Source organism: Carcharodon carcharias, chromosome 13 (genome assembly GCF_017639515.1).
Source record: "Carcharodon carcharias isolate sCarCar2 chromosome 13, sCarCar2.pri, whole genome shotgun sequence".
In the NCBI taxonomy this organism is placed as follows: domain Eukaryota; kingdom Metazoa; phylum Chordata; class Chondrichthyes; order Lamniformes; family Lamnidae; genus Carcharodon; species Carcharodon carcharias.
In genome coordinates, this window is record NC_054479.1 from 127,092,915 (window position 1) to 127,164,842 (window position 71,928).

The 71,928-nt window shown below is 43.6% G+C and overlaps 3 protein-coding genes across 4 annotated transcripts; all 3 read left to right on the top strand.

Annotated features, from left to right (window-relative positions):
* The first annotated feature begins 16,054 nt into the window (after positions 1-16,054).
* Positions 16,055-23,132, top strand: LOC121286384. The gene is made up of 4 exons (XM_041203475.1): positions 16,055-16,133; positions 20,597-20,669; positions 20,800-22,052; positions 22,999-23,132. The coding sequence occupies exons 3-4, from the start codon at positions 20,864-20,866 to the stop codon at positions 23,001-23,003; spliced, it is 1,194 nt and encodes a 397-aa protein (XP_041059409.1). The 5' UTR covers positions 16,055-16,133; positions 20,597-20,669; positions 20,800-20,863; the 3' UTR covers positions 23,004-23,132.
* A 4,847-nt stretch (positions 23,133-27,979) lies between these two features.
* On the top strand, positions 27,980-41,772 carry LOC121286149 (proline-rich transmembrane protein 4-like). Its single transcript, XM_041203132.1, has 2 exons — positions 27,980-28,115; positions 39,803-41,772. Exons 1-2 carry the CDS (start codon positions 27,980-27,982, stop codon positions 41,770-41,772), a joined length of 2,106 nt encoding a protein of 701 aa, XP_041059066.1.
* Positions 41,773-49,226: 7,454 nt separating this feature from the next.
* Positions 49,227-59,794, top strand: gtf3c6 (general transcription factor IIIC, polypeptide 6, alpha). Of its 2 annotated transcripts, XM_041203476.1 has the most exons (6): positions 49,228-49,363; positions 50,238-50,318; positions 51,822-51,885; positions 52,483-52,527; positions 54,349-54,459; positions 59,099-59,794. In XM_041203476.1, exons 1-6 carry the CDS (start codon positions 49,304-49,306, stop codon positions 59,434-59,436), a joined length of 699 nt encoding a protein of 232 aa, XP_041059410.1. In that variant the 5' UTR covers positions 49,228-49,303; the 3' UTR covers positions 59,437-59,794. The 2 variants fall into 2 exon arrangements, with proteins under 2 accessions (XP_041059411.1, XP_041059410.1); XM_041203477.1 differs by lacking the exon at positions 54,349-54,459 and having other exon boundaries at positions 49,227-49,363.
* Positions 59,795-71,928: the final 12,134 nt, after the last annotated feature.

The window sequence follows — 71,928 nt, forward strand, 5'->3', positions numbered from 1 at the left end:
TTGAAGCTTTTGAAATTTCGAGACAAAAGTGCAAGATTTTTCAGGCGGAGTCTATTATTACAACTATTTACAGATTATGTATGTTGCTGGTAGATGCGTTATCACGGGCCCAGAAATTTTCGCTGGGCAGGAAGGTGCGTGCCTGTCCTTCTCGAACGTGAAATGACGCGCATTGATGTTGGCCGAATGTGCTATCGTCAACGAGCAGTCACGTGATAGTTCGGTTGGTGGGTGCGCACCGGAGTCAGCAGTGAGCCTGACAACAATTAAAAGGCCTGTTAAGGCCATTAAGTAATCAATTAACCTAAATTTTTTTGCTGCTCATCCAACCTAATGTTTGGCAGAGAGATGAAAAGGCCAAGCGGCCTTTGTATTTTTTTGGAAACCTCATCCACTGGCAGGATGAGGTTTCCAAAAGCAAATAAAAATAAAATTAAAATTTTACAATTGAATTAGTAACATGTCCCTGCTCATATGACAGAGTCACATGAGGGGACATGTTCCATTACATTCTCATTTTCTTTCTTTTTTTTAACAATGCTTCATCTCCCTAAGGCAGCTGTATGCCTCAGGGAGATTATGAAGTGCTCACTCGCGTGCATGTGCGAAGTTTGTGCTCACCCTGCTGACTCCTCCCCCCCCCCAACCCCTACACAGGCAGCGCTCAGTACTGCTGCTTGCATTTCATGCTGGGCGGGCCAGCATGAAATCGTGGTCTGGTGCCAATCGCGGGTGGCAGTCAGCTTCCCAACCAATCCCACCCACCTCCGCCGAGCCGGCCTGCCAAGGACAAAATTCTGCCCCAAGAGTTTGAAGCTTAAAGGGAAAATTGGACATTTTAAAAAGCCTGGACACTGGATTGGAATGATTTCTATTGATACCAAGGACTTGTGTATATATATTGTTATGTTAATGCATGCATCTAGTATTGTAATAGTGTAATAAGTATAGGAGATAGTGTGAGATAGATTATTAAAAAATGAAACTGTCTTTTAAAATTATGATAGTTCATTTTTCGATAGGGAGGGGGATGTCATGAAGAGATATTAATGTCTATAATGTTATTGGAAATTCTCTTTAAGTTGAGGTTGTATTAGGGTCTGTGTCTACGTGTGTGTCTGTGTGTGTCTTAATTGGATTAAAGCTAGCTTTAGGGTGCTTTGATGTATAGTATGTTTGAGATGTTAATTAGATAAACATGAGGAGAAAGTAAAGTGTAAATTTGCATTTGTTGAATAAACCATTCAAAAGAATGGGTAAAGTCGTACACCTAACTTGGAGATGCTGTGTTTATATTACTATAAAATTAGTGGAATGAAAAGGTTATTGTTAGGAGAGGTAAAATTAAAAAACCTAGTAACACAATGGAAAATTTACATTCAAAGGAAAAGCTAGTTATAAACAGAAAGGAGTTTGTGTGTGTAAGTCAGAGGCATTTAAGATCTGACCAGCCTGTAAGCCTACAACTGTGTCATTTTGAATTATAAGGTCAATTGTGCTTTGCCTGGTGTCTGTTTAGAGTCTATGGGTTATTGTTGCCTTGATGAAGATTTACCTGGGAGTGATTAATTTGGGGATTTGTTTAAAAATTATTATGGTAGTAATCTGTAGACATGTGTATGTATTTAATTTGTTGTTAAGTTAATAAATGCTTAATTTAGTTTTATATAAAAAAACCTCTTGGCTCGGTTGCCTTAATCCTGAATTCAGAGCTGCATCTGAAACATACCAATTGAAAATATAGGTTATGACTGTTGTTCAAGTTTCCCTCTCAGCCTTTACCAACTGCTGTGTCATAACATTCAATTCTTTCCATTAACTCCCCAAGATCTGAGCCATATTGGCCTACAATTCAATAGGGTTGTTCTCCCCATTGTTGTAAGATGTGTGTGGTTCGGTAGGACTTACAAAGAGGCTCTGAGTCTTGTATAGTTTAACTGTAAGTGTTTATTCATCACAAGTGACTATATACATATATACTGTATAAGGTCTAAGCTAGGAGCTGTCTCCATGTTTGCCTCTACACACGTCTCTGTCCAGTACAAGTCTATCCTGTAGACATGGGTCACGTGTTCCGTTTCATCACAGTGTGGGCAGTACTGTATGGAGTCCCACATTAACCCTTTCTATGCCAGACCCTCATACTACACCGATGTGTATCTAAACAATGGCCGTTGGCAGGCTATTGGATCCTGGAGGCTTTCCAGTCTTATCATGCATTAGGGAACTCAGACTTATTCCCAACTAGACCAACTACTGTGACCCACTGAAATCAACAAATTCAACTAAGAGCATATATTGACTTGGGGACTGTTTGGAACATATGAACAGGAGGTGGCCATTCAACCCCCTGTGTCTGTTCTGTCATTCAATAAGCTCATTGCTGACCTGTACCTCAACTCTATTTCCCTGACTTTGTTCCATAACCCTTAATATCCTTATACAATAAAAATATATCGATCTCAGGCTTAAAAAATTCATTTGAATCCCATCATCCACTGCATTTTGGGGGAGAGAATTCTGCATTTCCACATCCTTTAGAGTGAAGAAGTGCTTCTTCACTTCATTCCTAAAATTTCCTACCTCTAATTTTAAGATTATGTTTATTTGTTTTGGATTTCCTCATTAGAGCAAATTGTTTTTCTGTACTACTCTATCGAACACCATTATCACTTTTAAACACCTCCAAAAGGTTACCCTTCAACTCTCTAAACTTTACAGCATACATATTTTTTTTTGCAATCTGTATGTAACTTATCAAGTCCAGGTATCAGTCTGGTGAGCTATATTACTGAGGACAGCCGGGGTATTTGGCTATGGAGACCAACTTTGTCCTCACCATTTAAACCACGTAAGTGTCATCTTTCAAATGAGACATTACATCAAGGTCCCATCTGCCTGCTCGGGTGGATATTAAAGATCCCATGGCACTATTTTGAAGAAAAGCAGGGGAGTTATCCCCAGTGCCCTGACCAATATCGTTCAATCAATATAAAAAAAAACAGAACTTGGTCATTATCACAATGCTGCTCGGGGGAAGCTTGCTGTGCACATTTTGGCTACTGTGTTTCTAACATTATAACAGTGACTACACGTCAAAATTACTTTATTGGCTTCGAGACATCCGGCGGTTGTGAAAAACGCTATATAAATGCAAATCTTTCTTTTTCTACTTTACATTGAAAAGCACTAAAGGGCAATGAATCAGAATTGAGAGGTCAAAAGTTTGAGCAGTTGGGATTCTCTTCTCTAGAAAAGATAAGGAGTGATAGAGGTCTTTGAGATTATGAAAAGGTTTAATAGAGTAAACATAGAGGTGTTTCAACTCCAAAATGAGGAGCCATAATTATAACAGAATTTTCAAAATATCTAGTAGGGGATTCAGGAGAAATGTTTTTACCGAGAGAATAGCTAGAATGTGGAAATTGCTACTGAAATGAGTAGCTGAGGTGAATAGCAGGGGAAGATGGTGACGTAGTGGTAATGTTGCTGGACTAGCAATCCAGAGACCCAGCCTAATGCTTAGGGGACATGGGTTCAAGTCCCACACTGCAGCTGGTGGAATTTGAATTCAGTTAATAAATCTGGAATATAAAGCGTCTCAGTAATGGTGACCATGAAACTACCATTGATTGTTGTAAAACCCATCTGATTCACCAATGCCCTTTAGTGAAGGAAATCTGCTGTCCTACCTGGTCTGGCCTACATATGACTTTAGACCAACAGCAATGTGGTTGACTCTTAACTGCTCTCTGAAATGACCTAGCAAGGGCAATTAGGGATGGGCAACAAATGGTGGCCTTGCCAGTGATGCTCACATCCCATGAAAGAATAAAGGGGGGATAAAAGATACATTTAAGGGAAAGCCAGATAAACATAAGAGGTAATGGAGTTGGGAGGAGACTTGTGTGGAGCAAATGAACCTATTGGGCTGAATGGACTTTTTCTGAGCTGTAAATTCTATATAGTGCTATGATTTTTTTTCTCTCCCTAGTACAGCCCTACTGTTATCCTGTCTATGATCAGTACAACACAGATTAGGGAATGACCTATGCTTTTACTGTCATGCATATTTGTTGGATAAACTCATTGAACTCTCATGCTAGGAGTTAACAATTTGGTGCATTTTTGCACAGCAGAATTGCTTCAAGACTTCCAGTATCTTCTTGAGCAGGGCTGCTGTCTGTCTGATTTTAAAAGAAGCAAAATTTCTGAAATGTAAACTGAAACTATAATATCAGGGGGTTTTTAAAAGTAAGAATCAGTCTCTCCTGCTTACCATCTGAGACTGAGACTTCAGTTCAATTAACCTTATCAGCTGCAAAGCAAACTTTGGAACTCAGAACTTTACCCTTTCTCACATCACAAGAAAAGATTTGCTTTTTTGCTAAGTTATTCTGGGGATGTGGGGATTGTCAGTAAGGTGAGCACTGATTGCCCATCCCTAGTCACCCTTGAAAGAAAAAAGAGTCACATTTATATAACGCCTTTCACAACCTCAGGACATTCCCAAAATCATTTATAACTGATTAAGTAGTTCTGAAATGTTGGGTGGGATTTTTCGGCCCTGACACTGTCAATGGCTCTCCAAATTTTTCTGTCCCGCCTGTGACGATGCCTGCCCATGTCAGGGCCAGAAAATCCTGCCCATTGTCATTGTTGTGATGTAGAAACATGGTGGCCAATTTGAGCACAGCAAGCTCCCACAAACAACAATCTGGTAATGACCAGAAAATGTATTGAGGGATGAATATTGTCCAGGACACTGGGGTGAACTCCCCAACTCTTTTTCAAAATGGTGCTGTGAGATCTAGGCCATTGGTCTGCCCTTTCCACTCCATTGGGTAGATGGGGCTTTAATATCTCATCCAAAAGACAGCACGTTTGACAGTGCAGCACTCCCTTAGTACTGCACTGATTCCAGTCACTGCCTGGGAAGGTCAATCCCAATCTGTACACTGATCCCAATCACTGCATTCACTCAGTACTGCACTGGAGTGTCGGAGCCTTGATATTCGTACTCAAGCCCCAGGGTGGAATGCAAACCTGGAGACTCAGAGGCTAGAGTGCTACCAAGTGAGCCACAGCTGACAGCTGTTAGTCAGTTAATGCTGTTTGGTAACACATTTGGTAATGTGGTTGACTGTTAACAGCCTTCTGACATGGCCTAGCAAGCCTCTGAGTTCAGGGGCTACAAATACCGGCCTTGCCAATGATGCCCACATTCCATGGAAGAATAAAAAACACTTCTGTGAAACAACCTGGGATATTTTACTAAGTTAAATGTACGATCAAGAAATACAAGTTACTGTATTTGGGAAAATGTGCTGGGTTGGTAACTGCAAACTGTATCAGTCTTTTCAGGAGAGAAAGGGAGAGAGTTACAGCTGGAGCTATGTTCAAATACCATGCCCACTTTAACACAAGCTGAGCTGCCTCTCTGTAACCAAAGGTGAATTCATACTTCAACAGATAGGGTTGCGGTTGTTAATTAACTGTGTCCCTGGGATACTTGCAAAAATGTGTTAATCACATAACCCATTGTGTCCTGCTTAACATCCATATTTTAACTTGTAATTTGGGGCAAATTCTGCAAACTTTCCAACCATCTGATGTGGAGGGTATGGCTGCCAACCTTGGATTTAAATTGCCAGGGCCTCTGATGAACATAGAGAGATCAGAGGAATATTCTGGGAAAAGTGATTCCTCACACATCCATCTTGATCTGTCACAGTGTGGACTGCCTTTGGCTCCTGGCCCTCATTAACATTACAAAGTATTTAGAGGTCATTCCTTAATCACTGGCAGGCTGAGCCACTGGCAGACGTGGGCTCGTTGTTCAAATATCTGATGTTCCGATGCAATTAGCACACACATCCAGCATACACAGACGCACACACATCCAGCATACACAGACGCACACACATCCAGCATACACAGACGCACATACTTCCAGCTGTGGGTTGCTGGATGGCAATCAAGAGCAGGAACCATTCTTAGCTGAGGAGCACAGCCTGAACAGTAGGAGAGCCACCCAGAAACACATGCAAACTACAGACTTAGTGACCTCAAGACATTGTCACACTTAACCCACAGGGAGTTGAAATGTTGTTTCCTTTCCCCCACACTGGGCTGGACATTCCGCCCAGTGATCATGATCAGGTTACATATTGAGATTTACATTCCAAGTCAGTGACCAGTATCAGTGTACTGAGGGAGAGTTGCACTGTTGGACATACCATCCTTTGGATTAAATGTTTAACTGAGGCTTCAGCTGCCTGCTAGGGTGGATGTAAAAGTTGAAAATAAAACAAAAACAAAAATTGCTGAAAAAACTCAGCAGGCCTGATAGCATCTGCGGAGAGGAATACAGTTAACGTTTCGAGTCCGTATGACTCTTCATCAGAGCTAAGGAAAAATAGAAATAAAGGCTGGGAGCTATCCACCCCAATGTCCTGGTCAATATTTATCGCTACATCAACTTCACACAAGCAGATTATCTGGTTATTATCACATTGCTGTTATGGGAGCTTGCTGTGTGCATATTGGCTGTCCCATTTCCTGCATCACAACAGTGACTATACTTCAAAAGTACTTTTTTGGCTGGAAAGCGCTTTGGGATGGTTCTATAGTTGTGAAAGGTGCCAAATAAATCCAAGTCTTTTTTTTGGCAGCTCTCTTTCCTCTGCGTCAGAATGTTGTGGGTTCAAGTCCCATTCCAGGACTTGAGTACATAAACCAAAGCTGACACTCCAGTCCAGTACTGAAGGAGTGTTGCACTGTCAGAGGTGCCATTTTTTGGATGAGACTTTAAACTGATATCCTGGCTGCTCTCTTGGGTGAACATAAGAGAACCAACAGCACTATTTTGAAGAAGAGCAAGGATGTTATTCCTGGTGTCCTGGTTGACATTTATCCCTCAATCAATATCACAAAAGCAGATTATCTGATCATTATCACATTGCTGTTTTTGGGAGCTTGCTGTGCACATATTGTCTGTTGCATTTCCTACATTATCTACATTGCTACAATAGTGACTACACTTCGTTGGCTGTAAAGCGATTTGCGACATCCTGTGGTCATGAAAGGTGCTATAGAAATACAAGTCTTTCTTTTCTCTCTTAGAAATTTGAGACCGAGCCTCATAAGGCGATATTAGGGCAAATGGCCAAAATCTTGGTCAAAGAGGCAGATTTTAAGGTGAATCTTAAAGGAGCTGAGAAGATTACAGAAATAGGGAGGTGCAAGGTCATGAAGGAGTTTGAAAATATGGATAATGATCTTAAAATCAAGACGTTATTTAACTGGGAGCTGATGTAGGTCAGTGAACATGGGGTAATGGGTTAGGGCTTAGAATGAGTAAGGACATGGGCATTAGGGTCCAGTGTCATCTCCTCCCTCCTGCAAAGTAAAGCCTTATAAGGGTCAGCCCTACAAATGCATTTGTGACATTCAAATTGCTTTTCAGAACACACCCTAGTATCTCTAACCTAGTGACCATACCCCACTAACTGTATCCCAGTCTTCTTCTTGGGCAATCCCTTAGAATTGAGGATGACTTGCTTCCACTCCAGTGTTCAATGGACTCTGGGATGGCTGGTAAGCCCAATGTGTGATCTGCAAACTCTACCATATGCATGGTGCTTGGAGGGCCAGGTAGATGAGTTGTTTGGAGGTTTGTGAGCTCTCTCCAACACTTCAATTTCACCTCTCTGTGTTCCCAATGAAATCTCTTGATGTGTTTGGTGCCTTCTCGAATAAGCCTTCTCCATTTTGGTCAGTCACAAGCCAGGGACTCCCAAGAGTTGATGGGGATGTTTGACCTCTTCAGGACATCCTTTGAGGACATCCTTAAAACATTTTCGCTATCCTCCTTGGAGTCACCTGCCATGACCAAATGCTGAGTAGAATAGTTGCTTTGGGTTGTCTTGTGTCAGCATACAAATGACATATCCCACACAGCAGAGCTGGTTTTGAGTGATTAGCGCTTCAATACTGGGCATGTTAGCTTGGGAGAGGATGCTGCTGTTGGACCACCTTTCTTGCCACCGGATTTGGAGGATCTTGTGAAGGCATTGTGTTGGTATTTCTCCAGTGCTTTGGGGTGTAGGTTGCCCAAGTCTCCAAAGCATATAGGTATCGCGGTAACTCTCTAGTCCAGTAACTCTAACCCAGTAACTGCACTCCACCAACTTCACCCCATTAGCTCTATCCCAATAACTGCACAGTAACTAGCCCAGTAACTCTATCTCAGTAACTCAATCCCAGTAAATGCACCTCACTAACCCTATCACCATAACTCCAACCTAGTAACTCTAACGCAGTGTAACGGCATCCCACTAACTTCACCCCAGTAACTCTAAATGAGTAACTTAATCCCAGTAACTGCACCTCACTAACTCTAACCCAGTAATTCTGTTCTAGTGATGCAGTCACACGCTCACAAATGTACATGACAGGTGGCTATATTCTCAATGCCTGTAGGCTGATGTCATGTCTTTCCTGTGGCCACAGTCTTTCCATTGTGTTGTGTTCCTCTGACTTGCTTCCTGTCATCAGTTCACAGGGGGATTAATCCAATGTGATGCTTTCATGCAAGGTCTGTTGTAATGGGGAGGGGTGGGGATGGAGTGGAGGGGGGTTGGGCAACTCCCTGCCTTGATTCAGGTTCAGTAAGGAAGCTCATTAACATGTAGATGAGTTTGACATTTAAAAGCTGAAACTCTGAGGACAGCGGTGATTGTTCTGCAGCAGAGTGAAAAAGATTCATCATTGCCTTGGGGCTGGAATTTGTTCTGTTTGATTTAAGTAAAGCTCTAGTTTCATTCACTTCATGCATCAGCTAAGAAATTTCCTTGTACCTCGGACTTTGGCGTCCTTCTCATGTTTCTGCTACATTTTTCTCTTTCCTTCTGGTGTTGTTGACCCACATTGGGTAGAGTCCCATGGACCTCCCTGCAGTATCTCACCTGAGTAAATTCTACCTCATGGGTGCATCTGGACAGTGAGTCACAACAGAGGGTTTGACTGTCACAGTCAATTCACCAGAATGATACCAGGGGCTTACATAGTTAAATTTAGGACAATTACATGGACCAGGCTTGTATTCTCTTGAGTACAGTGTAGGAAGGAGTGATCTATTTAAGGCGTTTAAGCTGATAGAAAGACAAATGAGTTGGTTAGATCAAGAATAGCAGTTCAAGAATCAAAAAGCTTGCTAAGTACAGTTAGAGAGAGAACGATAGCCAAATGCGGACATATTGGAAACGAAGGGCATAGGCCTTGTCCTGGCAACAACTGAAGGAGAAATTGAGAGTAAAAACAGAAGAGGGAGAAGAAAAATTGGATGGGTGGATAACATTAAGATGTGGATTGAAGGAGGCTTGAAAAAAGCTAGAGAAGAAGCAAGATGATGCCAATGGCCCCACTGAACCAAGGTAACAACAAACAAAGGCCTGATTTAAGGATTGGCAGATAGAAACTATTTCCTCTGGCGCTAGAGTCCAGAACAAAACTTAAAAGTAGAGCTAGGTTGTTTAGTGGTGATGTCAGGAAGTACTTGTCCATACAAAAGCTAGTGGAAATCTGGAACTCTCTCTCCAAAGCATTAATTCAGTGGGTAGCACTCTTGCCTCTAAGTCGGAAGATTGTGGGTTTAAGTTGTACTTCAGGACTTAAGCACAAGCACCAAATCTAGCACCGTGGGCAGAATTTTACATTCCCCCACTGGCAGGTTTGTAGGTGGGACTGGCCCATAAAATTCCCAAATGGCCTTCCCGCCCATCCTTCCATCGGCACTTTTATGGGGTGGGGTGCGGGTGAAGCCTAGGGCAGCTCATCCGCCCTCACCCTAGTTGAGGCCATTCAGCAACCAATTATTGGCCATGGAAGGGACCCTTCCCGCCCAGCCTCAATTTTGAGAATGGAGGGAGTAGTTTAGGAGTGGGTGGATGTCTGGAAGGCAACCCTGCTTGGGCCTCAGGCAAGGGGGTTACACAACCCTTAAGGCCCCCCTTTCGCCACTGGGTGCACCCCCTCAAGGTCTGCCCTCCCCTTCCCCTTCCCCCTGGCCTTTCCATCAAGACCCCCACCCATTTCTCCCCTCCCTCCTCCAAGCCCCCTGCGCCTTACCTCCCCTCCCTGCCATGGGAATTCCACCCACATTTACCTGGTCCTGGATTCCAGGAATTAGAATCTGGGGACGGTTGTCCCAGTCCTGCATGTTGCCGCTGCTGGCATTACAGAGCTTTTGGCCAATCAGATTGGCCGGCATCTCTCTGAGGTGGAACTTCCACTTGAGTGAGGGGCGCAAGTCCTGCCAAGTAATGTCACCTCAGCTGGAGGGGTTTTTTTAATCAAAAAGACTGCCCAAACCCTCCTAGTAACTCAGCGAGTAACTGTGCACTGGTCAGTTCCCCGCTGACTCTTCAAGTGGCGGGGTGGGAAACACTGCCATCTGAAAAATCCTGCCCCCTAGTGCAGGGAAAAGGGAATGAGGTGCTGTCCATCAGATGAAGCGTTAAACGGAGACTCTGTCCACATGCTTGGGTGAGTGTAAAAAGTCCCATGGTACTATTTCAAAGAAGAGCAGGAGAGTTATTCCTGGTGTTATTTATTCCTTAGTCAACAACACAACAACATATTATCTGGTCATTATTACATTGCTGTTTGTGGGAGCTTGCTGTGCACACATTGGCTGCACTGTTTCCTACATGACAAAAGTGACCACACCCCAAAAGTACTTCATTGGGTGGGAAGTGTTTTGGAACGTCCTGTGAGAATGAAAGGTGCTATGTAAATGCAAGTCTTTCTCTAAAAAAGCTGTTCAGGCTGAGGGTCAATTGAAAATTGAAAAATTGTAATTGATACATTTATTTTAGGTAATGGTAATAAAAGTTACAAACAAAATGGAGCTGAGATACCAAACAGCCAGGATCAAATTGAATGGTGGAACAGGCTCGAGGGGCTGTGTGACCTACTGTTATTCCTGTGTTCCAATCTGACCCCGATCTCATCCACACATGCACTTTCCAGCAGCCCTCTTTGGCTAGCGATTAGATTTCTCCCCCACCCTATACCAGGGGCACTGATTCCAAAAGATATCTCCTTGTTATGATCAGCTAGCTTAATATACATCACAGAATCAAGTGTATAGCGTTATCATCTCCACTTCCAGTGTGGGGGCCTCACTAGGCAGAAGAAAGGGTCACAGGATTGGTCCACATTATCCCTTCTCCAACCTGCAATCCATTCCACACTGAGAGTGTAGCTTCATAACGTTACCTGTTCCAAATGTCAGAAAATACAGTAACCTTATCCTAGTACCACAGTTACACATACACACACACAGGAAGTGCTCATGCATCACTGGCTAGGTCAGCATTTATGGCATGTGTATGCACGTATGTGCATTTGTGCCCGTGTGCATGTGTGAGTTTGTGTGTACATATGCTTATCTATTTGTACATGTATCTATGTATGTGCATGCACGCACGTGTGTGTGTGTGTGTGTGTGTGTGTGTGTGTGTGTGTGCGTATTTGCATGTACGTTTTCCTCCCTTTTTCTTTGCTTTGTCTCCTTTTAAATGCTGGTCACCTGTAACAAAGGGCCCACACTGGAAACATGAACTCTCTGTCCTCTTCCTAGACACCAGCTAACTCACTGACCCTTTCGAGCATCTTCTAGGTTTAACTTGTTTCCCAATTAATTAGCCTGAGGAAAATCAGGCCCAAGATGTACAGCGTACCCTTCTCTGACACCCATATCCTGACAAACACACCTATCTACATTAGGGTGGGACAAATTCTCTGCAGTCCTAGAGCTGGAGCCTGTGACATGCGGAGTTTTTCTCCAGTGGCTGCATTTACGTGGACATATTTTAAAAAGGGTAAATAATAAATTAATCGTCTGTAGCTTGCCTCACATGAACTGCCTGGAGGTGAAGGTAAGAAGGCTTGTGGAACCAGATGACACACAGACCTGCAGCGCATTCAGAAGCTTTACACACAAGACTGCATAAGGGCCACAAAGAAAGGAAGCAAACAAATCAAATAAGTACACAGAGTAACAGGGACAGATTTATAATTGCTTGACAAAGGTCCTTAATACATAAATAAAATCATCTTTTGTCCTTCCTCCTCATGCATCATTCTCAGGGTACCGGCAACTTGCTTCCAGGGTAACACCAATTTAGTTCCCCCAACCAGCCTCATTAATATATGCAGCATGGCTTAAGGTTGATTCTGTCTCTGGTTCTGTCTCCTAGTGTCCACAATCCATTCAGTATCTCATAGGAAGGAACATAGGAACACAAAAAGGCTATTCAGTTCCTTGAGCCTGTTCTGCCATTCAGTTAGAGCTGATCTGTACCTTAACTTCATCTACATCTTTGGTTCCATAACTCCAAATGCTCTTGCTCTTTCAATTTGAAATTTTCAATTGACCAATCCCCAGCCTCAACAACTTTTTGTGAAGGAGAGTTCTAAATTTTCAGTCCCCTTAGTTTGAAAAAGTCTTTGGATTAAGGTACAGATGAAAACATATTTGTGTTTAGACAGGCTCATCATGATGCACCAAAGCAATTTCTTTTTCAGCTCCCCATATCCAGTGGCATGTACAGGAAGCTGACAAAGCACACACATACATCTGTTTCTGTAGCTCATGGAACAGGTCACTGAAGCCACCAGTATAGCTTGAGGGGCACCACTCCATATTAAGCAGGAGAATCTCCCATTCTTACTGACTGCCATAGGCAGATTGGAAGGGTTTACAAAGTTGAGAATCAATTGATATGAATGCACCTTGTGTGGCCATCAAATCCTGGTGTGGGACTTGAACCTGGGGGTTCTGGCTCAGAGATAGGGAAGTTAGGCACTGCACCACAAGAGCTCCCAAAGCAGTTTGCACATGATGAATTACTTCTGAAGTGCAACCACTGTTGGGGTCAAGCTGGCCAAATTGCATACAGCAAAATCACACAAGCACCAAGAGAGATGAACTGGGTAAGTTGGTGAGTGGTACAGTGTGATCCAGCACACCATGTTAAAAATCATTGGTGTGGCCTGAGGTGGTACTGAACCATAAGGGGAGGTTCTAGCATTCCAACCTGGGGTGTTGAGGTAACTGATCACAGCTCAGACAGCATTTTCACTCAGTACTCCTGGGCTGGGTTGTGGTGGGGTGAGGGGGAGTGGAATTGATTGCAGTGTATAACCCCTAATTGTATGAGCCATAGATTTGATTGTGCTATCTTCAACCGCCACTCCCATCCAAATAGGGAGTGGTGCTGGATTAAATTACTTGTTAAAAATTTCATAACATGCACTCAAACATTCACACCATCACACACCTACACTCATACCATCGTGCAAACACTTACACCATCACACTCATACTATCACACACACTCACACCATCACACACTCATAACATTGCACTCACACCTTCGCACATTTTAACTCACACCATTGCACATTTTCAACACTACCACCATCATCCACTTACTTACAAGTGGCTGTGGATTCAAACCTCCCAATAGGGCTTGATCAGACTGAGTTGATTTCCCTAGGTCTATGTCAGGTGCAGTGGATATGCAAGAATTGCTGTGCTGCTTCACAGGATATGGGAGTCTAAGGAATCCCAAATAGGAAGGGGAACAATTACACAACGCTATGAAACCAATTGCTGGAGCACTTGGAAATCCCTTGATGCTCCATATGGCCAGTCCACATCTATCTTGCGCCCAACTCAGCTTATTTCACAATATGTGCTGCATCCAGGCGATCCGGCAATCCAAAACCCCTGGTGCACATCCAAGGAACCTTCACCCTCTTCATTCCAATCTAGGCTGGAACTCCACTGTAGTACTGAAGGACTGCTGACTTACTGGAGTTCCTGTTACTCCCTTGTCCATCACCACCCAAAATGTAGTTCAAATTGGTTATTCATTCTCACAAACTGGTTTTTGTGGGATCTTGCTGTGTGCCTTTGCCTCTTAAACAAGTCAGTGCACTTCAAAGTGTGAAATGTTTCTGTGTCTGTCTTCCCCACACTTGCGCATCATCACGTGCCTTGTCCCTTCCTCTCCCCTGCCTCAATCTCAGTTATTGGACAATGGTAAGGAATTGGAAACTTGACCCTCCCTAGCCCAGTGACATTAAGGCCAGTGATTACACCATTAATGTGGCACATCTGAGACTCCTTGCTCTCAGACTATTTTGGCATCTATGGCTCAGTTCTCCCTGGTGCACAGGCCTGGTGATTAGCAGCTTAATGCTCCCACATTCATTGGTTGTAAAGCACTTTGGGATGTTACACCCAGGATGTGTCTGCTCTCTCAGGTAGATGTAAAAGATCCCATGGCACTATTTTGAAGAAGAGCAGGAGAATTCCCCCTGGGGTGACCTTGCCAATATTTATCCTTCAACTATGTGGTCATTGATCACAATGTTGGCTGTGGGAGTTAATTATCTGCAAATTAACCCTGTATTTCTTAGGTGGAAACAGTAACTATACTTCAAAAGTACTTTTTTAATTCTTTCATGAGATATGGGCTTCGCTGGCAAGGCTAACATGTGTTGCCCATCTCTAATTGCCCTTGAGAACATGGTGATGACCCACAGTCTCGAACCGCTGCAGACATCTGGTGTAGAAACACCCACAGTTCTGTTAGTAAGGGAGTTCCCAGATTTTGATCCAACAACAGTGTAGGAATGGCAATATAGCTCCAAATCAGGATGTTGTATGGCTTGGAGGGGATATTCCAGGTTGTGCTGTTCCCATGGGTCTGCTGCCCTTGTCTTTCTTGGTGGTAGAGTCACGGGTTTGAAAGGTGCTGTTGATGGTGTTCTTGGCGAATTGCTGATGTGCATCTTGTAAATGGTAAACATTGCTGTCACTGTATGCCAGACGTGAAGGGGGTGAATATTTGAGGTGTGAATGAGGTGCCAATCAAATGGGCTACATTTTCCTGGATGGTGTCAAACTGTAATGTTTTTGGCTCCACTTCCAACACACTCCTGATTGTGCTTTGTAGATGATAGACAGGCTTTGGGGAGTCAGGTGGTGAGTTACTTACCGCAGAATTCCCAGTCTATGACCTGCATTTGTAGTATTTATATGGCTGGTCCAGTTCAGTTTCTGATTAATGGTAACCCCTAGGATGTCGATCATGGGGGATTTAGCAAGGATAATGCCATTGAATGTCAAGGCAAGATGGTTCGATTCTCTCTTGTTGGAGATGGTCATTGCCTGGGTGGTGTGAATGTTACTTGCCACTTGTCAGCCCAAGCTTGAATGCTGTCCTGGTCTTGCCGGCACAGGGCTGTAAAGAGCTTTGCGATATTCTGAGGTCGCTATATAAATGTAAGCTCTTTCTTTTTAAGTGCAAGTTCATTCTTTATTGGAAAATACACATCAAAGAAGAGAGTTTGATCCATCGCTCATCTCACTGATATTTGTGTGATCTTGCTGTGCACAAAACAACATAATACGAGTCGATGCACCTGCAAATTAATCTGTATTTTGAGAGATTTCCAGGATGTGACAAGGCGCTGCATGAAATCCAGCCTGTTCTTCCTCTGCAGTTATTCGCGGTTCATTAAAACTGATTTGAGACTACCGAGAAGTAAACATTTGATGTCTTTTTCGTGTGCTCGGATTTGCGACTGGCTAATAGTGTGCGAGCTCCAAATCTCATAGCAGCACCGACAGTTCTCTTTAGAGAAAAAAAAAATCTTGCTCCTGCATCTCCCCAAGCCCCCCAGTGTTTGCGAAGAGACCTGGACCCACATTCGCCGCAGTAACACTTACTCCCATCTGACCATTATGCAAACTGACCATCACCAACCCTGCACCAACTGGGCTCCCTCTCCTGTCGATTGTACACACAATAAGAAAAGGACTGGAGCCCCTCATTCCACCCTTTTCCTTTCCCCTGCCTCTTTCCCAGGGTTCTGCACCAGCTTTGACAGCTGTGTGATGATGCTGAATGATCTGCTCGCTTCGCCGTCCCTTTTGTGCTGTTTTTCTTTTTGCTTTTCTGCACTGCGAGTTTGGAAAGGGACGGGGGCCGGTGAAGAAATTGGATTTTCGCTAAGGGTTGGAGTGGGGGCAGAGTGATCGCAAGAGTAAGGTAATAGAAACCTTTTTGGAATTGGATGTTTCTGTGTGTACATGAATGAGAGTGACCCAGACTACTTACTGCAGGTTGAACAGAGTATCGAAATAAGTGTATTGGTGGAGGGAGCTTACTGTGTTTGTCCATACATCAGCAATGGACTTGGGCTCCTCTGTTGAAAGATGTGCATCCAAACAATTGAATCACAGACAGAGTGATCGAAGAGGCTGGGACAGGGGCAGAGGGACGAGACTAAATATTCCTCTCCGTAGCCCTCAATCGGTGCTGTGGTCTTGAGCTCCCATGTTTTGAACTTGCCGTTATCATAGCGGGTAACCATCTCTGCTTGTGAGTTGGATTGAGATTCCAGTGCAGCAGGAGCTGTAATAATACCGCGCAGTAATACTTGCTGTGTATTTTCATTTTAACTTTGGTAGGTTAATGGTTAGTTAATCCCAAAACAGTCTGTGGAGATATTTAAAAATGAGCTCATTGTTTTTGCTGAACGTTGAATATTTTTCTTCAACAATCCCTTAAATAGTTCATGTTACGTTCGGTTGGTGATGCTGGTTTATGTGTTAACTAGCTTTTGTTATGTTAAAACCTCAGTTAATGATGCTGATTAGCATATTAAACAGAATTTATTAAACTCACAGAACAGTTCGTGATGCTGGCTAACAAATTAAACGAGTTAAAATATCAGCTGACCAACTGGCCAATTATTAAACAATATTAATTGCTTTAAAATGATTAAACAATACATGTTATGTTGGAGCTTCAGTTGGTGATGCTAGTTAACACATTAAACTATACTAGTTATGTTGGAGGTTGTGTTAGTGATACTAGTTAACATTTGAAACTGTGTTATATGTGTTACGTGTGTATTTCTGTTGGTGATACTAGTTAACATGTAAAATGACTGTTAATGTAATGCTGTCTTTGACAATTCTGAACCAGACTTCCATAAGTAAAGTTGAAAATCAAATTGTCATAAAAAGCAGTTTTATTATCCAGGGTCCCCCAGATTCCCCACTATCTGTCCAATTGGACCTTATAAACCTAAGGCTCTATTTGAAGAAGAGCTGTCAGTCTTCCTGACTAACATTCTTCCCTCAGTCACTGCCATAGGTCACGGCTGATTTCCCTCTCCAGGTCCAGAGTGTCTTTGGAGTAATGAGTTTGCTCCATTTTTCCAGCCAGGTGCATTCATGGTACAGACCCTCATGGCATTGTGCTAGAATTGGACTATGCTCCTGGACAATGCAAAATGGTTGAGGGGGAGTGAGGGGTGATGGATGGAATGAGGGGCTGCAGTGAAAAAAATCCACATTTCTTTGTCTTCCTTCCAAGTCATTCCATGACCCTCCCAGACACTGCAGTTTGCAAAGGGTTCTGACACAAAGCCAGGTTTCTTGGGGTGCTCTATGGTTTGGTATCCTGCAGGCACAGAGGGAGAGAAAATTGAGTTGGGGGACTGAGAACAACTCATCCAGCTCATCTGAATGCCTATATCATCTTGGAGAAGCCCATGAAATCTAGGTCAATGAGTCTCTATCCCTCATCTACCTCACATTCCCTAAGTGCACCCTACCCTATTAAAAGTTGCTGTATGTGGAACATTTCTAATGCTGACAACTTGCATTTATCTAGCTTTTTATGTAGAAAAATGTCCCAAGATGCCTCTATGAAAAATTGATGCACAGCCAAAAATAGAGACATTAAGAAAGGTGACCATAAACATTCTCAAAAGAGATGGTTTTTAAGGAGAATCTTAAAGGATGATAGAGAGGCAGAGGGGTTTAGGGAACACATTCCAGAAAGTGGAGCCCAGGTGACTGAAATCACGCTTCCAATGGTGGGGTAAAAAGTGGCTGGATGCACAAGATGCTAAATTTGGAAAACAGAAGGAGAGGGTGAATAATGTTTCAGGAGTTGGAGACATAATGAGAGGTGAAGCCATAAAGGAAATCAAACATGAGTGTAAGAATTTTAAGTGGGAGCCAATGTAGATCAGCAGGAAGAGGGGCGCAGGTGGGTGAGCAGGACTTGGTGCAGGATAGGATTTGGACAGCAGAGTTTTGGATGAGTTGAAGTTTGTGGAGAATGAAGTATGGGAGGAAGACCAGGGAAGCATCAGAAAGCAGAGGAGGGGGCAGTAATAGGCTCCAGAGGTGAAGATTCGGGAGTGGGAAGAGAAGTCAATGTTGAAGATGTTTTGGCTAGTCCATGGAGATGGTGGTGTAGTGGTAATGTCACTGGGCTAGTAATCAATAGACCTAGGCTAATGCTCTGCTGACATGGGTTCAAATTCCACTATGGTAGCTAGAATACAAAGCTAGTAAAACTATCATTGATTGTTGTAAAAACCCATCTGTTTCACTAATGTCCTTTAGGGGAGGAAATCTGCAACTCTCACCTACATGTGACTCCAGACCCACAGTAATGTGGTTTACTCTTAACTGCCCTCTGAAATGGACTAGTAATTTGGGATGAGTATCAAATGCTGTGTGATGCACACATCCCATGAAAGGGAAAAAAAGCTTAAAAAATAATTTGTGTGTAGTGTTTTGGGAACGATAAGATGCTGTATAAATCTTTTGTTTGTGGTATGTCAATTTAAATTCAAAACTTCTGTGATATGTGTCTGGATCATGAAAGCCTGGTTACATGATGTTTTGCAGACCAGTGGATAAGACTTCTGTTTCAGACACTACGTGTATGGAAACAGCTGTCAGTAGAAAAGTGTAGAATCTGTACATGTTCAGAATGTCTGGTAATGTGCACAAACAGGGTGAGAATTGTTACTGTTGATCCAGTGATACTCTGTGTAGAATGGCCAAATTGTTACACCCAAACAACAGCTTATCTATCTTAATAGACAACAATAATGTTGCCAGTCTCCTTAGCAAAATGGACATTATTTGTGTGGTGGTAAATTTAAATTTACAAATAAAACCCATGATACTAATATAAAGTGGTTAGAATTTGAATTCTCCAGTACAGGGTTGGAGATGGGGAGATTAGGGCTGGATTCTATCATTCCTTCCCCAACAACATCAATTTGAATTTACGTGGTGTATTTAGCATAGTAAAACATACCAAGCTGTTCACAGGGGTGTTATCAAACAAAATTTGACACCGAGCTCCATAAGGAGGTAATAAGACAGATGATGAACTTGCTTAAAGAAGTAGGTTTGAAGGAGCGAGTTAAAGGAGAGAATTCCAGAGCTTAAGGCCACCAGTAGTGAAGTGATGAAAATCAGGGACATGCAAGAGACCAGAATTTGAGAAATGTACAGCCATAAGTCATTTAATAAGGCCACCTCTACCCCATTCCCTGCCAGCGACCCTCAACCCAAATCAGCCACCCCCCACTTAAAACAACAAGCAAACACAGAAGAACATATTTAAGAAAAGTGAAATTAAACATTAAAACCACAATGCTTGAAGTTTGCATTCTATAAAAAAGATATGCAAGCATTACAAGTCGAAAATGAAATGCTGTACAACTATTTCTCAGTACCTCACTTTTGAAGAACAAAAACACCAGGATTTCTTGTGTCTGTTGATGCTTATACAGAGCTAATAACTATATGTGCATGTGTTTATATGTATGTGCTAATGTTGTGTATAGACATGTGTAGATGTGTTTGTACCTGTCGAGTACATATCTACATGTGTATGTAAATTGAGTGTGTATACCTTGACTGAGTTTGTTAAATTTTATAACACAACAGAGGATTTCACTAGGGTTGCCAAATTAGGCTTGGATTTATCCCTGGAGGTTTCATCATATGACCTTCTCCCTCCAAACATCCATTCCCCAATCTCCTTCCTCTGATTCTCCCACATCTCTATTCTGATGATGCATTACCTTCCTACACCATTGGAAAGTAAAGATTGTACATTGCCCGATTAGACAGTTCTTGTCTGTCAATCTTTTTCCCATTTCCAATATATTTACAACTAATAAATGGAAATGTTCAAGAAAAATTACTTTTTTTAACGCCCCTCTGATTATGCTCACAATATTGCTCTGGAGATTGGCAACCATAGATCTCACAGATAATTTTCTATAGCCCAATATGGACAGAGGGTGTACAAGATACACTCCAATAAACTACAGAGCTGGTCTTTGATGGCAATTACAAAATACACCAGATTTTTAAGTTAATTTGGAAAATGACATGTTTCCAACAAACAATGGCAGGTTTGCCAAACCTGTGATCATAATGCTTTGCCTTTTCAGTTAGTTTCCCCCACACAGTTTTTTCTTCTGAAGGCAATACCTTTTGCTAGATGTTGATTGCTTTTCAATACCTCACCCAAGTTTTCACATTTGAACCTACACAGCGATTGCTGGTGAGTTAGTTGTCTTGAACCACACTCAATCATGCCTTCACCTGATAGCCACATGGGCAGACATTTGAGTAGGGATCTCTGTACCCTAGCTGATTTTTCTCACTTCCCATCCTTAGAGATACCAGGGCCAAGAGTAGAAAACTCCATCACCACCCCAGCTGAGATTGAGAAAGATAAAGAAACTCCCAGGTTTGTACTGTGCAGTTCCACACTGAGCAGTGCGTTTATGCTTTGAGCTCAACCTTTCCATTGTTAGTACAAAGATATTGAGAGAGCAGAAAACAATATTTATTGATAAATATATATATCTGTTTTTCAGGCTTTTTGAAGACCATTCCTAAATAATTAAGGGCCAATACACAGAGTGCCTGGACATTATCAATATGTTGCATAAAGGCATTATTCTTCTGAATGTTATTTCCTCATTAATAATTGAATCGAAAGTTACAGCTCTTGGAGTTAAGGAACGTGAAGTATCTCCAATCAGCAGTCCTTCACCAGGTATGATTGGTCTTGTCAAGTTATCAACCACAAGACAACAGGAATTGAGAGTAAATCTACCTCTGGTGCCCTCTGCATTGCCTGCAAAAACAGATAGTAGTATGGGTCCTTTGCTGGCCTCTCAGATATCTACAATACAACCTTCAGAAAGACAAGCTGCCACAAGACAATATTTGACATCTTGGGTACCTACATTGCTACCTGTTGAAAGTGGAACTGGGACAGAATCATTGCTGGTACCAAACATTAGATTGGGATCCAACAGCAAGATTACAAATGCCCTGTTGTTTGACCATGATGAGATTGGTTCGCCCCAAGGTGCTGGACAACAGCATCCTACCATGTTCCCAAATGAAAATCAGATAGACATCCTGCTTTCTACAGAAAGTCCTCAAGGAACCTTTCCCTCAAATCTCCCAGAGTCAAATAGCAAAACTCTATACAGTGATTCAAGTGACTTTTCTGTTCAAAGTCTACCCAGTGCTAAATTGGAGCTAACGGGATCCACAGCTACATCATCCTTCACCCCGATATATTTTGCCATGCTGAAAACTACCCATGAGTCTCCACAAGAACCTTCTCCTGCAAGGTCAGTGGTGCCAATCTATACATTTCCTGGTCCTCAACAAAGACAAGCCTCTGTAAGACCATTCACCACTCAAAGTGCTGAGATGCTAACCAAGACCAAGGCACCAAGTGAACTGGCCTTTGACCTTTTGGACACTGACCGCTCTGTGCTTTTCTCAGTGTCAGAACTGCCGCCTGTAATCTTGAGGCCATCTTCGAGAAGTACTGCCCATCAGGCTGTCACAGTGATAGTGGACCAATCAAGCAATAGGTCATCAACTTACCCTGTAACCCCAAAGGATATCACCCAATTCAATAAAAGCATGCTGTTCAACAACACTCAAAATACTGCACAGGGAAGGAGCATGCCAATCAGCAGATCAGATGAAATGGAGTCTCCTAACAAAGGAACGTGGGATTCTTTATTCGTAACAATGTTTTCTTCTACTCCAACCTACCAAACTCACCGAACAAAGATTGATGAGCAGCCAGAAAGGACAACAGGTGAGATTTTTAAACAAAAATTCCTACTTTTAAAAGACTTTGCCTTTTTCTGTAACAATCATGACCAGATTTCAGAAAATCCAAATTACATGATAAATGTGGTTTGGCACTTGCTCTGAGGGCAGTAGATGTTCAGTTATTGAGTATATTCAAGGCTGAGATTTGGAATCTAAGGGAATGGAGGGATATGGGGATCGGGTGGGAAAATGGTGAGGTTGAGGATCAGCCATGATCTTGTTAATTGGCAGAGCAGCCTCGATGGGCCGAATAGTCTAGTCCTGCTCCTATTTCTTATGTCCGAAGAACCACTCAGATTAATAATAACTGGCTGTTTTTTTTCTAGTATCTCTAGAACATTCTAGCAAAGAATAACAAAAATAAATGAGTAGACATTGGAGTGTAATTTCTACAATTCTGTAAGCACATTGGAGCATACATAGTACAGCCCAGAAGGAGGCCATTTCATCGATTGTGCACTGTGTTTTGCAAAGAGCAATCAGTTAGTCCCACTCCCTGGTTCTTTCCCCATGTCCCTGCAAATTGTTTTCCCCTTCAAGTATTTACTCAATTCTCTTTTCAAATTGAATCTGCTTTCATCACACTGTTGGGCTTACTCCCATTGGTGGGCCATCCAGTGTTCAGTTCTCAATATTCAGCACTCAGCTTCAATGGGCCCCAGTGGTTGTTTAGCTAAGGCTTACCCAGGAATGATGAACCTGTACTTGGGGAAGAGGCTGTTGGGGCTTCTGTAAGCCTGGGTATCAGGCTGTGGGTGCAGCAGTTGCACCATTTGCCTAGTGACTTAAGTTTGTTTGATAACCGCACTTTCAGCCATTTAACTATGTTAAAGGCGCTATATAAATGCAAGTTGCTGTCTTTTGTTGCTATAACTTGTATCAGTGTCCCTTAGGCCCTTCACAGTTCAGCCACCTTTTGTTACTCACAGTCTAGGCTTGGAAACAAAGAATCGCCACTAAGCCGAGGCAGTGGACAGTAGCTCGTTTCTTGGAATGGGCTTTCACGAGGAGAGCAGAGACAAGAGGAGAAAATCTGAAAAAAAAACCCAAAAACTATAGTGAAGTAATTTAAGAGGTACTGCTGTTGACTCAGAATGCCACTTGATTGAAACATGGATGATTTGAAGAGAAAAATAATTGAAACTGTAGGAAATGTGAGAAAAATCTTTAGAAGGATGATCACACACTCACTGCGGCATTTATCAGTATTCTCTGCATATCTGGACCTGATTTATATCGTTTGCTCCTTGGAGGGTTATGAAAGGAGCATATTAGAACCCAGCGCATGTACCTAGATCTACAGACTGCTTGCTCTCATTGTCGCTTCACTTCATTCTCTCACTCTGCCTCAGTCACTTACTGTGCCTTTAGGTCTTGCTGCGCCGTGGGCTCTAGTTTTCATCCTTGCTCTCATTCTTGCTCCCCACCCCACAACCTTTCTTGTTCTGCATCCTCCTTTCACTCTGTCTCCCCCTCTTGCTCGCTCCACCTCCCTCTCTCATGCTCTCACAATGCCTCCCTATCTTGCACTCTCATTCTGGCTCCACCTCCCCATCTCATGCTGTCAGCCTGACACCCCCTCTCTCACCACCTCCCCCTCTCGAGTGCTCTCTCTCCATCCTCCCCTCTTGTGTTCTCCCTCTGTCTCCCCTTCTCGTGTGATCTCTCTCTGCCTCCCCCTGTTCCATGCTTTTTCTCCCTGCCACCCACTCTCACTGTCTCCCCTTCTCACACTCTCTTGCTGTTTTCCCCCTTACTCTCACTCCTCCTCTCACCCTGTGTCCCCCCTTGTTCTCTCTCTCTCTCTCTCTTCACCAGCTCCAGCCCTGCTGCTGTTCCCCTTTCATTGTGATGTGAATGAAGGTCACAGGCAGGATTAATTTACGGGCCACAGCACTCTGTGAGCTTGTTAGCTGAGTCCCAGTTAAAATCAGGAAGACCCTCTGTAGTAGGTCAGGTCAAACAAGAGAGTATTCTCACAAAATAAGATTGATCAGCAGGTTCGGGAGGAAATTACTGGAGGTGCAGTTGTGAATTGATATATGGTGGCAGGACCAAAGATTTTACGGACTTACTACTGATCATCTAACTCTGTGTTCATTCGTGTGCTGTATTGTGGGCTCCCCCCTAACAGCTGATATTCTATATAATGAGCCCCTCAATCGTGTTTCAGTCTGTAATTTGCTTCCAAAGTTTGTTATTCTGTATAATGAGGTTCCCTTTTGTGTTTCCAGTACATAAGATGAAATCTTACAAAATTCACTAGTCTAGAGAAAATGGAAATCCCTGGACCTGCCATTATTCTAAAGATTAAAATAATTATAATTTATTTTTATTCTTTAATGGGACCTGGGTGTTGCTGGTGAGGCCAACATTGCTTCCTTTTGTGAGGTGGATTGAGGAATAAATATTGGCCAGGCCACAAGGGATAACTTCTCTGCTTTTCTTCAAAATAGTAGCAAGGGATCTTTTACACCACCTGAGAGGGCAGATGGAGCTATAGTTAAACATCTCATCTTAAAGATACAGCTCTGATTGTGCAGCATTCCCTTTGTACTGCACTGGAACATCTGCCATGATGTTCAAGCCCTGGAGTGTGACTTGAACCCAGAATTTGTGACTCAGAGGTCAGAGTGTTACCAACTGAGTCACAGCTGAGGGCAGGTTAAAATTATATAAACTTGGAAAATTACAGTGATATTTTTACATCAGTAGAGTCCAACTAATTTACAATTTCTATCCTCCATTCCCTTATCATCAGCTGCAGACTTACCCTTAGTTCAGCCCCAGCACATATTGTTTCTGTTGAATTCAGGCACCACACCCAGGTAATAATGTTGATAATGGGAGTGGTGCTTTGGGTTGCATATCTTATGTTATTGTGAAGTTAATTTTAACAAAATCTTCTTGCGGTTGCCTAGAATAGCAAGCAGACAAGCAAGCAGCCAACTGGGGCAGCAATTGCATTTTGAGTTGATTCAGATATGAGGTCATTGAGCCAAACAGTCATCTGTACTGGTAAATGGTTTGTTGAGTTTATCAGCGTAATGGCTGTATGAACAATAAACTTATATTTATACAGCACCTTTCATGACCTGAGAATGTTCCACAAAGCTCTAAAGCCTATGAAGAACTTTGGAGACAAAAACAAAAATAACTGAAAAAACTCAGCAGGTCTGACAGCAACTGCGGAGAGGAACACAGTTAACGTTTCAAGTCCGTATGACTCTTCATCAGAAGATCTTCATCTTTAACTGTGGAGATGTAATCACAGTTGTGAATGTAAGGGAGCACAGTACTCAAGTTGCGCTCAGCAAGGTCCCACAGACAGCAATGTGATAATGACCAGATGATCTGTTTTAGTGGTGTTGGTTGTGGGCTAAGCATTGGCCAGGACTTTGGGAGAAATCCCTTGTTCTTTGAATAGAGGCAAACGGAGTCTCAATTTAACATCTCATCCAAAAGATGGCCCCTCATACTTTGCAGCATTCCCTCAATACAGCAATTGAGTGTCAGCCTAGATTTTGTGCTCAGGTCACTGGAGTGAGACCTACTTACTCAGAGGCAAAAGTGCTACAATTGAGTCACAGCCGACACTACCGGTTTATATAGTGGGTAAACCTTACCCTGTTGAATAAGCAGTGACTGTGTAGTTAAACAATGAGTAACCTTTAACCCACTAAACAATCCATATGTACAGTTACAGTGACCTTGCTTAATTGAATAAGCAGAATGGCTGTACAGTTAAACTGCTAGAAACACATGAGCTGTTAAATAAACAGTACCAGAAACATAATAGCACTGGTGAACAATGAAAAAGCTATAGGCCTGTTAAACTGGGATTAGTAAGGATTGGTCATGTTTGAATAATTGAATTGAATTCCTTGAGGAAATTATTGATCATAATGACAATGGGAATGCAGTAGATGTGGCAGCTTTGGGTTTTCAAGAAGTGTTTGATTAAAGAGCCACATGAGAGGTTGGTAAGTATGAAGATTCATTGTTTGGATTGACAATGGCAAGGCTGCATTTATTGCATGTACCTAAGTGCCCTGAGAAAGTGTTGGTGAGCCTTCTCCTTAAACTGTTATAGGTAGTGAAGGTGCTTTCACAATGATATTAAATACTGTATTCTGGTATTCGCTGATGATGAAGAAATGGTAATAAATTTCCAAGTCATAATATATGGCATGTAGGGGGATTTGGTGCTGATGGTAAAAACAAAATACTGCGGATGCTGGAAATCTGAAACAAAAACAGACAATGCTGGAAAAACTCAGCAGGTCTGGCAGCATCTGTGGAGAGAGAAACAGAGTTAACGTTTCAAGTCCGTATGACTCTTCTTCAGGGCTGGCGTTGATGGTGCTTGCACACCTTTGATAAAGGCAAAATACTGCGGATGCTAGAAATCTGAAACAAAAACAAAAAGTGCTGGAAAAACTCAGCAGATCTGCCAGTATCTGTGGAGAGAAACAGAATTAACATTTCTAGTCCGTATGACTTCTTCAGAACTAAAGAGAAATAAAAATATGGCGAAATATATACTGTATAAGAGGGGTGGGACAGGTGAAGCTGGATAGAAGGCCAATGATAGGTGGAGGCAAAGGAGAAATTGCAAAAGATGTCATAAACAAAAGGTCGAAGGGCTGTTGATGGTGGTAATACTGGCTAAAGGAGGTGCTAATGGTGACATTAGGAGTAGAAAGCAGGATGAGCAAATGACAGATGGCCCTAGTAGGGGTGGGGTAGGGGGTGGGGATGGTATGAGAAAAAAGATTGAAATAGGCTAAAAGATGGGGATAAAACAATGAATAAAAATCGAAATAAATTAAAAAAATAATAAAAATAGGTGGGAAAAAATATATATATAAAAATTTAAAAATAAATATTTGAAAAAAGGGGATCAAAAAGGAGTAAGGATGGAGGAGAGAGTTCATGGTCTGAAGTTGTTGAACTCAATGTTAAGTCCAGAAGGCTGTAAAGTGCCTAACTGGAAGATGAGGTGCTGTTCCTCCAGTTTGTGTTGAGCTTCACTAGCTCATTGCAGCAGGCCAAGGACGGACAAGTGGGCATGAGAGCAGGGCGGTGTGTTGAAATGGCAAGCAACAGGAAGTTCTGGGTCATGTTTGCGGACAGGCCGAAGGTCACCCAGTCTGCGTTTGATCTCTCCAATGTAGAGGATACTGCATTGGGAGCAGCGAATGCAGTAGACCAAATTGAGGGAAGTGTAAATGAAGCGCTGCTTCACTTGAAAGGAGTGTTTGGGCCCTTCGACGGTGAGGAGGGGGCAAGTAAAGGGGCAGGTGTTGCACCTTCTGCGATTGCATGGGAAGGTGCCGTGGGAAGGGGGTTGAGGTGTTAGGGGTGATGGAGGAGTGAACCAGGGTGTTTCTTGCACACCATTAGTTCCCTTGTCCTTTTTGATGATAGAAATTGTATGGGAGGGAGATGCTGTCGAAGGAACCCTGCCAAGTTGCTCCAGTACATCTAGGCGATTGTACTGTGGCCCACAGTGAGCTGGCGGTGGAGGAGATGGATATGTAGCCCAGTAGCAGGGGCACTAATCAAGCAAGCTGCTCTGCCTTGGACAGTGTTGGAGCTTCTTGATTGTAGTTGAGAACTAGTGCTATTGTTGCCTCAATCATAGTCTGTATGACCAAGCAATAGTCCCAGAGAAGTGACTGCTGCTTCTCCAAAAGGAGATATTGGAAGACATGCCATTCCTCAGTTACAATGGGCTGAATGGCCTCCTTCTGTGCTATATCATTCCATGATTCTAGGAACCATCTGTGAACTATTTAAAAAATTATTACATACTATTAGTATGTGGGAGAGGAGCCATTCCTGAGCTACAGATGTTGATGGTTTGTGATCCATGTAAACTTCTTTCTTTCCAATGTTACTGCGCCAATGGAACCTGCGTCCACACAAGATGCTGCTGCCACAGTGGAGCAGGACACCAATGAGGAAAGCCTAGAAGATTGGGACTCTACCAGGAACCTGCTAATTCCCACCTCTGCTATCCCATGGCCAGCAGAGTACACAGGTCAGTCTGAGGGCATAGCTCAGTCTGAGGGCCGGGTCGGTCTGAGTGCATGGGTCAGTCTGATGGCCCAGGTTGATCTGAGGGCACAGGTTGGTCTGAGGGCACTGGTTAGCCTCAGAGCTGGGTCAGTCTGAGAACATGGGTTGGTCTGAGGGCCAGGTCAGTCTGAGGGCACGGGTTAGTCTGAGAGCCAGGTCAGGCTGAGAGCCAGATCGCTCTGAGGGCATGGGTCAATCTGAGAGCTGGGATAGTCTGAGCGCCAGGTTGGGCTGAGGGCACAGGTCAGTCTGAGAGCCGGGTCAGCCTGAGAGCGTGGATTGGTCTGAAGGCCGGGTCAGTTTGAAGGCACGGGTCAGACTGAGAGCCGGGTCGGTCTGAGAACATGGGTTGGTCTGAGGGCATGGGTCAGTCTGATGGCCGGGTTAGACTGAGGACATGGGTCAGCCTGAAGGCCGGGTCAGTCTGAGGGCCGGGTTGGACTGAAGGCACGGGTCAGTCTGAGAGCCGGGTCAGCCTGAGAGCGTGGGTCAGTCTGAGGGCACGGTCAGTCTGAGGGCCGGGTCGGACTGAAGGTACGGGTTAGTCTGAGGACACTGATCAGTCTGAGAGCTGAGTCAGTCTGAGAGCTTTTTTTTTTGCAAAAATATACTTTATTCATAAAATATCTTCAACCACATTCCAAACCAATTCAAAATCACCATTACAAAAATACAATCAGGTTCAACTTTTACAACATGTATCACAAGGTGCATCAGTACAAACAATGAATATTACAACCATTTGCAGACATTCATTTTGGGCTGTACAGCCTGAGGGGCTCTACACAGTTCCCAGCCCCTCGGTGCACTATGGCAGAAAGGTCTTAAACAGCGACCTAAGTCTGAGAGCATGGTTGAACTGATAGCACAAGACAATCTATGAACACAAGATGCAAATATACAAATCTGGTCATTATCTCTTGCTTACCATCCTGCTATACATGGTAACCCAGTCACCTCTGGATCAGTAGGCTGTAGGGTTCTAATTCAAGAAGAGTAGAGCTGTCTCTCTGTGTTCTGGGTCAATCTCAGCACTGAAAATTTTAGCTGGTAACTCAGCTTATTTTCTATTTATGACCCCCTGCTGTATGCAAATTAGCTGCTGAGTTGAAGTACAGAACTACAGAAATTCACTGATAACGAAGTGCTTCGGGATGTCCTGATTTTGTAATTAGGTGCTTGAATACGAGCTCTTTCTACTTCTAGGAAACTAATGTGTTCAGACAAAAGCCATTTAAGTTCCACACTCCGTTCCCATTGCTTTCTGGTCTGATAAAGAAACTTTACTGAAATGTGTCATTGAGCAGATGGATACGCGATTGGGTCTCAATTCCCCAACCCACTGTGCCGCCTCACCTCCAAACAGTGAAATTGTGAATTTTTTTTTTCTCTCCACAGATGCTATTGGACCTGCTGAGTTTTACCAGCATTTTCTGTTTTTGTTTCAGATTTCCAGCATCCGCAGTATTTTGCTTTTATCTTAATGAAATTGTGCTGTTTTCTGCAACCATCCTTGGAGAATTAGTCTCTTGAGGACCAACCAATTCTCCCAATGACAGGAGCAAAATTCTGGGGAAGGCTCAGTTCTCCTTCTCCACACACATTTCCTTAGTGGACAATTGCTAACAGATATTGTGACAGCCATTTACAATCTATATTAATGGGAAAGAGATTGAGAGTAATGTACCCAAGTTTGCTGAGGATACAAAGCTAGCTGGGAATGTAAGCTGTGAGGAGGACATGAAGAGGCTGTAAAGCAATATAGACAGGTTATGTGAGTGGGCAACAGGGTGGCAGATGGAGTATAATAGGGGGAACTGTGAGGCTATTCACTATTCACTTTGGTAGTAAGAATAGAAAAGCACAAAATAATTTTTAAAAGGCTTGGAACTTATAAATGTTGGTGTTCAGAGAGACTTGAATGTATTTGAACAAGGAATGCAGAAATTTAGCACGCAGGTGCAGCAAGCAATTAGGAAGGCAAATGGTATGTTGACCTTTACTGGAAGGGCTTTAGCGTACAAGAATAAAGAAGTCTTCTTACAATTGCATAGGGCCTGGAGTACTGTGCGCAATTTTGGTCTCCATACCTAAGGAAGGATATACTTGTCTTGAAGTGCAGCAAATGTTCAGTAGGTTAGTTCCTGGATGAGAAGGTTGTCCGATGAGGAGAGGTTGAGTAAAACTGGACCTATACTGTCTAGAATTTAGAAGAATGAAAGATGTTCTAATTGAAACATACAAGGTCCTGAAGGGGCTTGACAGGGTAGACACTGAGAGGTTGTTTCCCCCAGCTGGACAATCTAGGACATGGGGCCACAGTCTTAGGATAAGGGGTCAATCATTTAGGATTGGGATGTGAAGAAATTTATTGAATCAGAGAGGGTGTGAATCTTTAGAATTCTCTATCCCAGAGGGTTATAGATGCTCCATCATCGAACATATTTAAGGCTGAGACAGACAGATTTTTGGTCTCTCAAGGAATCAAGGAATTTTGGGAAGCAGGCAAGTAGGTGGAATTGAGGTAGAAGATCAACCACGATCATAGAGAAAGGGAAAGCTGACTTGAGGGGTGAAAAGGTCTACTCCTGTTCCTATTTCTAATGTTCTTAGATCATTGATCTGTCTTCCCATTACAGCAGGGAACGCAAAGAAAGAGAGAGATACTTACGTTTATATAACGACTTTCATAACTTCAGGACATCCTAAAGCATGATGGGAACGTAGTCACCTTTGTCATTTGAGAAACGTGGCACCCAATTTGTGCACAGCAAGATCCCACTTGCCTGGATGAGTGCAGCCCCGACAACACTCAAGAAGCTTGACACCATCCAGGACAAAGCAGCCTGCTTGATTGGCACCACATCCATAAACATTCACTCTCTCCACCACTGATGCACAGTAGCAGCAGTGTGTACCATCTACAAGAAGCACTGCAGGAAATCACCAAGGCTCTTTAGACAGCACCTTCCAAACCCACGACCACTACCACCTAGAAGGACAAGGACAGCAGATAGATGGGAGCACCACCGCCTGGAAGTTACCCTTCAAGTCATTCACCATCATGACTTGGAAATATATTGCCATTCCTTCACTGTCGCTGGGTCAAAATCCAGGAACTCTGTCCCTAACAGCACTGTGGGTGTACCTACACCACATGTTCTGCAGTGGTTCAAGAAGGCAGCTCACCACCACTTTCTCAAAGGCACCTAGGGATGGGCAATAAATCCTGGCCCAGACAGCGAAGCCCACATCCCATGAATGAATAAAAAAAACAGCAATGTGATAAATGACCAGGTTGTCTGTTTTGGTGATTTTTATTGAGGGATAAATGTTGGCCAGGACACTGGAGAGAAACCTGCTGCTCTGCTTCAATATATTTACATAGAGTTTATAACACAGAAATGGGTCATTTGGCTGCACTGGTCATTGTGCCTGCTTATGCAACTCCCTGAACTTTATTTCATTCATTCCACCCGGAGCCTCCTGAACTTTATTTGATTCATTCCACCCTATCAACATTCTTTCTATTCCTTTCTCCATCATGCACTGGATCTTTTATATCCAACTCAGAGGGTAGACATTAACCTCAATTTAACATCTCATCTGAAAGATAATGCTGCACTGGTTTAATAACGCACTGGTGTGCCAGCCTAGATTATGTGTTCAAGTCTCTGAGGTAAATATCTCTTCATGAGGCTTGGTGTTAAATTTTGATTGATGATGCTCCTGTGTAGCACCTTGGAGTGTTTTTACTATGCTAAAAGCACTGTATAAGTACAAATTGTTGTTGAATGAGCTCATCTGGAATAGGTTTTCCAGAGAAAGTAGTCAAAGCAAAATATGTAAACTTTTAAGAAACAATTGGACACTGACATCCTGAATTGAGGAGCTACCTGAATGGATGAATTCAGAAGCGTATCCTCATCTAGAGCTATCTTAAAATTGGGCAAATACTTTCCTTTACTAATCACTCCTGTAGTATAGACTGGCTTAGTTTTTTTACTTCTCTTTCTCCTTTCTTTCACCTTCATCCTTTTTCATTACTTTCTTGTGCCTCTACTACGAGTGTTTCCTCTTAGCTTTCTCATGCAAGAGGAAATACAAGGCAATGCTTTGGAGCTGGGGCATAACTGGTGATGACATGCAGGCCCTATAGTTTTAATAGAGGGCTTTCATTACTGCTATGGGTGCTGGGATAGCTCCACTTCCATTGTGACCTCACACTCCAGTGAAAGAAATCCAAGCAAATGCTTGGAATTATTTATTGTTCATGCATGTACAAGATTGAGCTCCTGAAGTGAGAGGGCCAGAGACCCTGACCTCACACATAAGTCTCCCACCATTTATCAAACAGCTGGTTCATGTGGAATCTCAGTTTGCCTCAGCTTTTTAGCATTAAAAGCAGCAATTACCAAACAGTCACACTGAGTCTCCTGGTTATGTGTTGACTGCAGGAACCTACAAAGCAAGCTCCCTTGGCCACTCAGTGCAACACTTTCTGCTTAGAAACCACATGTTTGTCAGCTCAGTCGCTTGGAAATTGTGCATTGTAAACATAGGGCCCATCTCCCATCAAGTGAAAGAAGGGATTTGGCTGAGGCCGTACAATTCTGAAAAGCCACAAATCCCTCTCAATCATTCACACTGAGGTTCACAGTTCACAGGGTTTAACAATGTCCAGGGGATTTTGGATGAAGCTGCTCTGTGCTGTTAAAACACTGCTGTCCAGTAAAAACTGCTGACACCATAGATGTGGCTACGTCAACACTGTTTAGTCCCTTGCACTCATTTTAGTAGAAAATGAGTTTCACACAATCCTTCACGTGTATATTTGCTAAACAAACAGTAGAGCACTCACAACAATCAACGATACACACTCTGCTTTTCATGTTACCATTTTACCAATAAATGAACAGAAAGATTAAAAGTTCACAAGCATACTCTGCACGAATTTGAGCCATGAGACCCTGGGTCCAATGGCAGCTCTATTACTCATTTTTATTTATCAGAAATGCAATTAGCCTCAGCTGGCTTCCCAATTCATCACATGTGGCCAGTGGTGAATGTATTATCTACGACCTAGTATCTGTGATATATGAGGGGTCCCAGGAGGGATAGTATCTGTGGTGGGTGGCTCGAGGGATGTGGGAATGATGGTTTCTGCATTGCAATGTGAGGTCATTGGGAACAAAGGTGACTTCCAGGCAATGCAAGAAGTGAATGATGATATCTGCAGTGTCCACTGCCAGGGTTAGGGGAGCAAGGTAATCCAACATGGACTGGTTAACACCCTGATTTCCCCCTTGGCTCTTTTGTCAATTATCAGGTGTCTCTGTCCTGGTCATTTTGACTTTGGGGAAGAGTCTAAAATGGGCAGTATTGATTAAGCTGTCCATTATACATCTCTGCAGATTATTACTACCATTCATTTTGCAGTGATATTGTCCATTTTACACTGCCATCCAAAGTCAGAGTGGCCGGGAGAGGAGTTGCACTCATACTGGTTTCTGTAAAGGCCTCTCCAAGTACAGTGGGGATTTCCAGTTGACCCCATTATGGGACTCCAGTACAATGTATAACAAGATCAATTTGCAATTAACCTGATTATATCGACGCAAGTTTCTAAATCACTTTACCTCCTGTCTCTTAGACATGGGGTGTAGCATTTGAAAATCTTTTAGCTACAAAGACAGCAATGAATGTTATTAAGTAGCCCTCTCTTCTGTAGTGGGGGGTGGGCAGGAGGGTGTTGCAGGAGGATGAGGCTGCAATTACCACCACCTCAGTGGGGAAAGGCTGTAGATGTGTTTGAAACTAGCAACTATCATTGGTGGAATAATTGTACTATTTTACTAATCATTGTAGATGGAGGCCATTCAATCCATCATGCATTTAGCAGCTCCTTAGAAGAGCTATATATTTTGTCTCATTCCTGTGACCATTCCTGCAGTTTCTTTTCTGTATAACCTGCTGCCTTTTGAAAGTTATTATTGAATCTGCTTCCACCACCCTGTCAGGCAGTGCATTCCAGATCACATCAACACACTGCGTAAAACAAAAATTCTCCTCATTTCCCCCTTGGCTCTTTTGTCAATTATTCTAAATCTGTGTCCTCTGGCCATCGATCGCCCTACAAATGGAAACATTTTCTGCTTATTTTCTCAAAGTCTGTCATAACTTTGAATACTTTTTTTTCATAAGCTCCAACCATCTCTATGATAAGGAGCACAATCCAAGCTTCTTCAGTCCCTCAACATAACTGAAGTCCCGCATTCCTGGCTCCATTTTAATAAATCACCTCTGCAAGGAAGGCTATGACATGCTTCCTAAAGTGTGGTGCCCAGAATTGTTCACAATATTCCAGCTGAGGCCTCACCAGTCTTTTATAAAGGTTCCTTGCTTTTGTACTCAATTCTTCTATATATAAATTAATGTTTTAAAGTATTTGTTTTTTTGGGGAAGTTGCACAGTAGCAGACTAATCACATGTGGAGTTTAGTTTGTGACCAGCGTCTGTGCTGTGAGTTGGTCCATACAATTTAAATTTAGAATGTTCCTTTCTTAATAAGACGGATAATTAACAGTTTTGCCATTTCCTGTAGATACATTTTATTGCAGTTCCTGTTTTTATTTTAATTTCCTCCTGTCTCCTAGTCAATTTCAGCAATAGCTTTTTGTAAAATATATTTTTAGTGAGAGACCTTTAGATTCAGGAGGTGAGAATGGAACCTCCCTTCCCTTCCCCACATCCACCTTCCATTACCAGGAGGCTCTTGGGCATTTAAACCTGATGGTGGTATTAGATAACAGGAAGCAGTTAGGTGGGTTAGGTTCTCTTCCTGATGTTTTCCATCTGGATCTTCAAAAAGAGCAGATATAGAAAGTAGAGAATAGTGGTGAACGTTTGTTTTTCGAACTGGAAGGAAGTATATAGTAGAGTTCCCGAGAATTCAGTATAAGGACCACTGCTTTTTCTGAAGCATATTAATAACCTAGGGCCGAATCTTCCATTCTCAGCAGGTACCTTGCTTGCTGCTTGAAAAAGCAGAGAGATACCTGTGCTGACTTTGAGGAAGGCCCGCCGCATCTTCTGCCATCAGGTAGTTAAGTGGACAGTGGCAGGCTTTCCTCCAGACTGAGGACCCTGGAAGATGACTTCCCACCCGCCAAGAGCTGCCAGCTAATCAGAGACTGGCATCTTTTGCACTCACCAGCACCACGGGGGAGGCAGCAGCTTCTTCCAGAACACCCCCCCCCCAACCCCACCCCAGAGCCCCAGGATCGCGGAGCAACCCAAGAAAAATTGCCGTTAGAGGGAGTGGTGTGGGAATAGTGGGGGCTATGGGGGGGTCAGCAGCAAGGGCAGGGGGGATGGCTGCTGACCCCATACCCATGCACAGAATAGTGCAGATCGAGGGGTTCCGCACCCCCCTGCCCCCCACCTCCAGCTGACATGTAGTCCATACAGTTTTACTAGACATGCAAACCGCATGTTGGTTGGCCCGCCTGGAGCTGGGAAGATAGCAGCGGAAGTGGGAAGAGGTCCTTAAGTGGTCATTAATTGGCCAATTAAGAGGCTCAAGTGGAGGCTAGGTGGGAAGGCCTTATTGTCCAGAACTTACTTCCAGTGGAAACAGGAAGGCATCAGATATCGGACCTGACACCAACCCGCCAAATCCTCAGGCACGCCCACGTCCATGTTTGCTATGGGGGCAGAAGATTCCGGCCCTAGTCTTTCTCTTCCCACTCTCCATGTGTATCTGTGATTGTTGCTCTGGATCTCTGTATGTGAGATTGCGGCACATGGGGAGAATTTTCTCCCCGTCCGGGTGGTGGGATGGGGGGTTGTTGGGCGGGAGCGGGTGTGGGCAGCTGGGTGCCGCCATTTTATGTGGGTGGACCAATTAAGGCCCACCCACCGTGACGTGTGCCCGGAAGTGCTGAGCGCTCCTTGTGTGGGCGGGGAGAGCAGGCTGAGTCGGAGCCTGCGCTCTTTGATGCATGCATACAAAAAAGCGCAGAAATCTCCCTGAGGCACATAGCTGCCTCAGGCAGATTAGTTTAAGTTCTGAAAATGTTAATAAAGAAAAAAAAATTAAGACATGTCCCCTCATGTGAAAGTGTCACATGAGCAGGAACATGTCCATGAATGTTATAACAAATTTTTATCAGACTTTAAATACCTTCATGAAACCTCAAACCGCCCGTGGATGAGGTTTCATGATAAATGCGAAGGCTGCCTGGGCTCTTCACCTGCCCGCCAACCTTAAGGATGGATGGGAAGCTCAGGTTATTGTTTTAATTGATATTTAAATGGTCTTAATAGGCCTTTGACAGTTTGGTGGGCATGCAGCTGACACGGGTGCATGGCCGCCGAACTGAAGATCTGATTGATGCACGATGGCGTTGGGATGCACGCCTGACGTCACCGCGCCTCATCTTACACGTCGGCGAGCAGGGCCCACCTCACTCGCCGAGTCGAAGATTCTGCTCCATGTATTTGCATGTATGTTTAACTCCTACTTCCACTTCCTCTGTATGTGTGTGCTCTTCTGTTGCCTGCTGCCTATCTGTATGTACAACCTTCTTTTCCTTTTGTCTGTCTTTTTTTCTGTGTATGTCTCTTTCACTCCTTCCCTCACTCAGAGGTTCCTTAACTTGAATGCTCCCACACACTGTCATTCAGCATTTTGATTGTTTTTCTCCACGTCTGACTTGGTTACTCGCTCATTTATTAATGATATCAATATCAGCTGATCGAATGTTATGAAGACTCTGTCTTTGGACAAAATGAATTGATTGACAATTCCTCTCTCCTGAGAATAATAATGAAAAGTTCTTCCTGTAGCTATCAATAATTTCAATCAAACAGACCTGGGGCACAAGGCTAGGTTGATGAATGTCAGAATGAGTGTACAAGCACCCAGTACATTGTGTTTGAAGCTGAGTGAATTACAATCTGTAAGGAGGCACTATAGAATATTGATGCTGAAATGATTAACAAGCATGGATAGAATTATTAGAGTGTTGTGCTCAATCCAGCTTCAAATGATCACAGCAAACTGGGATATCGAGGACTTCACACTGGGTTGGAGTCTGTTGGTTTTCAGTAAGTGCTTTTTTAAATTAAGAATCCCAGGTGAATAGCCAAGGGTCATAGTACAGAAGACCACCAAGATTCAAAAGACTAGCAGAGGAGATGGCATCAGTCAAGAGATAGTGATTAGGTGATGACATTCAGAATAGTGCTTGGCTTTTAAAAGGCTGTAAGAGGAAGGCAAGAATGAGGGAGGTGGGTAAGATTTCTGTTTGAATACAGCCATCAGTTGTTTGACTCAGTCACTCAGTCTTATTTCAGAGACCGAGGGTTTGAAGCCAGCTCCAGGACTTGCATGTATGATCTAGTCTGATAATTTTGTGTAATACTGAGGGAATAAGGTATTGTAAACTGTGCTGACTTTAAACAGAGGCACTGTTTGTATATTCAGGTGGATTTGAAAGGTCCTACAGTCTTATTTGAAGAAGAGCAGGGAAGTATTGTCAACATTCTTCCCTCAGTCATAAACAGATTAACTGGTTGGATCGTCCGTGGGAGCTTGCTGTGTGCAAATTGGCTACCACATTTGTCTCCAAAATAATTGTTGCACTTCAAAAATGAGACATTAATTGTAAAATATTTTGGGATGTTCTTAGGAAATGATGAAGCCCTAGATAAGTGCAAATTCTTTCTTATTGTGCTTTCCCATGTACAGAACAGTTGAACAATTGGAAAGGAAATGGATAGAGTTAGTGCATTGTCCTTTTCATTGAGGCCTGGATTTAAAGTAGAGTTGCTAACCCTCCAGGATTGCCCTGGAGTTTCCAGGAATTAAATCTAATCTCCAGGACACTGCTGTGAGCAAAAGGAAAAATACCAATGAGGCAATAAAAAACTGTTTAAAAAAAAGACCTTTGGTACACTTTTGTTCATTAGTTACACAAATGTCAGACCTGGGGGAAGGAATTCTCTTTGGCAGTCAGTCAAAAATCATCCAGTGAGGTGTCTATTCGCTTCCCAATTAGCATAGAAAGTGGTGCTCCTCATATACAGACATGTTGGGTGACAAATGGGAGGGGTATGAGGGCAGGGCAATTGGAGAGAGATCCAGATTGGCAACTCTAATTTCAGTTTAAGTTGTCAAGGCAAGGTAAAGAATCTATGAAGATATATAGATAGATTAATTGAGTGGGAAAAAATTTGGCAGATGGAGTATAATATGGGAAAATGTGAACTTGTCCAATTTTGCAGGAAGAATAGAAAAACAGTATGTTACTTAAATGGAGAGAGATTGCAGAACTCTCAGGTACAGAGGGACCTGGGTGTCCTGGTACATGACTCATAAAAAGTTGGTATGCAGGTACAACAAGTGATTAGGAAGGCAAATGGAATATCAGTATTTATTGCAAGGGAAATGGAATATAAAAATATGGAAGCTTTACTGCAGCTGTATAGGGCCTTGTGAGACTTGCTGACATCTGGAGTACTGTGTACAGTTTTGGTCTATGTTAGACACAGTTCAAAGAAGGTTCACGCGACTTATTCCTGGGATGAAGGCCTTACTTTATGAAGAAAGGTTGAACAAGTTGGGCCTGTATCCACTGGAGTTTAGAAGAATGAGAGGTGATCTTATTGAAACACATAAGACCCTGAACAGACTTGATAGGGTGGATACTGGGAGGATGTTTCCTCTTGTGGAGGTTACAAGAACTAGGAGACACAGTTTAAGAATAAGAGGTCTCCCTTTTAAGATGGAGATGAGGGGATCTTTTTTGCTCTCAGAGGGTTGTTAGTCTGTAGAATTCCCTTCCCCCAGAAAGCAGTGGGTGAGTCATTGAATTTTTTCAACGCTGAGTTAGAGAGATATTTGAAAGTCAAGGGTTATGGGGGACAGACAGGAAAGTGAAGCTGAGACACAACCAGGTCAGCCATGATCTTATCGAATGGCTGACCTGGCTTGAAGGGCTGGATGGCCTACTCCTGCTCCAAAGTTCAATGTTCCTATGAGATCTGCCCAGAATGATGATATTAAACTCACCTCATTGTTATGGGAAATGGAAATATCATGGTGGTTCAGTAGGTGGTGCTCTTCTGAGGTTTGGCGTTAAGGCCAAAATGTTACCTCTGACCTGGAAGTGTTTGTTAGGATATACTCCTGACCTTGGAGTATTGTATGGATATTAAAGGTGAGAACCACGAGATTTTAACTCACTCAAAACCCATTCACTTGCATAGGGTTAAAATTGGATCCAGAGTACACAACTTGAGAATTTCAGACTGATGTAGCTTTAAAAGGAGCATGGTCATATTCATGGCTATGACCAAAACACGTGATTGGCCTGAGTTTGACTCAAGAGTATTCAATGCATTCAAATTTTGATTTATTAGAATTCCGCATAGTGAATGGGACAGTCACTGTGTCCCACTCCTAGAAAGAGGAATTTTATACAATGGGAATAACTGGAATGATTTAATCCCTAGAATTCTGCACAATGGAAGTAAATTCCATAATTGTATTATCTTAAGCATATTGTTAATGGGTGGAATATTGAGTTGCATGTGCTTCAACTGTTGTATTCCTGCATTATAACTTTTAACTCTTTTGCCTAGATTCTATCCTTGGGGATGAAAATTCTTCTGGAGTAGACCCCACCCTGGAATCCACCGAGTCCAATGGTAACCAGGATGGAAACTGCAGTTCAGATAAGGACTGGAGCTCCATTTACCCTGACACTGAAGGAACACAAGACACATCTTTCAATCCGCACCTCCTACTTGTCCCTCCCTTGTTCGTGATCCTCCATGCAGATTGGAACACGGCAGTGGCTGAATGGGGACTGGCTTGGGACCTCCACGTTTATGGATTAGGGTCACTCTTTGGCCTTGTAACAGTCATATCTGCACTTGGTATCCTCTGTCTTCCCTTCAGATCTCCACCAGGCCTTGGTTATTTCATGGTCCTCAATGGATTGCTTTTTCTGACAAGCTCAATAAGAACTTTTATCTTCCTTTATGATGCCTACTGTTTCCAGCATAAATTACCTACGATTGTTGCCTTACTTCTCTATGATTTGGTCTTCCCTTGCCTTACTTCTGCTTTTGGAGTCATAATCCTAGTTCTGACACTGAAGTCTGGGACGCAAGCAATGGCATCAAGATTCCAGCGTTCATGCTTCCTAACTACAATTGTCTTTCTCCACTTCACACTCACTGTGAGCACAATTCTGGTCATCACTCTGCTAAATCAAGCTCCATTCCTCCTCTTCGTATCACACGGTATCTTTGTGGTTTTGGTGACTATTTTGTCTATCCTATATTTCACATTTTACTGTCATGCACGCATGGTTGGCATGCAGGTCTACAGTATGAAGACTTCAACACCTACCCTGGAGACTTTGAACACCGGGCCCTTCAGAGACACAGAGCATTGGGGAAGAGTGGCCAAGTTGGCCATTTGGACTGCAGTGTTCGGCTTGACCTGCGCTGCCTTGCAGTTATATGCTATTTTGTACCGGCTAGGCTTGGCCGGAGACCATGTTTCCCAGCCTTGGCCTTGGTGGATTTTCCATTTTGGTACCAGTTTGTGTGAGGTGGCGATGTGCCTCACTATGTCTCTTATTGGTATCTATCCATTGTTTTGCATTCCTAAAACTCCAAACCATAACCGTTGGACAAAAATGTTCTGCCTTTCTCCAACTCATGCATCCATGAAAGCCCCTATACTTTCAAATGCCTATCAATGGTCAGCTTCCCACCAGGAGAAGCCATTGAGCTGTGATGCGATTGTCCGAAATGAATCAGAATGCCTTCCCCTCTACACCATGTCTGACAACCAATTGAGCAGTGGTGAGGAGATCAACCTGATCTATCACAACAGTGAGACCAGTGAAGTAAAAAACCTGGACTTCCATTTAAAACATGGAGGATCCTCCAGGACCTCCTCCTTCATCAGTGTTCAAATGGACAGTGATTCCACTGTTGATCTAAGACCCCCTTCACCTATTAACTTAGGACGTAGTATAGACGAGGCTCTTTTCAGCGAGGCCCTCATTCCTGAAAGTCTCTTTCATTGGTCAAGACTACACAGTTCCAGTAATATGTCGCTCTGTGGGAACAGATCTATGCCAAGCAGCAGTGAAGTCTTCAAGGAGAATGCAGCTGACAGAGGATTGTATCGGACATCATCTTGTGCTGGGATGGAGAGAACAGAGGTTGGCAGGGGTATCACCAGCACCTTCAAGAAGCTCAACATGATGCAAGCTTTGTCTTCAGAAAGATGGGAGGACAGTTCTGCAAGCTCTGTCTGCAGAGCATCACAAGATGGATCCTCATTGGTGCTTTGCTCCAGCCCTGAGCGGTGGGGCTTCTCAACTATTGGTTCCGAGCATAAATCTTTCAGGAACTCCTCTCAAACAAGCCTTCATGGTATTCCCCAGTTATCGAGACAGTATCGGGCTCTGTCTTCTCCAGAGACCATGGACAATAATGATCCCCCGGATTCCACAACGCAGGCTGAGTTCATGAAGATCTGCAGGCAAATTGACCAGCTGAGTATTAGCAGCGACACGATAGAATTGTGAAACTCACAGCTGCGACTGTTGTCCGACCAGAACAATTTTACACTGCATCTTATTTAATATTTTGAAATGCTTATTGCGGGAAGTGTACTGCCAAAAGTGAAAAGAAGTGCAATGCTTGTGTTCAAAAGGCCAAAGATTGCTGGGCTCAAGACACATAGGGGTGAAATTGGTCTTGGGCAGTGGCATAAATCATGAGGCAGTGAACTGGAATCTTTTATACTCCATTGATTAAAATGGAAAGGAAAATTTGGCCAAGTGTAAAACATGCTGCCAATCTACTAAAACCATTTATGCTCTACCACACAAGTTCCCTTTAGAACTTCTACAAACGTAAATGTGTATATATGGTGCAGTGTTAGTGATAAGGCTGGATCATGTGTTTACTGTATGCTAAGAATCTGTGGGCTTCTGGATGAGCCAAAAGGATACTTCATTATTGAGGTAAAACTGTCATCAGTTTTCCTTCTGCCTGAGTTAGTTTTAGATGCTAGGAAGTAAGAGTTAACCTGAGATAAGACATCAAATGTCAGCTGTTTCCATGGTAGTTTGCGTGAGCGTCTTCTATAACTTAGTGAAAGATCCAGGGAAAGGCCAGTTCCTGTGGACCTTCCTTGAAGGTTATGGCAGGTTATTGGGAGAACATTGGCTGAAGTTTAACCTAAGTTTAAATTCAACCCCTGATGGTTTAGTTCTCATAAACATTGGTCTGTTGTCCTTTTGGGATACACAGGAATGTCTTTGGCTCCATTTCTTTTTTCTGCTCAGTTAGCTGATGTCAGTTGGGGTGAACAAATTGACCTCAATTTAGGGAGGGAACGAAGAAAATCAACCACACAGTGAGCCATAAACTGAGCTTGTGTTTGTGTGTGGATCTCAGGTGAGAGCAGGACAAAGCTCCACTATGAAGTATCCCTTCCTTCTGTTAAATATCTTGCTGACACTCATTGCATGGGCTCAAACTTAAAGGTACGAGAGGACCACCTCAGGAATTGTACCCATGAGCTTTCCAGACAGAAGGGGAGTTGATCAGAACATGTGTCCATTTGACCCAGCACTTGTTAAAAGTAATAAACATTGTCAGTATATGTTCACAATGCCAGAAGTCTGAGCCCTTTATTTTTCTGTAGGGGAGAAGGAGATAGTGCAGGAGAACTTTTAACCAGTGTTCTCCAAAATGAACCCTGGGGATTCCAAGCTTTGGCTAAGTTTTGAAACAGAAAGAATAATAAGCCAAGCAAGTGAGGTAATACACAGCATTGGATAATACTTTTACTAGTGCTGTGTATGGGTATGGCTGTGGCCTCTGGCTGGAGAGTCTAGAATTATGGATCACAGCCTCAGAATAAATGCTCAGCCATTTAGGACTGAGATGAGGAAAAATTTCTTCATTCAAAGGGCTGTGAATCTCTGGAATTCTCTACCTCAGAGAGCTGTGGATGTTCAATCATTGAGTGTTAGAGTTAGAGGTTGATAGATTTGTGGTTACTAAGAAAATCAAGGGATATGGGGATAGTGCAGGAGTGTGGTTATTATGGGGAGTTTAATGCAAGTTGCATATGGTTTCTGACCAGAAAAGTTGAGGGTATTATGTGGTCATATTTCTGATCAATGCTGCTGGTAGGTGAAGCCCCTCATCCGTAACACAGATTTGTAGAATAACACCCATGTCTGATCAAGTGCAGTTGAAGTATCTATCCATATTTGTTCCTCCTGTATCTAATCCAATTAGGTATCAAGTCTAACTGATCCCATGAGTTATTGAACCCTTGCCTGACTCTGAGGTATTTGAGATTGCATTCAGTCCTGCAAGGGTACTGAGTAGTTGGCAAAGCATATTTGATCTTGGGCTTCATAAATTGATGTTTTGAGTACAAAAGCAGGGAAGTTATGTTGAACCTTTATAAAGTTCTGGTTAGGCTAATTCTGGCCACCATATTTTAGGAAGGCTGTGAAGGTCCTTGGGAAGATGCAGAGGAGATTCACCAGAATGGTTCTAGGGATGGGGCGTTTTAGCTACAAGGTTAGGGAAGGAGAAGATGGGGTTGTTCTCCTTGGAGCAAAGGAAGTTGAGAGGAAGCCTTGTAGAAGTGTACAAGGTTATGACATGTTTAGATAAGGTAGACAAAGAAAAGCTGTTCCCATCAGCTGATGGCACAAGAACTAAGGGACACAGATTTAAGATTTTGGGCAAGAGATATAGGAGAGAATGTGAAGAGTGAGTGGTAATGACCTGGACCTCGCTGCATATGAGAATGGTGAAAGCCAAGATGAACAGTGATTTCAAAAGGAAACTGGATGGGCATTTGAAGGAAATAAACTTGCAGGGCTACAGGGAAATAGTGGAGGAATGGGACTGATTGGATTGCTCTGTAGAGAATTGGTGTGGACATGATGGACTGAATGGCCTCCTTCTGTGCCATAAACTACTCTATGGCTATTGTGATTGAATCACACAGTCAGGTAGTGGGTACTGTGCCAACAATGCATTGGATTCTGCACCACAACCAGTTTGTTTCTTCGGGAATAGTTTGGATTGTGGACCTCCCTATGCTCTGTGTTACTAACATGCCAGCTGACCAGTTAGTGCTTCTTTATGTCCTGGGATTCGCCTTTTTTTTTCACAAACTATGGAAACCTCACCAAGAATTAGTTGGGAAAATGGGAAAATGAGTAGAGATAATTTGTTCCCAGACTGCCAGCTGATTATGAGTGGAGGTCTAATGCTCAGATGTCATGGATACTGGACTCTTGAGTGTGGAAGTCCCAGCACGTTACACCCAGAGTAATGATGTCCTGTGATGTACTGTTATTGACAGCAGGTCTTCCTAACTCCATTTAAATAGTCTTAAACATTTCTTTACTTTCACTAAACTGAGAGGCTAATGATTTCAATGTCATCCCTGAGTAAAATTCTGAGGAGTAATTCCATGATCTCCTACTCCCAAAGCAACCCCCATTTTCCGATCCCAGATCCCTATGAGTGCAGTTCTCCACTGGGAATATGAGGTTGCAGTATTACCCCTCAGGTTCTTGCCACCATCCAACATCTAATACCTGACTGGTTGATTTGTGTACAGGGTATAGTACTTAACGGATAATACGTCATTCATTTGTGTACGGGGTTGAACATCTCACTTGATCAGACACAGTACTCAATGCCTTACTGGGCCCAGAAATAAGTCAGTCCCACTGAACAATATCTTGTTTGAAAAGTTGACAATTACCTTCATAAAAGCTGGACCAGACCGTAACAGGTGCTGACAGTTCAGAGTGCAATGTAAATTAGATAAACCAGCCCTAAATAAAGGTTTTGGCCATGGCCACTGCTTCAAGATGATTGACCCAAGTTAATTTCCTTCTTTACAGAGGATTTTTATTACTGTTTTGGGAATCACAGTCCTCAATTCCATTAGTTTTTGTGTGAACTTCCTTTGTCATTCACCTTCCCACCCTAAACTATCCATCACTCACCCCAGCAATACGCAGTAACAGCTAAATCCCTCCCCTCCCGTCAGTGTACACAAATCACCATGGTGTATCAATCTTGGAAGGCTGGCATTTGAAAAGATGAATGGAGCTGTCAGCCACCTGCTCTTCCAGCAGCTTTGCCGTGTTTGTGCAGGGGGACCCAGACACCAAACCATTGCTGAGCTTTGTTCTTCTGGTCAGTCAGAGGAATCAGTGAGCAAGAAGAGGACTGCACCCATCACAGGGGTATGAGTCCACAATGCTGATTGCTCATGCAGCTTGTGAGCTGTTACTGACTAATTGTGATCTTTGCAGCCCACAGACTGCAATAATACATCTGAGTTCTGGCTTTGAATCCAGTTCAGCTGCTGTGCAATAAGCTGAGGGTGGGTGATCATCAAGGTTGCAACTGCAACACCATAGATTTTAACACTTGCACTCCAATGAAAATGGGAAATAAAGTTAACTACCTTACACTGACCCTACTTGCTATCTGTGCCTCAATACCAGAGTATTCTCATAGTTTAATCCCTGTAACATGTCCTTCAAGATCTATTTTCTTGCCTCATTACATACTGAACTGTGGCTCTCCAATACCAAGGGGCCAGGGAACATACCTCAATGTTTGCCTGATTGCCCTACAATGTTCTGTGAACAAGTGATTAGCCTTTTAATACAAGAAATACTAACTAGACAGATTAAAAATAAATGTATTTATCAATATGAATTTTCTGCATTAGTTATGTAATTTATTTGATTCAAAATAATTCTCGAATCAGTGGCAACAATCCCAGACAGATGTATGGCTGTTGTAGCTGTGTTGTAACTAGAGTATTATTAAAACAGCACCAGATATGATTGCAATCTACCTATCATAAATTACATGTTACCAGTTACTTGTTATCTCCTGCTCTGAGTGGCCATTGAGTTTGGTGAGCTTTGCAAACTGTAAGGCAATATAATTTTGTTTTTAATTCTCTCTCTCTCTTTCTCTCTGTATGGGTGTGTACCAGAAACTAGATGGTCATCCAGCACTGATCTCTTGATCTTGCCTCCCTTTCCTTCTTCTTTCTCTTCCTTTTCCCTATTATAATGGTGGGTTCAAAAATATGCCATTAGCTGCAAAGTGTTTTGAGACATTCTAAGGTGATGTAAGGTGCTTTATAAAATGCAAATTCCAGTCCTCTTCTCCTTTCTCCCCATCCCCACCTATCAGACCTTCTAATAAAATTACAACTCTGAAGAATATTTCAATGTGATACATTACATTGGTAATTAATCTCACCAAGTTCATTCACTGACCTGCTGCGGTGTTACACTTGCATAACAACTCACTCTCATTACTGTTTCCCATCTTGCAAAGTGGGGATAACTCACACCAATTAAATTTCTCCACAAGGAGATAGCCATGCAATGATAACACTCTTACCTCTGAGTCATAACGTGGATTCAAGCCCTACTTTAGAGACTTGAGCACATAATCTAGGCTGATACTTTTGTGCAGTACTGAGGGAGTGCTGCACTGTTGGAGGTGCTGTCTTTTGAATGAGATTTTTTAAAAAATTCATTCACAGGATGTGGGCTTCGCTGGCTGGGCCAGCATTTATTGCTCATCACTAGTTACCCTTGAGTATGTGGTGCTGAGCTGCCTTCTTGAACCACTGCAGATGCTGAGCTGAGGTCCCTTCTTCCCTCACCAGCTGGACATCAACTCTCCCATGGCATTACTATGAAGAAAGGCATGACTGTTTCCTGTGTCCTGGTGGACATCTAAATAAAACAGATATCTGGTTATTACTTCATAGCTGTTTGTGGGAGCTTACTGTGCGCAAATTGGCTGCCATGCTTCCTACATTACAGCAGTGGCTGCACCTCAAAATTATCTCATTTTACTATGAAGCACTTTGGGACATCCTGAAGGCATATAATTCCTTGTGATCTCTTCTAGGTATGTCTGATGCTTGAGATAATGTGCAAAGGACAGCAAGGCAATTTGAGTCTGATGGAGGGTTACTGAGTCCCAGGGAGAGTACTGTGTTTTGTTAGACAGGCGCTGTTACATTTATCTGTGCTGTATGTTCCTCCTCTCTGTTCTTGTCTCCTGGACCCTTTGACTCAGTAAGTGTTGTCAGGTTTTTGGAATTTGGGAAAGGGGCAACAGAGCCAAACAAAGCCCTAAACCAAATTCCAAATATGCAGATTTTCTAAGAGTTAATAGAAGCAAGAATCCTAGCTGATTTATCCCTTTAGTCGAGTAGCAACTGTTCTATTAAAACTCTTACGCCCTGATACTTATCTAACTCAGAGCGAATGAGATGTTGATCCTGTTCCGATCTGTATGTTCAGAAATATGCTAGAGAGGCCACACAAAAGGTGTGGGGGACTTTGTTTAAATATATTTCCTACATCAATCCTTCATGGCTTTGTGAGTGAGGATTTTTCAAGCAGTACAAAATGGAAAGGAACTTTGTGGTAGATTCATACCAGTTCCTTCCTTGCATGTTGGAAATGTTCTGACCTATGCTTCACAGTATCCAAATAAAGATAATGCTAATTTATAGCTTCATGGGTATACCATAGGTCTATTGTCATTGCTAGTGGGTCACTAGTTATTTGCTGGACAGCTGTCCCATATTGAATACTCCAGAATTGGCTGGAGTTCAAATGTTGAATTACAAGGCCTCAGCAGGTTGGCCTAAATAGCCAAGTGGTTATGGTACTGGGTTTGTAACCCCAAGATCAAGAGTTCAAATCTCACAATGGCAAACTGTGAAACATGTAACTTCATCTGAATAGGAACAGATGGAAACAGGTTTGTACTCGAAAGAGAAAGAGTTACAAGGCCTCAGCAAGAAAGAATTTACAAGATTTTTTGTGTAATTGCACACCTTGTGGTGAGTTTGAATACAGCAGAGTTCAATGTTTTAAGGTTTATGCTCGACATTTGCCTTGCGTTCAACATCACTGGCCATTCCTGTACGTGGACTTTGCACTTCCTATGGACAAGAGTGTGTCTTTACTGCCTAATGTCACAATGACACCCAGAAATCAAACAGGAAAATCCAGTCACTACTGAAATATAACACCATATATGATAATTGAGTTTGGTAGGTGGAAGAATATATACTATCAAATTGGGCTTTAAACCAAAATATAAACTTATTGAAGAGTAAATATATAAATGAGCTCCATGAAATTGTGATACTCATGAGACCCTCTGTTTCCAGCTACCCTGCAAGCAATTTTTATCATTAATATTGAGGTATTCTCAAGAATTTATCCAGTACCCAGTTGAAGGATTGCAGTGTATTCACCCTTCGTACATTGTGATAATTTGTTCCAGAGCACATTGACACTCTGTCGTGCAGAGGGGATCCTACCTATTAATCTAACTTTAATCAATGTAACTGGGCAAAATATTTTCTCACTAGTTTAAAAATCTCCTCTAATTCCTCTTAGATACTTATGAATGGAAGCTTTCACCAAGCTCAAAAGGAGAATTGAGGCGTTTTAAGAAGCAAGGCAACAGCACTGATGTGGGAAGTGTAGCCCACACCTATTCAATATTTTTGTATTATTATATGGCGACATCTTGTAATGGTTGAATAAAGGAGTCTGATAAGAGAACTGCTTTTTCCTGTATGTTTACTTACTGTAAAATAAAGCAGCTTAAAGATATGTTTCTGCCCTTTCCTTACCAATGTGCTTCCATTGTCTGGCTTTGAAAAGACTTACGAGTTGAATGTTAAGGAAGTTTGGGTGTCTTAAGGCCTTTAAATGTGGAAAATAATTCATATCAAACAGATCCTTAGGTCAGTTAATAAGCGCTCTTCATGCATTTTTTCTAATCCCGGGTGATGTTTGCCTCGGGTTTGATTGATCTAATTAAAGGAGTGGATTTGGGGCGGGTGGCTTTAATTCTGAGAAGGAAGATCGGGGTTTGATAGAAAAGTCTGGAGGAGTAATTCGACCATCGATTGAGAGCGCTGGATGAGTCAATCAAAAGTTGATTGGAGGGCCTGGTTCGGCGATCGATTGACGGCGCTGGAGGAGCGGCTGAAAGATGGCGTCTGGGGCAATGGGGAAGGTCCCGGTCCCAGTAGATGGGGATTGGGAGGAGGAGGTGAGGCCCGGCCCAGCCCAGCCCAGTCTGATTCCGCTGGGAGATGTTGTTTTGTTGGCGGCTCTGAACCTGGCCGGCAGGACGCGCGCCAGACTGAGATTAAAGGGAACAAGTACCTTCACTGAGTCGGCCGACACTATTTCTTTGGCTGAACTCAGTGGGAGCTCTTAACCCCTGGGTCAGAAGGTTCAAGCCCAGGACCTGATCCTCAACACTGCACAGCACAGCTAAAAGGCGGGTACTGGCAGAAACGGAAACCCTCATCTGCCTGTTTCCATGGTTCAGATGGCTGTTAAAAATGCCCTGACACTGATGAGCGGGGAGTTCTGCTCGTGTTCCTCTCTCAGCGAGTACCACCGAAAACAGAAGATCTGGTCATTTATCTCATTGTGCCGGGCCTCTCTGTGAGCATATTGAAATAGAAGCAGGAGTGGACCACACAGCCCATTGAGCCTGCTCCCCCATTCAGTACGATCATGGCTGATCTTGAGCTTCAACTCCATTTTGCTCCAGCTCCCCATCATATATCCCTTAATTCCCCAAGAGACCAAAATCTGTCTATCCCAGCCGTAAATTGGTTGCTGTGTTTCCTATATTGCAACAGTAATTACATTTAAAAATCTGTCTGAAAATGCATCCTGAGGATGTTTGGTTTGTTTTTTCTTTGCTCCCTTTCCAACTCATCCTCCCTTCTATCCCAGGCAATCGGGAAAGACCCACTGCCAATCAGTTTCTGGATTTGCTAAATAAATCTGGTATTGACAGAGTTTAACTGCTCCCTTCCTGGACCCACTTGTATTATGTGCAGTTGGAAGAAGATGGCTCTCTTTGCTGGGATGCTGAGCTGATTGTCTCCTGTTTGTAAACTCCACAGGAGCAGCTGGTTGTGGTGGAGCTGTCAGGGATCATTGACCCAGACTTCCTATTGAAGTGTAGGAATGAGTGCAAGATTGTGGTAAGTGGACTCAAGGCACTGTGACTAGTAGCCAAGTGCCATGTATGTAACCGAAGGGCCCCGGTTTCTGTGTTAACTGTTCTCTGCAATAGGTATCTTGTTCTGCATTTTACAGTATACTGAGGGAAAGTGGATTCATCTCCCTGGCTGATAACATTTGTTCACAGCTATTTAGGAGGAGTTTCCCAGTGGGGTAAACTCTTGAGCAAGATCTGTCGTTCAGTGGGTAGAACTCTCACCTCTGAGCTACAAGGTTGTGGGTTCAAGTTCCAATTCAGAGACTTGAGCACAAATTTTAGGCTGACACTGCAGTGCAGTACTGCGGAAGTGCTGTACTGTCAGAGGTGCTGTTTTTCAGTTGAGACATTAACCCTCTCAGGTAAATATAATAAAGCCTCACGAGACTATTTGAAGAAAAGTCAGGGACTTTCCCTGGTGTCCTGACCAATATTATTCCTCTCCCAACATCTAAAAAAACCCTTGAGCTGGTCGTTTATCTTGTCGCTTGTGGGAGTTTGCTGTACATAAATTGGCTGCTGTGCTTCTGATATTACTGCGCTGACAGCACTTCAAAAGTACTTAATTGGCTGTAAAGCACTTTGGGATGTCCTAAGGTTATGATTAGTGCTTTATAAATACAAATTTTTTCTTTATCTTGGCTTCAGTATGAGTTGTCTGCTCACCTGATAAACACTTGTCCATTGCTGTACAAATTAGCCCTGCTGTCTTACTGATCCATTGTTGCAGGGCTGGGTGGCTCAGTGGGTAGCAGATTAACATTTATCTCTCTTCCCCCTCCCTCTCCCCAAGCTATCCACACTGTTCCCGCCCCCAGTTCCTACTCTTCTGTGACTGGGAGGAAAATTCTCTTCTTAGCTGATATCAATGCAGGCCACTGACGCTGAGCCAGCAGGGGAATTATGTGTGACCTCCTTCCTCGTTTGGAGCAAGCACATAGGCATTTAACTTTTCCCCCCATTTATGGGAGCTGCTTCATATGATTCTGCATGGGATCAAGATTGTCCTGCAGAACCACTCCCAAATTCCATATAATCATGGAGCCAGAACATAACCTGGATATTGGTGAAAGTAGTTGGTATTGATTCATTTGATTGCAAGTGAGAAAATAATGTTTTTGGAAGAAATGAGTCTTTTGAAATATGACGTGGTCACTGTAGCTTGCTTGGGAGGAACAGGTGGCTTTGGCTGTAAAGCCCCCAAAGCTTTCCACTCAGCTGAGGTTTTCCTCATGTCAAGTCTGGGAAATTGATTGTGAGCGATTGATTGCTGTGATTAGCCAACAACTCCATTAATGTTGTATCATGTGACAACCAGCGTGATAGAAGGAAAACTAAATGGACATTGGTCCTTTATTGTCTAGCAGCTCCAATGTTCCTATGATTAGGGAGCAGGCTCCAAGTTTAATGCAGTCTGTTTATTGTAGGTTTATGTGAACCATTTCTAATTCACCTGAAACATTTGAGGTTTCCTTTCTTTCCCCAGGGAATAGACACTGAGCAGCCAATTATGCAGGTGGACAGATGCGTATTTGCTGGAGAGTATGAAGGCCAGTGTTTCACTTCATCAAGTGTTTTGTACAGTGGTTATTGCAAGGGATGGATGTGGATGAATAGTACTAGGCTTTCAATACCAGGAAGATCCTGGATGTGATCATTGCCATTGCTGGGCAACAGGTGGGGTGTTAATGTTTCCACGTGTCATAGGCTCAAGAGGAACAAGGGCTCTTCTTACTGCCGTCCAACCCATGCTGGAGAGGGTCAGCTGAGGAGAAGATCAGCTATGAGGACTCCCATGTACAAGGAATGGGAATTGTAGGGAGCTAAAGGAAGTGCATTCATTTAATTTATTACACAACTTTGATTACTCAGAGTAAAAATCTTGTGTCTGTTAGTTGTGTTCCAGCCTTGTTCTGTATTCTTAAGTTTTTAAGCCCCTTGTAGCCATTGTACTGATTCTGTTTTTGAGCTTCATTTACACTTTGTATCAGAGCCATGAGCTATTGAGAGAAGTACCCATTTGTGATAGTGCTGCCAGGGAAATTATACACCAGAAAAGAATTGAGTGAAACTGAACGTGGTTGAGGGCATGCTCGTGTCAAACAAATTGAACTTCCACTAACTAGGAGTGTTTGTTCCATTACTAGATGTGCTCGGAACGTGCGTGATATTTGAAGAGACGACTGAGCCAGGTAAGTGTGGTCTGTTTTGAAAACAACAATGAACATGTCGAAAATGACGTGCTCAAGTCCCTTTCCACAGATTTGAGCACAGAAATCTAGGCTGACACTGCAGTGCAGTACTGAGGGAGGGCTACACTGTCAGAGGTACCATCTTTCAGATGAGTTGTAAATCAAAGACCCCACCTCCTCCTCTCTCAGGTGGACATAAATGATCTCATGACACTATTTCAAAGAAGAACAGGTGTGTTGGCCAGTATTTATCCCTCAATCAACATCACCAGAACAGATCATCTGGTTATTTCCAGGAATTTGCTGTATGCAAATTGACTGCTTTATTTCATGCAAAACTGAAAACTTGCAGCACTGGAGTTGGCCATTCAGCCAATCAGGTCTCTGCTGACTGCTGAAATGTAAGCCTTTAGTTCTTAAAATGCACAATAATCTTCCTATTCCATTGTTCCAAACAAGTTGGAATGTGACACACTGTACTGACGAAACCATACCCCCTCATTTGTTAAAGTTTCTTTCCTGCCTCTTTCCCTCTGCTTGGACTCTATTTGGTGAGGAATGTGACAAACAGCATTCCCTTTATCTAACCTGTGCTGTACCTGCCCTGAGAGTGTTTGGTAAGATAGAGTAGAGGAAGCTTAACTCTGTCTGACCCATACTGTAAACTTTTTCGTGATTTATTCATTTATGGGATAGTTTTGCTGGCAAGGCCAGCATTTATTATCATCCCTAAATGCCCTTGAGAAAGGCTTTGAGTATTTGATGGGGCAGCATAGGGAAACTTTATAGAAGACTCTGGATCCATAATAGCAATTGGGTTATGAAAGCAACTTACCCGATTGAAGCTCAGCCCTGAAGTATATTTATGGTAGTTTCAGTAGATCCAATGTTTCTGCCCTGCTTATTCTGCCTGGGCAGTTATTCCAAACATTACTGAGACTTGAGATTTTTCTGTTGTCATGTAGGAAATACGAAAGCTAATTGCAAAAAAAATTAGATTAATTTAGATGTGGGTTGAGGGATAAATGTTCTTCAGGACTCCCTGGGTGAGCTCTCCTGCTTTTCTTCAGATAGTGCCATGGGATATTTTATGCCCGCCTGAGAGGGCAGACGGGACTTTGCGTAAATGTCTTGCCTGAAAGACAGCACCTTTGACAATACAACACGGTACTGCACTGTAGTGTCTGCCTAGATAATGTGCTCAGGTCTATGGGGTGAGCTTGAACTCATGACCTTCAGATTCATAGGCAAGAGTGCCTCTGACCAGTTGAGCCAAGGCTGACCCTGAGTGAGAAGGAAAGAAGAAAAGAGCACAGATTTGATTGATTCTTTTCTTCTTTTTCTTTGTTGCTTTCTTTCTCTCTGCTCCTCCCTTGAAGGTAACTGCTCACAATTGCATGGATAATGTTTGGAATAATTTGCCGCGCAGGGTCAGTATGGCGATATAATGTTCTACTCAAAATACCATAAATGTATTACATGGATGAGCTTCAAGGAGCTGAACTTTGTCATCCTGATTGCTATTAAGGAAATATGGGACATAATATACAATAAATCAAACTGAATAAGCACAGAAAGACCCAAAAGATTCTGGGAGTAATAGGTGACTCTCAATGTCCAGACAATGTCAGAAGACAATTAACAAACAGTAGGATTTTTGTTCCCAGCAATACAAGTGATGTTGCTGCTATCAGGTTGTACTGCAACTGATTATGTTGTGTTAACTGCTGCATTCCTCCTGGCCTGTCCAGCGTGGGGTCTGACTGACAGCAGGGAATGTAGCCAAGTCTGAAATACCTCAAGGCCTGGGTTTTGTTGCAGATCCTGAGTTGGAAGATAAGCCATCACTCAAGTACAAATGCCATACGGCAAAGAAGTTGTTGATGAAGCGAACTTTCCTGAGTGAGAAGAAGGAAGGAGAAGAGAGCACAGGTTTGTGCGATTCTGTTCTTTTTCTTTCTCTCCCCTCCTTCTCTCCCCTGAAAGTAACTGCTCACAGTTGCCTGAATGCAGCAACCTATGAAGCCTCACTCGTAGCTCATCTCCCATTTATAATAAGTGTTAATATTATTGTTTGGAAATAAGCTCAGTCCTATCCTCCTTCAACAGCTCCATTTGTGTTTCCAGCAGTGGCTGTTGGAGCAGGAACAACAATTCTCCCTCATTTCCCCTTCCATCTCTCCCATGGCCCTTAGTACAGGGGAGCTGAGTCAAATTCTGTCCCAGTTCTGAAGGTACAGTGACAATCCTTCTCTAAAAATATACAACTACTACAGGTTGTTTTCCCCAGTCTCCCAAGTATTCCTGCATTTTTCAATTTTTTTTTGTCTTCTACATCTCTGACATTTCCTGTGTCAACAGTTATTGTAAACATGGAAATGCTGGGTGTACTGCAGATGTGGCAGAGGCTAATTGTTCTTATTCATGGTTGGGCCACTGTTCAGCATGAACAGTACAGTAAAGTTGGTGTAGGACTGGAGTTATTAACAGTCTAAGGAAATCATGGTAAAATTGTGCAGTACAGAACAAGGGTCAGACCACTGTGTGGTTCTGATAAGCAAGGTAAAGGGAGACATTCCAGTCCTGCAAACAGGAGTTCTGAAGCTGCTCCCAACCATCTGAATTTTGTTCATTTGACTGGGACAGCTTGGAGACTAAATTTAACCTAGACCCCGGTGGTGCGCAGCCTTGAAAGGAAGCAATTGAGAGGGGATTCCAGATATTTATTTCTTATTGCTGATCCTCTGGATGTGGGCATCTTTTCCTAAGCCGCCATTAATTACCCATCCCTAGCTGCCCTGAGGAGCAATTTGATACAACTAAGCTAAGCCATATTAGACGCTAGTTAAGAGTAAACCATGTTGGGATGGGACTAGAGTCACTTTTAATTCAGGCTGGGTAAGGACAGCAGGCTTCCTTCCCTAAAGTCATTTGTGAACCAGTTGGGTTTTTATGACAATTCAACAATTTTGTGGTCACTTTTATTGATATGAACTTTTTAATTCCAGATTTGTTAAACCAAATTAAATTTCTCAAATTGAACATACCTTTCTCTGGACTATTAGTCCTGGGCTCTGGATTGTATTAAATAGTAACTCATCCTGAAGGTATATTGAACTGACAGGAGCACAAAAGTTATCAAGGTTAACCAGGTGAATTAGGATAGATGTCAAGAGATTCTCCACACAGCATATGATCCATACATGGAATGGACTTCAGGTAGGGTAGTGCAGGCTAAAAGTTTGGAATTCGTTTAGAAACCATTGGACTTAAACATAGAAAATAGGAGCAGGAGTAGGACATTCGGCCCTTCGAGTTTGCTCCACCATTCATTATGATCATGGCTGATCATCCAACTCAATAGCCTGCTCCCACTTTTTCCCCATACCCTTTGATCCCTTTTGCCCCAAGAGCTTTTTTTAACTCCTTCTTGAAAACATACAATGTTTTGGCCTCAACTACTTTCTGTGGTAGCGAATTCCACAGGTTCGCCCCTCTCTGGGTGAAGAAATTTCTCCTTATCTCAGTCCTAAAAGTCTACCCCGTATCCTCAGACTGTGACCCCTGGTTCTGGACTCCCCCAACATCGGGAACATCCTTCCTGCATCTACCCTGTTTAGTCCTGTTAGAATTTTGTAGGTTTCTTTGAGATCCCCCCCTCTTTCTTCTGAACTCCAGCAAATATAATCCTAACCAACTCAAGCTCTCCTCATCTATCAGTCCCGTCATCCCAGGAGTCAGTCTGGTAAACCTTCGCTGCACTCCCTGCAAAACAAGAACATCCTTCCTCAGATAAGGAGACCAAAACTGCACACAATATTCCAACTGTGGTCTCACCAAGGCCCTGTATAATTGCAGCAAGATATTCCTAATAATGTACTCGAATCCTCTGGCTATGAAGGCCGACATACCATTTGCCTTCTTTACCGTCTGCTGCGCCTGCATGCTTACCTTCAGCGACTGGTGTACGAGGACACCCAGGTCTTGTTGCACATTCCCCCCTCTCAATTTATAATTCAGATAATAACCTGTCTTCCTGTTTTTGCTACCAAAGTCGATAACCTCACATTCATCCACATTATATTGCATCTGCCAAGCATTTGCCCACTCACTCAACTTGTCCAACTCACTCTGAAGCATCTCTGCATCCTCCTCACAGCTCACCCTCCCACCCAGCTTTGTGTCGTCTGCAAATTTGGAGATATTACGTTTAGCTCCCTCATCTAAATCATTAATATATATTGTGAATAGCTGGGGTCCCAGCACTGATCCCTGTGGTACCCCACTAGTCACTGCCTGCCATTCGGAAAAAGACCCTTTTATTCCTACTCTTTGTTTCCTGTCTGCCAACCAGTTTTTATCCATCTCCATACACTACCCCCAATCCCATGTGCTTTAATTTTACACGCTAATTTCTTATGTGGGACTTTGTCGAACGCCTTCTGAAAGTCCAAATAAACCACATCCACTGGCTCCCCCTCGTCAACTCTACTTGTTATATTCTTGAAAAATTCCAGCAGATTTGTCAAGCATGATTTCCCTTTCATAAATCTATGCTGACTCTGTCCGATTCTGCCACTGTTTTCCAAGTGCTCAGCTATTAAATCTTTTATAATAGACTCTAGAATTTTCCCCACTATTGACGTCAGGCTGACTGGTCTATAATTCCTTGTGTTCTCTCTACCTCCCTTTTTAAATAGTGGGGTTACATTAGCTACTCTCCAATCTGCAGGGACTGTTCCAGAGTCTATAGAATCTCGGAAGATGACCACCAATGCATCCACTATTTCTAGGGCCACTTCCTTAAGTACTCTGGGATGTAGATTATCAGGCCCTGGGGATTTATCGGCCTTCAATCCCACCAATTTCTCTTAACACCATTTCCCTACTAATACTGATTTCTTTCAGTTCCGCCCCCTCACTAAACCCTGTGTTCCCCCACATTTCTGGTATGTTTTTTGTGTCCTCCTTTGTGAAGATAGAACCAAAGTATGTATTTAGTTGGTCAGCCATTTCTTTGTTCCCCATTATAAATTCCCCTGTTTCAGACCGTAAGGGAACTACATTTGTCTTCACCAATCTTTTTTTCTTCACATACCTATAGAAGCTTTTACAGTCAGTTTTTATGTTCCCTGCAAGCTTACTCTCATACTCTATTTTCCCCTTCTTAATCAATCCCTTGGTCCTCCTTTGCTGAATTCTAAAGTGCTCCCAATCCTCAGGTCTGTTTTTTTTTTTTGGCCAATTTGTATGCCTCTTCCTTGGATCTAATTTCCCTTGGAAGCCATGGTTTGGCCACCTTTCCTGTTTTACTTTTGCACCAGACAGGAATAAACAACTGTTGCAGTTCACCCATGCGCTTTTTGAATGTTTGCCATTGCCTATCCACCGTCATCCCTTTTAAGTAATGTTTCCCAATCCATCATAGCCAACTCACATCTCAATCCATCATAGTTTCCTTTATTAAGATTCAGGACCCTAGTCTCAGAATCAACTATGTCACTCTCCATCTTGATGAAGAATTCTATCATGGTCGCTCATCCCCAAGGGGCCTCGCACAACTAGATTGCCAATTATTCCTTTCTCATTACACAATACCCAGTCTAGGATGGCCTGTTCTCTAGTTGGTTCCTCAACGTACTGGTCCAGAAAACTATCCCGTATACACTCCAAGAATTCCTCCTTTACGGTATTGTTACTAATTTGATTTGTCCAATCTATATGCAGGTTAAAGTCACCCATAATTACAGATGTTCCTTTATTGCACTTGAATGAATGAAAAAAATACTTGTTTCTCTAGCACTTTTCGTGACCTCAGGCTGTCCCAAAGGGCTTCACAACCAATTAAATATTTGTAATATATAGTCACTTTTTTGTAATCTGTGAAACGGGGTAGCTAAATTGCACAGAGCAAGATGCCACAAAAAGCAATGTGAAATGACCATAGAGTCACTACAGCACAGAAGGAAGCCATTTGGTCCATCAAGTCCATGCCAGAATATCTGTTCTGGTGATGTTAGTTGAGGAATAAATATTGGCCAGGACACTGGGGAGAACTTCCCTGCTCTTCTTAAATAGTTGCATTCAGGTGAGAGGGCAGAGGTTAATCGTTCATGTGCTGGGCCACCATTTGGCACAAACAATGTAGTAAAGTTGGTATGGGACTGGAGTCATAAATCATCTGAGGAAGTCATGGTAAACTTGTGCAATGCAGTATTCAGGTCAGACTACTGGGGCCCTCAGTTTAATGTCTCATCTGCAAAATGGTACCTCCAATTGTGTAGTGCTCCCTCAGCACTGCCCTGGCGTGTTGGCTTGGATTATATGCTGAAGTTTCTGGAATGGGGCTTGAAGACATAGCCTTCTGATTTTGAGGTGAGAGCACTACCCACTGAGCCTCAACTGACAATGAAGGGGCTGTGGTTTTTTGCTCTGGATGGGTTAATTAGAATTAGTCATGTGAGCTGCCTCATTAGTTTCCATTAATAGCAAGCTGTGTTCTGTAATATGGCGTGGATTGGCTTGGATTCAGTTCTGTAGTGATGAATGTGATTTGGTGTTTTCTATCCAGGAGGGGTGGAGTATTTGAAGATCAAAGAAAATGATTTCACACGGAGAGCTGGTCTGATTTGCAGCTTCCTCCCGAACCGCAGCAGTTCAAAGGATGATGGCAGCGGAGTGACCTCCGAGGGGGCCCTCAATTCATTGGCAGTGCAGGACAAGGAGCTGTCTAATGCCAGCTCAGGCTCAGAGGGTGAGACCAGTGATCGGGAGAGCGCAGATCTAAGCCGAGATCTGGAGACCTTCACAGACGAGCATCCTGGTATGGGCTGTGGGATGACATCTGATGCTGACAATACTATAATGGAAATTGGGGAACTGAGCTCTAATGAACACAATGGCAAGTGAGCGGCGGTTTACTTCTCTTTTCCTACTGAGGGCGACATTCCCAACCATTTCTTTTCATTGGAAATCCCCCCCACCCCCCTTTTCCTGAAGTTGCCGTTGGTTGCTGCTTTCCCAGTCCCACAGGCACGATACGTTACTTAACTGTGGTAGCTGAGACTGTGACTGTTGGCAGGCTATGCGACGATAATGTATGGGCAGTCTGTTCCTGTCCACATGCGTGTGCATACACTAGCAGGAGTGTGGTTATGAACTGGAGACAACGCAAGAAACCTTAACAACACTTTATTTGAAATATTTTTGATATTTTGTAGTTGGATGGAAGAGTATTTTGAATTAAATGGTATATATTCAGTGTCAAGGCTGTGAATTTTGTTTGTGAATGTGCTAAATACCTATATATTAAAGTTTGAGTGGAATCTGGGGTTAACAACTCTGGGATTTAGCAGCAGCTTTTTTGATAAGTTAACTGGAAAGTGCGCTGCATTTCTCCCATCTACCAGCACTTGATACGTTCTCAAAAGATACTCCGAGGCTTGCTGTGCACTGTTTGCTCTCCTCTCTCCTGCCTCCTATCACTGAATGCCAAGGGCCTACCCTGACTTGTTGCTCCCATCAACTGCCTCTAACTGCAGCCTGAGCAATGGTGCTCTTATTACCCTCTTTCCTGCTGCCACTGCTGACCCATCTCCACAACCGTTAGCAATGTCAGGAAAACAGGGCCCTGTACCTAGAGAAGGAAAGCACGGATATTTTTATTTCAAGGAATGAGACACAGAAGAGGATTTTTCATCCCCTGCTGTAGCTGCTGGGTATCCAGGACAATGGATCTGGTGAAGCCCTGGTATATCTTTGGGAAGCAGTAGCTTCACAGCCCAATGCCTTGTGAATCCTTGCTGATTTTCTGGGCATAATCTCCTGACAGCATTTCCTGCTTGGTTTGATGATTCCATCTCTGGGAAGAAGAATAGTGGTAGATGGAGGGCAGGAGTGTATCACAGAATTGTTACAGGGCAGAAAGAGACCATTCGGCCCATTGTTTCTCTGTTTGCACTGTTTCTCCAAAGGAGCAAATCACTTAGTGCCATTCCCACGCCTTCTCCTGTAATCCTGCGCATTCTTCCTTTTCAGATAGTCAAATCCCTTTTGAATGCCTCAGTTGAACCTGTCCCCACCATACACTAAGGGCAGTGTGTTCCACACTTAACCACTCGCTGCATGAAAAAGTTTTTTCTCATCACTTTTGCTTTTGCCATTTACTTTAAATCTGTGACCTCTCGTTCTCGATTCTTTCACGAGAAATGGCTTTTCCCCATCTACTCTGTACAAACCCCTCATGATTTTGAATATCTATTATCAAATCTTTCCTTGTCTTCTCCAAGGAAAACAGTCCTAACTTCTCCAATCTATCTTCATAACTGAAGTTCCTCATCCCTGGACCATTCTCATGAATCTTTTTTGCACTCTCTCTAATGCCTTCACATCCTTCCTAAAGTATGGCACCCAGAACTGGATGCAATTCTCCAGCTGAGGCTGAACTAGTATCTTATACAAGTTCTGTTGAATTGTGACACAACTATGAGAACACTGACTTGTTAGAAGCAAAACTATATTTATTCAGTTCTGTCGAAAGGTCATGAGGACTCAATGTCAACTCTTTTCTTCTCCACCGATGCTGCCAGACCTGCTGAGTTTTTCCAGGAAAGCTCTCATCAGAGCGTGCCCTAAGGAAGCAGCAACAGTTGGACAACATCATCTCCATTGTCTTTCCTGGTTCTGTCGAAGGGTCATGAGGACTCGAAACATCAACTCTTTTCTTCTCCGCCGATGCTGCCAGACCTGCTGAGTTTTTCCAGGTAATTCTGTTTTTGTTTTGGATTTCCAGCATCCGCAGTTTTTTGTTTTTATTTTTTGTTTTTAATCAGGGCACCATTGTTTCATTTGGCACCATTGTTTCGTTTAGCACATAACAGGATGCAGTCGTAACCATAAACTTTTCAAAGATACTCTGCATAATTAGATTTACACTGCTTGATTAGTTTACATCATTCCTTACTGCAATATCATCACTTTTAGACTATTCGACAATTTAGCTGACTAAAGCTCTATTCCACATTCTCCCCTTTTGTCTGTTAAAGGACAATCCTTACAGTCTGTCATATTCAGACTGGTGGGTATTAATCTCTAACAAAGCCAAGTCTTCTTAAGTCGGTTTATGGTCCAGGCATTAATCTAGAGCTCCCCTCAAGTGCACTAATTTATCGAGATCCCAACTACCTTCCAATGGGAATTGCTCCTTGGGGTCATCTCGGGTGATCCAATTCCATTTATTTTTAAATTTACAACTGGATGGGCCATAATTCTGATGCATATAATACGCCGGCGTTGCCATAGCGGGGACGGGACTATCCCCTTTAGCTGCAGCTGCTCCCATACTGATTCCTACGCCGTACCTGTCTCCTTAGTTCCCTTGAGACACCCTGCATTCTCTCTCTTTCCCTTATATCTTCAAACACGTTCACAGACAGGCCGCGGATCACAGACAGGCAGCAGATCCTTTCCTAGCGCGCTCAACCTTTGGCTTACCTCTCTTGCTTGCTACGGACCCTGTCTGTACTGCGGACCCAGTTCATCACAACCTCAAGGACTCGAACCCTAGGTAGGTAGCCACGGGATCCCAGATCCCTCTTTTTTTTTTTTGCTCTGTAACGGTCAGGTTATGGCAGAGTTGTACTGCTCATGTCGAGCACCTGCATGTGTACTGGCAGTGGACAGACTCTGGTAAGTAAAATCTTACCTTATTTATATACTGGTTGAGTTGTCCGTTACCAGGGTACTACTGTTCGGTCTAACTTAGGCAGTCATGCTTGCCATCTTGGTGGAACTACCAAAAAAGTACTGTCGAATTGCGACAGAACTATAAGAACACTGACTTGTTAGAAGCAAAACTATATTTATTCAAGCATGCTTGGGAGTCAGCTGCTCAGGACACCACACGTGGTTTCTTGTCAGTTTGCTACCCTGAACAGAGAATCCAGCGTCATTTATACCCCTCATAACAGGAAATTCATACCATATAAGCTTCGTACATCAAGAAATCACAGTTATGTCATGATTAGCATGAGCAAAGGGAGAACGCAGTAATACAATTACAGGCAGATGGTACATTTCACAATAAGACAGGAGACAGTTTAACTACAACTATAACAAAAACAGAATTACCTGGACCTGATATCAGTTCTGTTGAAGGGTCATGAGGACTCGAAACGTCAACTCTTTTCTTCTCCGCCGATGCTGCCAGACCTGCTGAGTTTGTCCAGGTAATTCCAGGTAATTTTGTTTTTGTTTTGGATTTCCAGCATCCGCAGTTTTTTGTTTTTAACTACAACTATGTTAGATAAAGATTACATAAATTACCATATCAGCAGATTTAATCAGGGCACCATTGTTTTGTTTGGCACCATTGTTTCGTTTAGCACATAACAGGATGCAGTTGTAACCATAAACTTTTCAAAGATACTCCGCATAATTAGTTTTACACTGCTTGATTAGTTTACATCATTCCTTACTGCAATATCATCACTTTTAGACCATTTAACCCATTAGACAATTTAGCTGACTAAAGCTCTATTCCACAGTTCAACATAACTTCCTGGCTCTTTGCCCCTATTAATAATTGCTCAGCAAAGGACTTAGTTTCATACCCTTATGCCCTCACCTCAATGAATTTCGGGCTTGGCATATTGCTGAACTCTTCTTCCGCCGTCTTCGTCTCCGGGCTCACTTCTTTGGGCAGGAGTCCTCTCCCCGTTCAACGGATCCTTTCACCCACCTCCAATATTCTCCCTCCACCTGGACCCCTCCCTCTGGATTCTTACCTTCTCTTGATCTTTTCATTGAGAACTGTCGGCGCGACATTAGTTGTCTCAATTTCTCTGCCCTCACCCATTCTAATCTCTCTCTGAACTTACTGCACTCCGTTCTCTCAGGTCCAACCCTGGCATTGTCATCAAACCCACTGACAAGGCTGGTGCTGTTGTTGTCTGGCGCACTGACCTCTACCTCGCGGAGGCTGAGTGTTAACTTGCAGACACTTCCTCCTACCTCTCCCTGGACCATGACCCCACCACTGAACATCAAGCCATTGTTTCCGGACTGTCACTGACCTCATCTCCTCTGGGGATCTTCCTCCCACAGCTTCCAACCTGATAGTCACCCAACATCGGATGGCCCGCTTCTACCTCCGACCCAAAATCCACAAACAGAACTGTCCCGGTAGACCGATCGTGTCAGCTTGCTCCTGCCCCACAGAACTCATTTCTCGTAATCTTGACTCCATTCTCTCTCCCCTTGTCCAGTCCCTTCCCACCTACATCCGTGATTCCTCTGACACGTTACGTCACATCAACAATTTCCAGTTCCCTGGCCCCAACCCCTTCCTCTTCACCATGGACGTCCAATCCCTCTACACCTCCATCCCCCACCAGGATGGTCTGAGGGCCTTTAGCTTCTTCCTCAAACAGAGGCCCGAACAATCCCCATCCACCACTACTCTCCTCCGTCTGGCTGAACTTGTTCTCACACTGAACAATTTCGCTTTCAACTCCTCTCACTTCCTCCAAGTAAAAGGTGTGGCTATGGGTACCCGCATGGGCCCCAGCTATGCCTGTCTCTTTATGGGGAATGTGGAACATTCCTTGTTCCAGTCCTACTCCGGCCCCCTTCCACAACTCTTTCTCGATGATTACTTCGGTGCTGCTTCATGCTCTCGTCGGGACTTGGAAAAATTTATTAATTTTGCTTCCAATCTCCACCCCTCCATCATTTTCACGTGGTCTATCTCTGACACTTCCCTTCCTTGACCTCTCTGTTTCAATCTCTGGTGATAGACTGTCCTCCAATATCCATTACAAGCCTACCGACTCCCACACCTAAGTCCAGAAAGAGAGAGAAATTAGAATGGGTGAGAGGAGCAGAGAAATTGAGATGACTAATGTCGTGCTGACAGTTCTCAATGAAAAGACTACAACCTTGACTACAGCTCCTCACACCCCGCTTCCTGTAAGGACTCCATTCCATTCTCTCAGTTCCTTCGCCTCCGTCGCATCTGTTCCGATGATGCTACCTTCAAAAACAGTTCCTCTGACATGTCCTCCTTCTTCCTTAACTGAGGTTTTCCACCCACGGTCGTTGACAGGGCCCTCAACCGTGTCCAGCCCATCTCCTGCGCATCCGCCCTTGTGCCTTCTCCTCCCTCCCAGAAACATGATAGGGTCCCCCTTGTCCTCACTTATCACCCCACCAGCCTCCGCATTCAAAGGAGCATCCTCCGCCATTTCCGCCAACTCCAGCATGATGCCACCACCAAACAACACATCTTCCCTTCACCCCCCCCGTCGGCATTCCATAGGGATTGTTCCCTCCGGGACACCCTGGTCCAGTCCTCCATCACCCCCTACTCCTCAACCCCCACCTATGGCACCACCCCATGCCCACGCAAAAGATGCAACACCTGCCCCTTCACTTCCTCTCTCCTCACCGTCCAAGGACCCAAACACTCCTTTCAAGTGAAGCAGCATTTCACTTGCATTTCCCCCAACTTAGTCTACTGCATTCGTTGCTCCCAATGTGGTCTCCTCTACATTGGAGAGACCAAACGTAAACTGGGCGACCACTTAGCAGAACACCTGCGGTCTGTCCGCAAGAATGACCCAAACCTCCCTGTCGCTTGCCATTTTAACACTCCACCCTGCTCTCTTGCCCACATGTCTGTCTTTGGCTTGCTGCATTGTTCCAGTGAAGCCCAACGCAAACTGGAGGAACAACACCTCATCTTCCGACTAAGCACTTTACAGCCTTCTGGACTGAATATTGAATTCAACAACTTTAGGTCTTGACCTTCCTCCTCCATCCCCAACCCCTTTCTGTTTCATCCCCCTTCCTTTTGTTTTTTCCAATAATTTATATAGATTTTTCTTTTCTCCCCTATTTCCATTATTTTAAAATATTTTTAAATCTTTTATGGTCCCCCCACCCCTACTAGAGCTATACCTTGAGTGCCCTACCATCCATTCTTAATTAGCACATTCGCATAGATAATATCACCGACTTCAACACCTATGTGTTCTTTTGTTCTGTTGTCTGTGACATATTTTGATGATCTGCTTCTATCACTGCTTGTTTGTCCCTACAACCACACCATCCCCCTCCACTTCACCCTCACAACCGCCCCCCCCCCCCCCCCCACACACACACACACACACACACACACACACACACCTTAAACCAGCTTATATTTCACCCCCTCCTTGTATTCACCTAGTTCAGTTGAAGGGTCATGAGGACTCGAAACGTCAACTCTTTTCTTCTCCGCCGATGCTGCCAGACCTGCTGAGTTTTTCCAGGTAATTCTGTTTTTGTTTTGGATTTCCAGCATCCGCAGTTTTTTTGTTTTCACCCCTATTAATAAAGCCTGGGGTACTGTATGCTTTATTAATTGCTATCTCAACCTGACCTGCCACCTTCAATGACTTATGCACATATACACCCAGGTCCCTTTGCTCATGCACTCTCTTTAGAATTGTATCTTTTATTTTATATTGTCTTTCCATGTTCTACCGAAATGAATGACTTCACATTTTTCTGCATTGAACTTCGTCTGCCTGTTCTATCCACTTGTCCATGTCCTTTTGAACTTCTACACTATCCTCCTTAGAGTACACAATGCTTCCAAGTTTCATGTCCTTTGCAAATTTTGAATTGTGCCCTTTGCACCAAGGTCTAGGTTGTATCAGAAAAAACAAGGATAGCAACACCAACCCCTGGGAAACTCCTCGACACACCTTCCTCCAGCTCGAAAAACATCCATCAGTCTTTACTTTGTTTCCTGTCACTCAGCTAGCTTCTTTTCCATGTTGCTACCGTTCCTTTTATTCTATGGGCTATAACTTTGCTCACTAGTCAGTGCAACATTGTTTCAAATGCCTTTTTAAAGCCCATGTACACCACATCAATAGGATTAACCTCATCAACCCCCTCTGTTACCTCCTCAAAAAACTCCAAGTCAGTTAAATATTATTTTCCCTTAAGAAATCCGTGCTGGCTTTCCTTAATTAACCTGCATGTGTCCATGTGACTATTAATTTTGTCCTGAATTATTGTTTCTAGAAGTTTCCTCACCACCAAAGTTAAGCTGACTGACCTTTAGTTGCTGGGCTTATCTTCACAACCTTTTTTGAACAAGGATGTAATGTTTGAAATTCTCCAGTCCTCTGGCACCACCCCTGAGTGTAAAGAAGACTGAAAAATTATGGGCAGTGCCTCCACAAGTTCCACTTCCCTCCATATCCTTGGATGCATCTTATCCAGTCCTGGTACATTATCAACATTGCAACATTATCAACATTATCAACATTGCAGAATCACAGAATTGTTACGGTGCAGAAGGCGGCCGTTTCACCCATCATGTCTGTGCCAGCCCTCCAAATGAGCATTATGACTCAGTGCCATTTTCCTGCCTTTTCCCCATAAGCCTGCAAGTTATTTCTACTTAAATAATCATCTAATGCCTTCTTGAATGCCTCAATTGGACCTGCCTCCACCACACTTCCAGGCAGTGCATTCCAGACCCAAAGTGCTCGCTGTGAGAAATTTTTTTCTCACATCGCATTTGCTTCTTTTGCAAATCACTTTAAATCTGTGCTCTCTCGTTCTCAATCCTTTTACGAGTGTGAACAATTTCTCCCTATCTACTCTGTCCAGCCCCCTCATGATTTTGAACACCTCTATCAAATCTCCTCTTCGCCTTCTCTTCAAGGAGAACAATCGCAACTTCTCCAATCTATCTTCATAACTGAAGTTTTTCATCCCTGGAACCATTTTTGTAAACCTCTTCACACTCTAATGAATTCATATTCTTCCTAAGTGTGGCATCCAGAACTGTACATAATACTCCAGCTGAGGTCTAAATAGTGTCCTGTACAAGTTCAGCATAACCTTGCTCTTTTACCCAATGCCCCTATTAAGAAAGCTAGGATACTGTGTCCTTTATTAACTGCTCTCTCCACCTGTGCTGCCACCTTTAATGACTTATGCACATATACACCCAGGTCCCTCTGCTCCTGCACACCCTTTAGAGTTGTACCCCTTGTTTTATATTGTCTCTCTATGTCCTTCCTACCAAAATGAATCACCTCATGCTTCTCTGCATTGAACTTCATCTGCCACCTATTTGTCAACTCTACCAACTTGTCTATGTCCTTTTGAAATTCTCCATTGTCCTCACTGTTTACAGTGCTTCCAAGTTTTGTATCATTCACAAACTTTGACATTGTCCTCTGCACACGAAGAACTAGATAATTAATATATACCAGGAAAAACAAGGGTCCCAATACTGACCCCTGGGGAACCCCACTACAAACCTTCCTCCAGCCTGAAAAATATCCATGAACCATTATTTGCTGTTACTCAGCCAATTTTGTATCCATGTTGCTACTATCCCTTTTATTCTATGTGCTATAACTTTTTTCGCATGTCTGTTGTGCGGCACTGTATTGAATGCCTTTTGGAAGTCCAAGTACAGACAGCCTATCCAATGCCACCACCTTATCAATGTTAAACCCTTCTGGTGTCTGAATTAGCTTATATGACATAATGGCCGGGGTATCATCTTCCTTCATAAAGATACTCAAAGTATTGATTTAATACTTCAGCTATTCCTCCTTTTATCATAGTTTTACTATTTATATGCCCGTAGAAAACTTTGGGATTCAATTTTATGCTAGCTACCAGTCTCTTTTTCATACTCCCTCTTTGCTTTTCTTATTTGCTTTTTCACCTCCCTCTGAACCTATATTCAGTCTGGTTCTCAACTGTATTTTCTGTATGACATCTCTCATAAGCACACTTCTTTTTATTCTTAATTCCTATCTCTTTTGTCACCCAGGGAGCTCTGGATTTGTTTTCCCTAACTTTCCCTTTCAAGGGAAAATATCTTTAACTGTTCCCGAACCCTCTTCTTTAAAGGTAGCTCATTGTTCAGCTACCGTTTTTCCTGCTAACCTTTGACTCCGATTTATTTGACCCAGATCTCTTCTTACCCCATTGAAGTTGGCTATTCCCCAGTTAATTTTTCTTACTCTGAATTGTTCTTTGTCCTTTTCCAGAGCCAACCTTAACCTTATTATAAAATGATCACTGTCCCATAAATGTTCTCCTACTGGCACTTGGTCTACTTGAGCCATGAAGAACCAGGTCTAACAGTGCCTCTTTCTCGTTAGACTGGAAATATACTGCTGTAGAAAATTTTCCTGAACACGTTGTAAGAATTCTTGCTCCTCTCTGCTCTTTACACTACTAGTAACCCAGCCTAGATTTGGATAATTAAAATACCCCATTATAACTACTCTATAATTCTTGCACTTCTGCAATTTCCTTGCAATTTTGTTCCTCTATATCCTTCCCATTAGTTGGCGGTGTGTAGACTACCGTTCCTTAGTTCTAGCCAAATAGATTCTGTCCTTGACCCCTCTGGGACATCCTCTTTCTCTGACACTGCAATGCTCTCCTTAATATTGCTACCCCTCCCTCTCCATTTCCTATCTTACCTGAGCACCTTGTCTCCAGGAAATTTTACACCCAGCCCTGACCTTCTGTTATAGCTGCAACATCATATTTCCCCATGGCAATCTGCACCTGTAACTCACCAATCTTATTTATCACATGCCATGCATTCACATACATGCACAGTAACCCTGATTTAGACTTGGCTGGGATTTTCCATGCCCGCTGGCGTCAGGCATGGTCAGTGGCATGAGCAAACAGTATGGCAAGAAGGCCAAAAATCAGTATCACGATGTCATGAAACCAGTTTGAGATCGTCCCCTCTGCTTGCTGATGGGGGGCTGCATTCTCTGCCATCGGAATCTCATTGTTATATATCAACATATCATTATAAGATGGAGGGCTCCATCTCATTCCTTCCTTCCCATCCACGTTCACCTCCTTGACCTCCTCCTTCCCACTCCCCAGCGTCCATGTCTGCCCCCAAGTCCCCACCAACCACCCTCGCTGTCCCTTCTACTGCTACCATTGAACCCTCAGCACCCCACCCTACCACCTCACTCTGCCCTCAGTCATTCTCACCATTCCCTCATACCACACCCACCCTCAGTTCACTCCCGAGGAGGCAGTCATGGACCCATCAGACTCCTCCCCCACCTTACTCCTCCCAACACACCCCTCCCCCCGCAGATTCATTCCCTGCCCACCTGCTTAATTGTTCACCCATGTTGGTAGGAAAACATGCCAGTGCAGATAACGGCTGTGACGTGCAAAAGTTGGGACTTACTGCCAGGGCCTTGCTCATGACAGCCGAGGAGCAGAAGATGCTGGAGCCTGACAGAAGCGGGCCTTGGTATGCTAGGCGGATTCCCATGGACACGGCTCTGCTGTGAAGCAGCTCATAGAAGTTGGAAAGTCACCATTGATGCTCACAATGGATGATGGTTGAAGGGGTGGGAGAGGAAGGTTTAGGATCGACTGGGAGGGGAAGAGGTGTCAGGGTGTGAGGTTGGGAGGGGGGAATGAAAATGGAGGGGGTGAGGGATTACAGGGGAGGAGGGGGTAATGGGGGAGAAGATGGCAACTGGGGAGGTGGGTGGAAGGAGTGTGGAGAGAGGAAGGAGTCTGGGTGAGGGAGGGAGGAGTGCAGAAAGGGAGTGAGTCCAGGGGGATGAAGGAGTGTAGAGAGGGGGGGGAGGGAGGGAGGGAGGAAGGGAGTCCCGGGGGGGAGGAAGGAGTGAGGACAGGGGAGGGAGTAATGGTGGATAAAGAAGTAAGAGTGGAGGAAGGAGTAAGCGTGGAAGAAGAAATGAGACTGGAGGAAGAGGTAAGGCTGGAGGATCAAGTTGGGAGAGGGGGAAGAACTAAGAATGCTGGAAGAAGTAAGGGTGTCTGAGGGAGTCAGGAAGGGGGAGGGACCAAGCAGGAGCTGGGGGGGAATCTGCGGGGGGAGGGGTGTGTTGGGAGGAGTAAGGTGGGGGAGGAGTCTGATGGGTCCATGACTGCCTCCTCGGGAGTGAACTGAGGGTGGGTGTGGTATGAGGGAATGGTGAGAATGACTGAGGGCAGAGTGAGGTGGTAGGGTGGGGTGCTGAGGGTTCAATGGTAGCAGTAGAAGGGACAGCGAGGGTGGTTGGTGGGGACTTGGGGGCAGACATGGACGCTGGGGAGTGGGAAGGAGGAGGTCAAGGAGGTGAACGTGGATGGGAAGGAAGGGAACATGTGCGTTCACCTGGACATCCCCGAAAGAAAAGGGTTGTTGCTGGTAAGTCATGGAAGGGAGTTGGAATGTGGTGCCAAGGATCAACTGTGATGGAGGAAAGGAAATGCGTGACTAGGGGTGGGGAAAAGACAGGGGAGCGCAGGAAAAGCCGAATCCAGACTGTGCTGTCCAAATCAAAAGTGAAACAACTGTCGTGGTGGGTGAGATGCAGGTCAGCTGAGATGGACAATTGAAAGCGAACCCCACAAGGCAGCATTCAAAATACTCAGGACATTGAAGTGAGTGTGATACGTGAAGGATCCGTGTGTGTGGGAGAGTGTTTGCATGAGGCTCCAAAAGGCCCTGCCTCACACACACCTCTCCCTCCAGAATCACTCGTTGACCAGCTGTACCCTCTGCAGTGACAGATGACGAGGTTAAGGGGCTCACAGGCAAAGGGAACTTGGTGGTAAAGGACAGCTTCAGATTCCTGACTAGATGACCCAGGGGTGTCCGGCTGCAGCTCCTCCTCCCTTTGGGTGTACAGGGGCCCTGACCTGACTCCTTGAGGGGAAAGAGCACCTGGAGGGATGTCAAGGTGCCCCGTTTCCCCCTCGCGTTACCACTGCAGGAACTCACCCACGGCTTCCACAATGGAGTGCAGGTCTACACACACCTCTGCGCTCTGCTGGACCAGGGTCTCCATGGCTTGTGCTATCCTCCCCACGGAGACCTCTAAACATGCACGTGTGGGCACCACTTCATCAGAGAGCAGGTAGATGCACTCCTCTGACTTGCATGCCACTCTGCTGTGAGCTTGCAACAGCTCTGCGTGATGTTCTCAAGCCTTCTGCTGACTCTCTAGGATGAGTTGGAAGGCCAAATTTAGAGGCTCGTCGTCAGACTCTGACCTCTCAGATGCTTGATCCCCAGCAGTCCTTTGAGTGCCGGGAAGCTCACATGAACCTGCCTCCTTCTGCTGCAGACACATGTCTGTGTGGTGACCACCAGATTGTGAACCTGAGCCTGTTCTAGATCTAGGTTCCACTGAGATATGTGTCTCTGCACTGCTGCAGGATGTGGGTAAGCGCAGTGACAGGTCTTCCAGGCCGCTTGTTTCCAGCTCTTCAATGGAGGAGGTGAGGACATGGATGGAGCTGCGGGGATGGCTGGCCGAGGGTGTTGGTTGCTTGGCAGAGCTCCCTGTGAACCAAAGTAGAGATAAGTAGTGT

Bases quoted from the DNA above. Each gene is read 5' to 3' on its own strand.
- LOC121286384 (XM_041203475.1), top strand. From the start codon at position 20,864: ATGTTGCATAAAGGCATTATTCTTCTGAATGTTATTTCCTCATTAATA.
- LOC121286149 (XM_041203132.1), top strand. From the start codon at position 27,980: ATGGAACCTGCGTCCACACAAGATGCTGCTGCCACAGTGGAGCAGGAC. The intron at 28,116-39,802 runs GTCAGTCTGAGG...TCTTTTGCCTAG, and splicing joins ATGGCCAGCAGAGTACACAG to ATTCTATCCTTGGGGATGAA.
- gtf3c6 (XM_041203476.1), top strand. From the start codon at position 49,304: ATGGCGTCTGGGGCAATGGGGAAGGTCCCGGTCCCAGTAGATGGGGAT. The intron at 50,319-51,821 runs GTAAGTGGACTC...TTCTTTCCCCAG, and splicing joins GGAATGAGTGCAAGATTGTG to GGAATAGACACTGAGCAGCC. The intron at 54,460-59,098 runs GTTTGTGCGATT...TTTTCTATCCAG, and splicing joins GGAAGGAGAAGAGAGCACAG to GAGGGGTGGAGTATTTGAAG.